The 72,089-nt window shown below is 38.8% G+C and overlaps 1 protein-coding gene and 1 long non-coding RNA gene across 2 annotated transcripts; both read right to left on the reverse strand.

The window, feature by feature from the left end:
• Positions 1-41,144: 41,144 nt before the first annotated feature.
• On the reverse strand, positions 41,145-43,591 carry LOC122660358 (U-box domain-containing protein 9-like). Its single transcript, XM_043855628.1, has 2 exons — positions 43,224-43,591; positions 41,145-42,362 (listed from the first exon to the last, which is right to left on the reverse strand). Exons 1-2 carry the CDS (start codon positions 43,500-43,502, stop codon positions 41,280-41,282), a joined length of 1,362 nt encoding a protein of 453 aa, XP_043711563.1. The 5' UTR covers positions 43,503-43,591; the 3' UTR covers positions 41,145-41,279.
• LOC122660359 lies at positions 42,654-42,964 on the reverse strand. The gene is made up of 2 exons (XR_006332670.1): positions 42,789-42,964; positions 42,654-42,738 (listed from the first exon to the last, which is right to left on the reverse strand). It is a non-coding gene; the product is annotated as an uncharacterized LOC122660359 (long non-coding RNA).
• Positions 43,592-72,089: the final 28,498 nt, after the last annotated feature.

Genomic DNA, 72,089 nt, shown 5'->3' on the forward strand with positions numbered 1-72,089 from the left:
TTACATTGTATAAATTAGAAACAATCCAACTCAAAATAGAAATCTACTCAAATAGGAAACTAAAACCAAACGATGATATATGAAATAAGGAAACTATCTCTTATGTAGCTATCTCCTACCAAAATATAACCAACAAAATAAAAAGATTACATTGCTTATCGCCTTATACCAACATAGAAATTGTTGAAGTATCGAGTGGTGTGAGAATCTCAATTAGGCTATTCCTAGTTCTCATCGAGATTCTCTCTTTTGGATTTTTGTACTTAGACTAGGATTCTAAGTTTAGTTCTGCTTGTTAGTTATAATTACATTATGATTCCTGATTGTAATTGGAATTTTGAATATAAATAAAGCTGGGGGACAAGAGAATGATCAATTCGATCATAGCTTTCTCTTCTGCCACTCTTCTCCACTCTTCTTCACTCATCTTCTCCATCTTCTTTCTTTACATCTCTCTCGGTTCTGGTGTTTTAGGGCTCTGCCCTGTTACATGGTATCAGAGCACAACCATTAGGCTGTTCTGATCTGCGATTCTGGTTTGACAGTCTCCTACAGCTCGATTTTTTTTAAGGGTGCAGCATCCTATGCTGCATATGGTTGAAGATTAAACCCTAGATGAAGTTTTCAATTGAAAACAAAGGGCATTTTTACTGCTACTGGTTACCTGGAGTGAAGAATCAATTGGAGTTATTCAAGTTCAAACTGCTGCTGTCCTTCTGATCCAATCAGTGGATCTATATTGTCCTTCGAAGGAATTTTTGTTACTTCCTGCGATTCCCTAGAGAGGAATTACTCTCAAGTTGCTTTCTCCAATCAATCAATACTGGTTTCCTCCTTCAGGTACAGACTCCTTTCGGTTTTGCGATTTGGGTTTTTGTACCCCTGCTACTACCGATAGGTTTTGCGATTTGGATTTTTATACCCCTGCTACTGCCGATAGTTTTTCTACTGGAATTTCTGGGTTTTAAAACCCTACTGCCAATAGTTTTCTACTGGAACTTCTGGGTTTTTAAAACCCTGCTGCCGATTGATCTGGTATTGATATTTTTGGGTTTTTCAACCCTAATTCTGCTGGTTGACTTACAGCTGGGTATTTAATTTTTTTATCTACCCTAATCTGGTCCTATTCAAGTACCAGTTATATTATTATTTCTGATACTGTTGCTGCCGGTTGCTTATGCTTTTTTTTGGGTGAATAAAAATTTCATTACCAAAAGAGAGAAGAAAGGAGACTTACAAAGGGCCCCACAACAGGAGGGCCAAACCAGCCAGCCTAAGCATTTGCCGGAGCAACCAAGGAAACATTGGAGAGACCCCAGGACTGAACAATGGTCCTGTTCCTAGGGGAGTTTATACAAGAAGAGGGGGGAAGAAGAGATAACTTTGCTTTAATTTCAAAGGAAATGGAGTCCCAAATCTTCTAGTAAGTCCGAGAGCTGGAAGTCCATTTTCTCAAATTTCGCTCCATCCAGATATGGTTGAGGGTAGCACAAAAGGCCAACTTCCCGACCGCATCACAAGTGGTGGATCCAGCAAAAGTCATATCAATCCAAATCCATTCTCTGGAGAAGGGAAGGATGCATCTTTGGGGAGGCCAGCATTTGAGAAGGACTCCCTTCCAAATTGCAGTAGCAGTTGGGCGTTCAAAGAAGAGGTGAACATTCCAGCAGAGGCAGCAGGCACGAGAGACTAAGATCTGGCGGCTGCGAAGAAAAGCTTGAGCAGGGAGACAGCTGTTGAAGACTCTCCAGGCTGTGAAGCAGCGCCTAGGAATGTGATGCTTGAACCAAAGAAGTCTATGCCAAGAAACCAAAGGACCTTTCAGACGAATAAGATCCCAGGCAGCCTTTGAAGAGAAGGAGCAAGAGCTGTTAGAGGACCAAGCAACACAATCTCCTCTAGAAACAGCCCTTCGAGTAACCGAGTGAAGCTCATTCCAGATAGGGGTGAGGATGCGGCCAGATGTTGGAGGAGCCCAACCATTGTGATGTAGAATATCGGCCACCAAAGAAAGTCTATAAAGGCCTGAGGAGTAAATGGATCTTGGAGTAACCCGGTGAAGAAGAATTCTCATAGGATGCCAGTTGTCAAGCCAGAGGTAAGTAGATTGACCATCACCAATGCTAGAGCGAATGACTTGAAGGACCAAGGGGTGGCTGGCAACGATTTTCCTCCAAACCCAAGAAGCATCAGGTAAAGCAGGAGCAGTCCAAATGGAATTGTGGCGGAGGGGCCCCGAGTAGATCCAATCCACCCAAATGCTCTTTTTTTTTTAGGCTAGCTTCCATAAAAGCTTGATGATGCCAGCTGAGTTCACTTCTTTAATACGCCGAATACCCAACCCCCCTTCCTTCTTGGGAAGGCACACAGCAGCCCAGCTCAAGGGATGAAGGTACCTTGTGGAGTCAGAGCCCTTCCAAAGGAAAGAAGCCATAAGAGCTTCCATAGCCTTGAAAGTAGACTGAGGGAGTCCATAGACACCCGACCAGTAGATATAAGAGGCTTCCAAAACAGATCTGATGAGGACCAACCTGCCAGCATAAGAAAGAAGCTTGCTTTTCCAGAGCTGAAGTCTCTTCCGGATCATATCCAACAAAGGAGTACAATGGTGAGCAGAGAGCCTAGCAGGGATCAAAGGAATTCCCAAGTATTTGACAGGCAGCTGACCCTCAAGGAACCTAGAGATGGCGAGGAAGCCGGCTTTGTCAATTTCAGAAACTCCAGCAAAGAAGATGAGAGTCTTGGAGGGGTTGATGCGAAGCCCTGATAACTCTATGAATTGATGGAGGCAAAGCAAGATAGACTCTACGGACGCAATCGATGCCTTGGAGAAAATCATCAAGTCATCAGCAAATGCCAAGTGAGTGAGCTTTAGGCCTTTACACTTTGGCAAAGGAATGATGAGCTGCTGGTCAGTGCAAGTCTGAATTTGCCTGGAAAGGATTTCCATGGCAATATTAAACAAGTAAGGGGAGAGAGGGCAGCCTTGTCGAATCCCCATAGAAGCTCCAAAGTACCCTGCCGGACTGCCATTGACCAAAACTAAGAACTTTGGGGAAGAGATGCAAGAGCTGATCCAGTGAACAAAGGGCAAAGGAAACCCCATTTGAGTCATCACTTGAGCAATGTAATCCCATCTAAGAGAATCAAAAGCTATGTGGGAAGGAGCCATCAGCTACCCTAACCTTGTCCTTACCAGAGCAAATGGTATAGGAATCATAATAATGAGACGTACCAGTCATGTGGTCTGTGGCACCCGAGTCAATGACCCAAGACTGGGCGACAGTAGAAGCTGAGGTGGAGACCTGCAAAACTGAGGATGATGAGGATCCAGCCATACTAGATGTAGAAGAGGTGCTCAACTGTGACGTAACCCTGCGAACCACTGCATCCATAAAGGTGGAGTCATCCTGTGGGGCATCAGCATTAGTCGCCGCAGCGGAATGAGCTCAAGCTCCCCCTCTATGGCCACCACGACCACGCATACCAGGAGGACGACCATGGAGAGACCAACACCTATCCTTGGTGTGTCCAGTGCGTCCACAATGATCACATTTAAATCTGTCTCGCCCAACTCCACTGGCACCAACTGTCTCCACAGTACTGACTTCTTCAAGGAATTGTTAAGATATATTTATGGCTGATCCTAAAACATAAACGGACAATGTAAAAGTTCAAATTACTACCATTAAGTTATCTAGAGTTTCAAACTATCTGTTATGGGCACAGGCAGTGCAAGCATATATTTATAAGGGAAAATAAAGTACATTACAGATGATCCACCTATTGTTGATCCAAAGGACCCTATTATAGTCAAGACTCATGATGAGTGGATGCGTGAGAACATAGTTGTTAAAATATGGTTACGGAACAGTGTTGAACCTGCGATTGCATCTAATGTGATGTTCCATACTCTTGCTAAGGATGTTTGGAATGATCTATGTGAAAGTTTTTCTCAAGAAAAGAATATCTCCCGTATGTATGATCTTTATGAGAAGCTCTTCACTTTTCAACAGGAGATAAATCTTTGAATAAATGCTTTGCAAGTTATAAGGGAATGATTGAAGAACTCCAAATACATCAGCCACTCACCACTAATTTGGATCAATTAAAACAACGGGTAGAATTTCATGTTGCAAAATTTTTGGCTGGATTGCATCCTGACTATTAGTCTGTCCAAGGGCAACTACTCACAGGGGAGAAGGTTCCTTCTCTCAATGAAGTTTTTTCTCGCATCAATCGTTTGGCCAATCCATCTAAGTCTGATCCTCCTCCCAAAGAAAATTCAGCTTTTGTTGCTAGTCGTGGTTGCGGACGTGGTCGTGCCCAAACCAGGGGCCGTGGCTGGGGTATTGGTGGAAGAGGTACCAATTATTCATCTTTTGACAAGTCTTCCCGCCAATGCACTTATTGTGGGAAACCAAATCATACTGTGGATACCTGTTGGGCCAAACATGGTAAACCTGAATGGGCAAATGAACTCGCCAATGCTGCTATGAGTGACACTTCTACTAAGAAACCAACCAGTGATATGACTCAGAGTTCTACATTGGGCAACTCAACCACTGTGTCCCGTTATGACTACAACTAGTTAGTTAAACGCCTCCAACAACTTGAAGCTAATTCTACCTCCACCCCTACCGCCACCGTAGCATATAAAGGTTACGCAAGTTGCCGATCCAACGCATGGGAGTGGACGTGAATCACACTGAACACATGACATGATTGGACACACATTAAACAATCTGTACATTTTCAATGCCGATCGGACGGCCCTTGTTGCACGTGCACACCACAGAATCAAGCGCTGATACTGTGTTCCGTACATGCACCATACTCCTCTGAAAGATTCCATTGGGCTCTCTCTCATAAGCCGAACTTCAAACTTGAATACCTCCCTCATTTGGAGTCTGTTTGGGATGGTCCAAATTGCAAAATGCTCACGGTTACGAGCTCTACACACTAGAAGTAAAAGAACAACAAGGTTGTGGCCCTCACTGGTGCGAAAATTACAAAAACATTATTCCCTCTTTTTCTGTGAGAATTGAACCTATCCCAATCCATGTTCTTACATATGTAGAACTTCATTGAAGCTGCTGATATGATGGAGGAGCCTTCGTTGCTGATTTTATGAAGAACATTGCATAGAAGGTGAGAAAAAGAAAAGAGAAGAAGGAGAAGAAGAAAGAAAAAAAAAAAAGGAAAGAAGGAAGAAAAGAAAAGGAAAAGAAAGGAAAGGAAAGAGCGAGAGAAAGAGTCTGTAATATACACCCATTGCCAGGGGGTTTCAGATACCGTAACATTGGGTTCCACAATGCACTTGAAGATTCCAGTTCTCCATTAGGAGAAGTTGAAGATTCAAGTGAGCTACAGAGGTCCCAGATTCCATCTTTGAAAGTTAAGATCAGAGGCCGAGCTTGTTGTGAGATTTTTTATACTTTGTAGCCTGCTGCATTTGATTTTACTGATAATGTGGTCAAACAAGGAAAGTGGAAATTTGAGAGAGACAACAATGCGATGTAGATCGAGATGATGATTTGTATTAAGAGGGTCGCCAAAGAGATGCTAGGGGAAGCGAAGGATAGTCCTCAGGCCCTAGGGAGACTTGGTGGTGGAAGTGTGGAACGATGAGGTCCAAGCAGCCATTAAGACCAAGAAAGATTGTTTGAAGATTGATGGTCATTCACTCCTTGCTTGAGGAGCGGCATACCCGGGAAAAAAAATAGAAGCCCCCTCCCCAAATTGAATAAATGACTGACGTCGTATGAAAGTTATGTGACTCTTGTTAGACATGGCAAAGGACTAAAGAAATAGAGGACAAAAAAATGTCTAATGATGCCAGAAACGAAGCTATGAAGATTTTAGGGATAGCTAGGGCGAAGAAATATGAGGATTTCTATATCAACCTAAACACAAAAGAAGGGGATAAAACTATTTATAAGATAGCTAAGATGAGAGAAAGGAAGAGTAGAGATTTGGACCAGGTGAAGTGTATCAAGGGTGATTATGGAAGAGTGTTGGTAAGGGATGAGGACATTGTGAAGAGATGGGGTGAGTATATTTGTGACCTACTAAATGGAGATAGGTTGAGTAGAAATGACTCGGATGATTACATTATCCAACAAGACACCACACATCATAGATATGTACGAAAGGTTAGTGTGGCGGAAGTTAAAGAAGCTTTAAGAAAGATGAAAGCAGACAAGACACCAAGCCCATATGATATTCAAATTGAAGTGTAGAAACCCTAGGAGGTTGTGGGGTATATTGGTTAACCATTAACAAGATTATGAACACAAGGAAGATGTCAAATGATTGGAGGAGAAGCATCATAGTCCCAATCTACAAAAATAAAGGTGATATCCAAAGCTGCAATCATGGTACAAAATTTTGCAATATATCGCCAAAATTTCGGTAAATTTCGGTAATTTCGACACTATCGAGACAAGATGGGCTTCCGAAATGAAAAAGATTCAAATTTCCGCGAAATTTCGGTATATTTCAGTATATTTCGTAGAAATACTGTGTATTGAGCAGTATATTTCGGTACATTTCGGTATATTTCGGTAAATTTCGTAGAAATACTTTGTGTATTGAGTATTGAACTATTGACTATTATGAAGTTTATGAGTTATGACTTATGCACTTATGACTTTATGAGTTTAAACTTTAAAGTTTAAACTAAAAGCTACATTTGACTTTATTTTTGTTTCATTACTTTGTTTAAATTTCTTATTATGTCTTTTAGTACTTAAACAATATGTATTTAACTATTTTATACAACAGGGTCCGACCGTATACAGTCAATTAAGGGTGCAAACCCAAAACACCACTTTGAGTTCAATTTTTTTGCAATATGAAAGTTTAAATGTGTTTATTTAGCTTAAATAAGGGTGTCCATGAAGTATCAGGCCTAGATATGGCCAAATACCCACCGAAATGGACTCCCGAAATATTGCAAAAAAAATGCAAAATTTCGGATATTTCGGATATCTCGGTAGGCCCGAGATACCGATATATCGCGAGATATAGTACTATGACTGCAATAACTATAGAAGCATAAAGCTGATGAGTCACACTATAAAACTTTGGGAGAAGGTTATTGAAGCCCATTTGAGAATAGAGACTCATATCTCAATGAACCAATTTCGCTTAATGTCAGATAGATCCACAACAGAAGCTATCTACTTATTGTAGAGGCTTATGCAAAGATATAGAGATAGCAAGAAGGATCTCCATCTGGTCTTTCTTGGCCTGGAAAAAGCCTATGATCGAGTCCCTAGAGATTTAATCTAACATGTTCTAGTGAAGAGAGGGGTGTCAGGTAAATATGTGGATGTAATTAAAGATATGTATGAGGGCATGGTAACTAGTGTGAGATTTGCGGGAGGTCAGGGCAAGAAATTTCCAATTACGATTGGGCTACATCAGTTGGATTTTAGGTTAGGGAAGCAAGTAAGAAAGGAAGGAGATGATGGAGAAGGAAGAAGAAGAAGAAGAAGACAAGAGAGAAGAGGAGTGTATTTCGATGGAATGTGTTGTGTGTAAGAGTGAACTCTCCACACCCATATTACTTCATTAATAGACTTTGAGAATATTATATACACCTCCCTAGGGAGGTAAAAGATAAGAAAGGTAAGAAATAAAAAATACATAATGGGGACACTAGATATAAGACTAGTTCCCAAACTACCCTTATCACATGAGTTCTAGCAACTCTAACACTCCCCCTCAAGTTGGAGAATAAATGTCATGCATTCCCAGCTTGCACAGGAGAGTACCAAACTGAACAGAGGTCAGAGCCTTGGTGAAGATATCCGCTAGTTGGTCACCAGTCTTCACAAAAGGAGTACAAATGCAGCCTGAGTCTATCTTTTCCTTGATGAAGTGTCGATCCACTTCAATGTGCTTGGTCCTGTCATGTTGCACTGGATTGTGGGCAATACTGATGGCTGCCTTGTTATCACAGTAGAGTCTCATAGGGCCTTTAGTGTCAAATCCCAGTTCTTGAACAAGCCTTTTCAACCATATGAGTTCACACAATGCATGAGCCATAGCTCTAAATTCTGCCTCTACACTGGATCTGGCTACAACATGTTGTTTTTTGCTTCTCCATGTAACCAAATTACCTCCCACAAAGGTAAAATAACCTGAGGTAGATCTCATGTCTGTAATGGATCCAGCCTAATCGGCACAGTAAAGCCTTCTACTCTCAAGTGATTGTGTCTGGCATACAATAGTCCTCTCCATGGAGAAGACTTCAAATATCTGAGAATGCGATACACCGCGTCCAAGTGGCCACTCTTGAGGGCATGCATGAATTGGCTCACCACTCCCACAACATAAGAGATATCAGGGCATGTTATAAAGAGGTAGATAAACTTCCCCACTAGCCTTTGGTACTTTCCTGCAACAACAAGAGAAGGACCACATCTTCTCCTAGTTTGTGGTTCTACTCAATAGGAGAACTTACTGGTTTGCAGTCTAACATTCCTGTCTCTGTCAGCAAATCAAGCACAAACTTCCGTTGACATATGCTGATTCCTCTCTTGGTCTTTGATACTTCAATGCCTAAGAAATACTTCAAGAGACCCAGATCTTTGATTTCAAACTGTTGAGCCAAGTAGATTTTCAGTTTATCTATCTCAGTCACATCATCTCCAGTGACTACAATATCATCAACATCGACAATGAGGGCTGTGATGATACCATTGCCCCACTTGGTAAAGAGAGTGTGGTCAACTTGACTCTGGGAATATCCAATTTTCATAATAGCCTGTCGGAAGCGCCCAAACCATGCCTTTGGTAACTGTTTGAGTTCATATAGTGCCTTCTTAAGGAGACACACCTTCCCTTCAACTAAAGGTATTTTGAAGCCTAATGGGGTTTGCATGTACACTTCCTCTTCCGAGTCACCATAAAGAAAGGCATTCTTCACATCTAACTGATATAATGGTCAATCTTTATTGGCAGCCAATGATAAAAGAACTCTTATAGAGTTGTGCTTAGCCACAGGAGCAAATGTCTTCTGATAGTCAATCCCATAGACTTGACTGTACCCCTTGGCCACCAACCTTGCTTTGTATCTCTCAACAGTACCATCAGATTTATACTTGATTGTATAGACCTATCTGTATGCAACTGGGACACGCCCCTTGGGAAGATCCACCAATTGCCAAGTACCATTCTTTTCAATAGCCATTATCTCCACAGACATAGCTTTTCTCCACTTTGGCTCAGACATAGCATAAGTAACATTCCTGGGAATAAAAGTTGTAGAGAAAGCAACAATATAGGTAAGACCTGTAGGAGAAAGAGCATCATAGGAAACAAACTGGGCTACAGGATTAGTACAAGCTCTTTTACCCTTTCTAACAACAATAGGAAGGTCTAAATCAGATGGAGGAGAAGGGATATCACCTAATTGAGGAGAATGAATCTCAGGATGTGGATCTGGATCCAAAGAGTACTCTTAGTAGGTCTTCTTTCCTTCATTATGCAAGCCTTCACCTCTCTTGTATTTAATGTGGTAATCCTTCTCCTTATCAGAACCATTGTCAACAACTAAATCTGTATTCACATCCACATCCACAGCCCTGTGCTTTCCAATGCCAAGCATAAAGGGAGAGATAGGTAGAGGATAATGAAGGAAATTAGCAGTTTTTTCACTTCCACAATTCTTCCCCTGAAGAAGATGCTGAGATGGTGCAAAGAAAGGGACAGACTCAAGGAAAGTGATATCTTTGGAGGTGAGGCACCTGCGAGAAGATGGGTGATAGCACTTGTAACCTTTAGTAGTATAAGAGTACCCAAGAAAGAGACACTTGAGGGCTTTGGGATTAAGTTTAGTACGATGTGATTTGTTAACATGCACATAACAAACACAGCCAAAGACTTTAGGAGGAAGAGAGAAAGCAGAAACATGTGGAGATAAGACACTTGAGGGTTTTGGGATCAAGAGCGATAGACCAGAAGGTCTTGGAAACATGCATGCCAAACAAGAGACTATGGGTGACCTCCAATAAATGGCAATTTTTCCTCTCAGCAACCCCATTTTGTTGGGGTGTGTCAACACACACGAGCTGATGAATAATGCCATTATTAAAAAAGAAGGCTTGGAGGCTACCAAACATGTATTCTCCTCCTTTATCAGATCGAACAATTTTGATACGAGTATCAAACTGAGTAAGAATCATCTAATAAAAATTCTGAAATGCTTCACAAACATCACTTTTATATTTCATAAGAACAGTCCAAGGAGCACAAGAAAAATCATCAACAAATGACACAAAGTAACGATAGCCAAATAAAGAGGTAGTAGGGGAAGGTCCCCAAACATCAGTATGCACAATATGGAAAGGAGCAACAGTTCTATTATCATGATATGGATAAGAAGAACGACAACATTTATACATGGTTCACATTGAAAAACATGAGAAGAAGTAATAGAAGAAAATAAGTGAGGCAACTGTTTCCTCATTACAACAAAAAATGGATGGCCAAGACGACGATGCCATAACATAACAGTCTCCACAGAATTACTATAATTACGTCCACACATAGGACTGAGCTGTGGGCAAAAAAGGGTCAAAAAGGTAAAGACCTTGCTCCTCACGTCCACTATCAATAATCCTCTTCGTCACCAAATCTTGAAAAAGATAGTGAGAAGGATAAAAGGTGACACAACAGTTTAGAGATTTAGTCAAATGACTCACAGATAAAAGATTAAGAGTAAGATTAAGGACATAAAGAACAGAAGTAAGAGAAACAGATGATGTAACAAGGATACTGCCCTTACCAGTGATGGAGGAAAGGAAACCATCGGCTACCCTAACCTTATCCTTACCAAAACAAATGGTTTAGGAATCATAATAATGGAACGTACCAGTCATGTGGTCAGTGGCCCCTAAAGTCAATGACCCAAGACTGGGCTGCAATAGAAGCTGAGGTGGAGACCTGTAGAGCTGAGGATGAAGAGGAGCTAGCCACTGTGGGTGTAGGAGATGTGCTCAGCTATGATATGACCTTGGGAAACACTGTATCGGACAAAGTAGAGTCATCTAGGGTAGCATCTACTTCAGGCATAACAGAGTATGCACCTCGAGCTCCCCCTCTACTGCCACCACGAGCACCACCTCGTGTACCAGGAGGGCAGCCATGAAGAGTCCAATACCTATCCTTGGTGTGCCCAAATCTCCCATACTGATCACATTTAAACTTGTCTCTGCTACCTCCATTAGCACCACCTGTCTCTACTACTCTGTCTTCCCCATGGTTAGGCCCCTGGCCTCTACCACCACCACGGGTGTCCCGGAAAGAGGAAGAATTGAGAGCTAATCTCTCAAGAGATGATGCTGGAACTAGTGCCATAGCAGCCCGCCTAGTCTCCTCACTCTGTAAATAGCTACAAACCTCATCAAGAGATGGAAGAGGGGACCATCCTAAAATCTGGAGCCTGATGGGCTCATATTCAGGATTTAGGCCACCAAGAAAGGTAAAGACACTCTCCTTTTCAAGAGTGCGATACACCTTTGCTACATCCTCTGGATTGGTCAACTGGAGGTCCCTGTAGTGATCATACTCCTTGAAGAGACTTATATAAGCACTGTAGTACTCAGAAATGGTCCTGTCACCTTGCCTCATTGAATTAATCTTTTAGTGGAGCTGATAGACCATGGCAGAGTCACCTACCCTATCAAATGTCTGGGAGACACTGTCCCAGATAGCCTTTGAAGTTTCTTTCCTCATAAACCTTCTCCCAATCTCTGGCTTCATGGAGAAGATTAACCAAGTCATTACTGTAGAGTTTTCAGTTTCCCATTTCTCATAGGTAAGAGAGCCAACCTCTGAGGCTTTAGTAGCACCTGTAATATATTCAAGCTTCCCTTTACTCCTAAGGGATAGCCTCACAGAATGTGACCAGTCCAAGTAATTACTATTATCAAGCTTCACGATGGAAATCTATGGGTATGAGCTCTCATAAACAAACTGCAGGGCTGTTGGAGTGGGCTATGAATCAGCCGAACCAGGCCCAGAAGTCTCTGAATCAGCCATCTTATAGGGAAAATGGCACTTGACCATAAACTAGGATACCAATCCAAGTGGGGAGTACACACTCAACCCAAAAAGAACCCAATCACAAGGAAAAACACAGAAACAGCTTTGATAACACTTCTCTAATACTCTCCAAAGAGTAACATTCACTTTAAACAAACTTAATAGCTTCACAAACACTGTGCATAAGCATTACTCAACAAAGGAGGCAGCATATTGCAGTCCAAATACAAGAAAGGCAGAAGTCAGGCATTCTTGGCTTTACCTGGGCAAAAAACAAAGTTCCACGAAGAAGAGTTGTGCTCATATAGGGCCTTCAAGCAGCAAGAAGGAGCACATGGACCTTAACCAGCACCCTTGGGCAATTCTATTGCACCTTTCCAAACCTCAAACCCATTCCGAGAGAGAGAGAGAGATATAGAGATTGCAACCTGAAGCTGGCGGTAACTCTAGCAGTGGCTAGAAATGCTTCAAATCATCAAGAGAGCTTCATCCAAGCTCAAACAGTAGATGTAAACACAAGAATGGGTTGTATCAAACCTATTTCATGCTCCTCTCAACAGATTTTTTACATAGGGAGCTTCTCCTTGAAATCCTTTGTGCCTTAGGATTTCAAAGAGAAGGAAAGAATAGGGATAAGAAGCTGAATGCGACTCTCAAAACCTACGCTCTGATACCAAGTTGGATTTTAGGTTAAGAGAGTAAGTAAGAGAGGAGGAAGAAGAAGAGGTAGAAGGAAGAAGGAGAACAATATTTCGGTAGAATGTGTGTTATGTGTGAGAGAGGTCTCCACACCTATTACTTCATTAATAGACTTTTAGAATATTACATACACCTCCCTAGGGAGCTACAAGATAAGAAAGGTAAAAAGGAGAAAATACACAATAGGGCAACCAGATATAAGACTAGTTCCCAAACTACCCTTATGACATGAGTTCTAACAACACTAACAGAATTGAGAGCTGATCTCTCAAGAGATGATGCTGGAGCTGGTGCCATAGCAACACGCCGAGTCTCCTCACTCTGTAAATAGCTACAAACCTCATCAAGAGATGGAAGAAGGGACCGGCTTAAAATCTAGAGCTTGATTGGCTCATAATCAGGATTCAGGCCACCAAGGTAAAGACACGCTCTTTTTCAAGAGTGCGATACACCTTTGCTTCATCCTCTAGGTTGGTCAACTGAAGATCCCCGTAGTGATCATACTCCTCCAAGAGACTAATATAAGCACTGTAGTACTCAGAAATGGTCTGGTCACCCTGCCTCATTGAATTAATCTTTTGGTGAAGCTGATAGACCTTGGCAGAGTCACCTACCCTGTCCTAGGTCTGAGAGACACTATCCCAAATTGCCTTGGCAGTTTCCTTTCGCATAAACCTTCTCCCAATCTCCGGCTTCATAGAGAAGATTAGCCATGTCAAGGTTGTGGAATTTTCGGTCTCCCATTTATCATAGCCAGGGGAGCCTTACTTTGGGGCTCTAGTAGCACCTGTAATGTACCCAAGTTTCCCTTTGCTCCTAAGGGAAAAGCTTCACAGAGTGTGACCAATCCAAGTAATTAGTACTATCAAGCTTCACGATGGAAATCTGAGGGTGTGAAGTCTCATACACAAACTGAGGGGCTGTTGGAGTGGGCTGTGAGTCAGCCGAACCAAGTCCAAAGGTTTCTGAATCAGCCATGATGTAGGGAAAATGGCACTTGACCATAAACAAGAGTACCAACAAGAAGTGGGGAGTACACACTCAACCCAAATATGGAACCCAACACAAAAAACCGATTCAGCAAGGAAGAAAATCCATGAATCTTGATAAAAAAATTTCACCCTAACATTCTCCAAAGGATAACACCAACTGAAACAAGCTTAATCACTTCACACAAGCTGTTTCTATGCATTTCTCAACCAACATAGCAGCATATTGCAGTCCAAATACAAGAAGAACAAAAAATCTGCAGTCTCGATTTTACCTGGGTAGGAAAAGAGATTCCACGAAAATGAGTACTGCCCAAATAGGTCTTTCAAGCTGCAAGGAGGAATATATGGGACTGAAAGAACACTTTTGGGCGATTCTAGTGAGCCAATCCAAGGCTTAAACCCATGCCGATAGAGAGAGAACCAGGAACTTCAGGTTGAGGCTGGCGGTAGCTCTAGTAGTGGCTGGTATGGCTTCAAAAACTTCAAGAGAGCTTTAACAAAGCTCAAATAACATCTTCAAACACCTGAGTAGGTTATTTCAAATCTATTTCATGCTCCTATAACAGATTTTTACACTGGTGTCTTCTCCTTGGAACCCTTTAAGCCCTAGCATTTCAAAGAGAAGAAAAAGAATAGGAGAAAGAGGCTGAATACGACTCTCAAAACTAAAGCTCTGATACCAAGTTGGATTTTAGGTTAGGGAAGTGTTAGTAAATTAGAGATTAATAACCAGACCAAAGTAGGGAGAAAAGGAGAAGAAGAAGAGGAGAAGAGAAAGTGGTTGCCGCAAGTCTCAATGGAGGAGAGAACCTACAGACAGAATTAAGAAATCTACCGCAGGTCTGCTCCCTTATATAAAAGAATAGAATGTAAAAACATAAAAGGACAAATATGCCCATAAATAATTTACCCTACTAAGGACAAGAAATAAACATAAAAATAAAGACAGTTTTTCCTTCCCCCCTCCCCCTTCCCCCCTTGCTCATGCGGACAAAGTTATTTGGCTCCCCTCCACAAACGGCCTCTTTAGCTTTAAATCTGCCTAGAACCTAGTTAGGACCCAAGCCCCTACTGTCCTATGGCACAAGCTAGTCTGGTTCAAAGGTCACATCCCTCGCCATAGCTTCCTTGCCTAGAGAACCCTTATCCTTTGTCTCCCAACCCAAGCTTTCCTCACTCACCGAAGAATCACAGTCCCCCCTTCTTTTATTTTTTGTTGGAATGGTTCTGAAGACATTGACCACCTTTTTTTCGCTTGTCCCTTTATCTTTACCATCTGGAAAAAAGCCCTTTCGTTGATCTGGCCTCGCAGCAGGAGACACCTACCCTTCGCTCGAGAGTGGCTCTGGCTGATTATGATTTTCCCTGGCTGCACAATTTGCGACACTGTAGGCAAGCTTGTGTTTGGCGCTACACTCTACCACATTTGGATGGAGAGGAACCTTAGGAGATGGACTTCCAACTCTCGCTCCTTTGACTTGATTTGGAAAGCCATCTTTTGGGATGTCCCCTCTAAGCTTACTTTTGTGCCTCATAAGGCTTTTTTGGATACCCCAAGGAACAGGCATATTGTTGTATCCTGGGGTTTAGATAGTGCTCTCTTACGTCCCCATTCCCACCCTTAGTTGGGTCTGGGGTCTCTCTCCCCCTCCCCCCCCCCCCCCGTTTTCCCTCCTTTGTATATTCCCCCTCCCCCCTTTTCTCCTTCTCACTCCCCTTGGGCTTTGGTAATACATTTTTATTCTCCAAAAAAAATAATAATAATAACAAATCTCAACACTCCCCCTCAAGCTGGAGCATATATATCACCCATGCTCAGCTTGCTACAACACGACCAAAACCCAGGAGCAAACAAGGACTTGGTGAATACATTAGCAACCTGAAGATGAGGAGACAAAAGGAGTCTCAACAAGCTTCTTTAAGACGGCGCTCCGAACAAAGTGACAATCCACCTCTATATGCTTGGTCCTCTCATGAAATACCGGATTGCTAGCAATATAGATGGTTGTCTGGTTGTCACAAAACATCTTCATAGGGGTTGGAACAGGAAATCCCATCTCAAGAAGGAGTGACTTAATCCACATCAACTCTGTAGTAGTATGAGCCATGGCTCTATACTCCGCTTCAGCACTGGACCTAACAATAGTGGTTTGTTTCTTGCTTCGCCACGTAACCAAGTTTCCTCCAACAAAGGTACAATATCCTGTAGTAGACCGACGGTCACTAGCCAAACCTACCCAATCTGCATCAGAATAAGCAACAACCTCCATATATTTATTTGGCCGATAAATCAGTCCCTTCCTAGGGGCTCCCTTCAAGTACCGAAGAACCCAAACTACTGCATCCCAATGAGACTTACATGGGGATTGCATAAACTGGCTAAGAACCCCAACAGAATAGGATATATCTGGCTAATGACTGCCAAATATAGCAACTTCCCAATCAGACTTCGGTAAGCATGCACATCCTTAAGACCCTCACCATCATCAGAACCAAACTTGCGATTAGGATCCATAGGAAGGTCTACTAGCTTTGCAGCAAGCATGCCAGTTTCGGTCAGGAGATCTAAAACATATTTCCTTTGGGACAAGCTGATTCCCTTTTTACTTCGGATAACCTCAATCCCAAGGAAGTAGTGAAGCTGACCCAAATCTTTAGTTTGAAAGTGCTACTGTAAGTAACTTTTCACCTCCTTGATCCCACTCTCATCATTGATTAACACAATGATATCATCAACATAAACTACTAGAACCACCAACTTCTCTCCTTGGCGGCGAACATACACAGAATGGTCTGAGAAGCACTGAGTAAAACCACAATCAGTCACAACAGAACTAAACTTTTCAAACCATGCTCGGGGGGACTGTTTTAGCCCATAAATAGCCTTGTGTAACTTGCACACACATCTACTATCCTCCCCCTGAGCAACATACCCTAGAGGTTGCTCCATATAGACCTCTTCAGTCTAACCACAGGAGAGAAGGTCTCAAAGTAGTCAACACCATAGGTTTGGGTGTACCCCTTAGCAACCAGATGGGCTTTAAGCCGCTCAACAAACCCATCAGAATGATACTTAATAGTGTACACCCACCGACACTTAACCTGATCTTTACTAGGAGGTAAATCCACCAACTCTCATGTATGTCGAGTCAGCAAGGCATCCATTTCCACATCTATGGCATTCTTCCAAGCAGGGATAGTAAGAGCCTCAATGTGAGTGCGAGGCACAATATAAGAAGATAAGGCGGTAGTAAGGCTATAAGGACAAGATGCAAGATGGGACACGGAGACAAATTTTTCAATTGGATAGGCAACTAAAGACTTTTAATTACACGAGCGTTTACCTTTCCAAGTGGCAATTGGTAAGTCATCAGGATCTGGATTAGCTGGAAGGGCAGGAGAAGTAGGTATGGTTAGATCTCCACCAGAGGTTGAGGAAGATACAGGAAGCGATGGAGACAGGCCAGGCTGATCTGAATGGAGCTGCCCAAAGTGCCTCTTGCGCCGGTACACCTGCAGTGAAGAAGACAAAGGAACAATGGTGGGAATAGGAGGAGGGTCAGACACAGCTAATGGGTAACTAGACACGGTGGGCTGATCCGAAAAATAGGATGTACCTTCAAAGAAGGTGACATCAGCACTAACATATTGTTTCCTAGTAAGAGGACCATAACACCTATATCCCTTCTGGGTCCTAGAGTAACCCAAGAAGATACACTTGGTTGACCGAGGGTCCAATTTATCACCATGGAGATGGTGATTATGAACAAAACAAACACACCCAAAAACACAAGGTGGCAAAGCAAAACTCGAAACATTCGGAAACAAAACAAAGAAAGGGGACTTGGGAGATTTGTCAATTCTAAAAATAGTAAAATCCATTCTCACTGTAGCCACAGAAAACATTAAAGAATTCGTTATATTCCCTAAATTGGAACCATTCAGGATTTTGATGGAAGATAATTGGGAAGTTAAAGTTGGTAAATATGATCACACATAATTTATCAAAACATACAATGTGCAATAACTGAAGGCATATCTATATCCCAATAATATGACTGAAACTGATTAATTAGGGCTTATTAATCAGATTTATCCCAGTTTGATTTTCAGTAACTGTAGAAAATCATGGATTGGGGAAAGATCCGGCTTCATCGGGGTCACACCTGTGGTGGGAAGATCGTCCAACACGCAGTGGAATCTCTCACATGCAAGGCGAGACGCTTGTAACAACACCACTTGAAAGATTTCGTCACCTGTGGTGGCAAGACAAGAACCTCCAAAGTAGCTAAACCCAAAATATCACCCTAACACCATCAAGTGAAACCGACCAAATGATGACTCACCTGTGGTGGCAAGAACACATAATTCGTCATATGATTTCCTTGACTGCAATCCATCCGAATAGTCAATAATGATCTCACAATCCAAGTAACTAGCCCACTAAGTAGAAGCATAATCACTTAAATCATGAACCACATAGACTTGGATTGCTATTAAATGCCCATTTTACTTCAATAATTTCCATCAATATTATTTTTATCATAAAACACACATTGCCAATATATTTACAGAAATGTCACCTAAATTAATCTTTTTGTGACGTTTAGAATTATCACAGAATATCAATATCAAGAATAAGCTACATGCAATCCCTCGTGACAAAACTGAATGTCACAGATTATATAACACTGATGAACAAGTCAAAATACATCAAATTGACTAAAAATTCATAAAAGACCAATATAATGCATTCATCACCATAGTAGGATAGAATTCTATCTTCCCATGGTGAAACCATAAGAAAGCTTCATATAAGGTCTAAAACTTGTTTACTTTTGAACTAAACAACCTTGTTCAAATCTGTCATAAACCAAAAGACCAAAATCGATCAAAATCAAAAGACTATACTGTCAACGGGTCTACTGGTCCAAAAAATCGACGGGCCGGATTATTGAGTCGACCTAACCTAATGAAATACGATGACAGAAAAATAGTGCATAATAGTAGGACTAACCAGTCAATAGATTCATAATTATGACATCGTAGAGGTTCCAAAATAATAACTGTAAGCACAGAAAGTAATCCACAAATGTTTCTTGATAAATGATTTTCAAGATCAGAAAAGATATATAGAACCAATCTACAAAAATGATTTCTAGAAATGAAGTCAAACTCAATAATCATAAGGTTATATCTAGAATTCAGATAATTATTTCAATAGCTTATATCGTATGATTTCTGATTCACTTCCATAAGTAATTTTACAGTATGTTTCATAAAAACTATGATGGAAGTATTTAATCCGTAACTTTATAAGCCCAAGTTTACTACTTTAAGATTCAAAATCTCAATTATACGTGGACATCATCATGTTCAACTTGTACAGAGTTTACAAAAATTAAATTTCAATGTCTTCACATATTTATAAGTTTGTCAAAAATAACTTTATGGGATATAAAATGATGGAACATGTGGCAACAATATCCCCTCAATGGCAAACTTGTAAATACCAGACATTAAATATGTGTTTTCCTAAATATCACAAATAACCAAAAGCGTACATCACTGATTATAATACCTCATGATAATGTAAAATATCACGAGTTCCTTATGTATTATAATACACATGTGGTTTTACTTACCGCCTTGTGACTTACTTAGATGTCACAATCTTAATGGCACTGAATCCACACTCAGAATAATCCAAAATGTGATGTTACGTATTGTACATGTACGTGACAAAATGGAACAACTTGACATTTCTAATTAATCTTATATATTTTTATGTACTTGCTTACTTCTTTCTTGTTTAAATCATTGTTGATAATTATGCTTGGTTATAATTGGTTCATTATTGTTTATGAATTTTAACATATAGTTACTCATTTATGACCTACTTAAGACTCAACCAAACAATTACATAGTTGTAGCTTAACAGCCTATGGTTCAAGTCCTAAGTTCCATGTTACCTATTATCTTCTAAGTTCTTATTTCACCACAATCAGTCTTCTCCTATGTCTGCACACAATCATTTATGTTCTTGAAGATTTTTAGTTTAGAACCTAATTGTGGAGAGTAAATCAAGAGTCCGCGAGACTGTGGTCGGTGCAGAGCATCATTGCTCTGATACCACTCTGTCACGCCCCCATCCCAGACAAGGGATACAATACATTATAAGGGGTGACTAGGACGACGCGTGTCATCCTACTAAGCTGCCAGGATCACTGACACAGTGTCCCAACGCACAGTCATAACCAATATTAAAACAATATAATATCAGAGTGCGGAAAGGAAAATATTACATTCCAAAAGATCAATAGTTTTGCGGAAGCGTATAAAATCAATAGTTACAAGATGATTAAAGCCTAGATGATAAATACTGTAGTTAATCCATTTTTCATTTCCATCTAATAATGATCAGCAAGGGTATAGCAGTAAATGTTTATACATGGGCCTACGCCCTAAAATAAACAAAAGGGGAACAAGTCCCTAGAATTCTCACGGCCCGTAGGCACAATCGTCACAAGGACACCCGTTGCCATGTTCCTCTAACACAGCTTCCGGCTCCTCCGTACCTGCATCATAATCTAAAAATTGTGTACACGAGGGGATTAGCTCTCCACTGAGCCAGTGAGGGGATGGGGATGCACAAACACACAATTCACATAGTCCAATGATGCATGCATATGTTAAGTAAATTTTCCACCTAACATCACAACTAAGTCAAAGGTATATGCTACTGTGACAACTCGGGAGACACTGTGGGTCACTTAACTTATCGCCACAATGAAACCTCAATTGTCACGTGGGACCTACGCCGATCGAAGCCTCAAGACCACTCGGTGGCGGACCCACGATAACCAATACTACCATGATGGCCTCTCCCACCTCCACGAATCCGGTGTCGATTACCCAACACCTAAACCCCTGTTGGTAAGGGTCGTAGCATAAGGGTGTAAAATCCTAGCCACGACTACATGCAAGTCCTATCGTCCCGAGAGGTAATCCGGGCGCATCAACTTTTCATCGGTTTAGTGCCCGGTTACACAGACGACACGGCGCATACGATTCAACATGACATTAAACATAATTTCTTCATAAATATATATAGTATCCGAGGTTCCGACTCCACCACCGGCACCGAGACCCATCAAAGTAAAGCATCTCCAATTAACATCATAACATTCATATATAAAAGTATGCAATATGCGTAAGCATGCTTAATAATTTATAATGATGACATAATATACAATGCAATAATAATATCAAGCCCAAACAACCAAACCCACTCACTATATGTGTTATGCCCCGATGTTATGAGTTGTCGCGAAATCAAGTAACACGTCACAAGATGAAAACTTTAAACCTAAATAAAGAGTGAAAATATGGTTAATTAAGTAAAGGGACGGATCCCCAAAAGGTCTCCCATAAATCATTTAAGTATAAGGTTTCAGAAGTAGAGTGGTTGCAGGAGTGGTTTCATGCCCAAATTCTGCAACCACATGTAAATCCTAGGAAACCAGGGGCTCGGACAGTTTGGTCAAGGTCGGTTGCGAGATGTGGTTTAAAACTGAAACCGAGTGTAAATCCGAGCTTCACAGGGGCTCGGGACAATTTTAGTCAAGGTCGGATGCGGATGTGGTTTCGAAAAGCGAAACCGAGTGTAAATCCGAGCTTCACGAGGGCTCAGGACAATTTTAGTCAAGGTCGGATGCGGATGTGGTTTTAGAAAACTGAAATCGAGTGTAAATCCGACCTTCACAGGGGCTCAGGACAATTTTAGTCAAGGTCGGATGCAGATGTGGTTTCAGAAAACTGAAACCGAGTGTAAATCCGACCTTCACAGGGGCCTTCTCGGGAAGGTAATTTCAGGGTGGTTTTTTGCTAGGGATTCATTTTCCAAGGGGTTTAAAGGTAGGGGGCTTCAAGAAAGCTTCCTCCTAGGTCCATTAGGGTTCTAAGACCTCATTAGGTCCATGTAATCCCATGGATTTAAGAGGAAAAACAAAGATAATCTAATTTATGACATAATAGGGTAGAAACCTTAAATTTCTTAAATGGAAAGAGATTACTTAGGCTTAGGGCTTGTAATGGAGTGAAATAACTCCACCTTAGTCTAGGTTTAGAGGTTCCATCGATTCCTTGGGTTCCAAGAGAACCCTAGGTCGAATCTCTCCCATTTCCCAAACCTCAAAACTCAAAATAGATGAAGAGATGTGGGTTTCAATGGCTTACCTTCCCCAATGTAGAAAAGCTCCATGTAGAGGGCTCCACAAGGTGAGGTTCCAAGCCTTCAACCAAGCTTTTCCATTCCTCCTTCTCCTTTTCTCCTTCCTTCTTTCTTCTTTCCTTCTTTCTTATTTCTTCTTTCTCCTTTCTCTCCTCTTTCTCTCCTCCACGATTTAGGTTAGATGGGAGAAGAAATGAAAATGAATGCTTCTCCCCCCCCCCCCTTTGTCTTATTTATAGAAAATGGGCTTGGGTCCTTTAAGTTAAATGGGTCAAATAGCTAAATGGGTACTTTAAGTTAAATGGGTCAAATAGCTAAATGGGTGGATCCAAGATAAATGGGTCATTAGGCCAAATGGATAGTTTAAGTTAAATGGATCAAGAGGGCTTAATGGGTTGACCCATGGTCTTATTTAGGGTAAAGGAATGGGTTAACCCATCTTTAGGTCAAATAGAGTTAGATGGACCCTCAGGTTAAATTGCCACTTAAGCCCAATGGGCCTCTTAACTAAATGGGTTTGGCCACAGGTTTCAAATAGAAAAGAACCCACTTGGGGATGGGTCCATCCACCATGGGATTATAAGCCCATCACACGCTCCCTTAAATAAGTGGGACCCACAAATAAAATATTTCCAACTCAACTAAAATAGCCCAGGCGGTCTAAATCTTGACCCGCACTTCGAGGGCATCGAGAAAAAGGGTAAATAAATAAAATTAAGGGCTAGAACTTACTATTTCCTTTGCCATGGGGTGTCAATGGTAAGCCCGTATCATGGTCAATAATTTGTAACTGGGTTTGACCACCAGTGAGAACAGCTCACCAGCACGTGGCAGTGATAACCACACGTCACGGGGAAGAAATAATAATTAATTATGATCCGGAGTGCGGGTATAACACATAGCATAACGAAAAACGAAGGATAAACGATTAACCAATTAAATAATCAATATGCATCAAAATTTACTTTATGTATTCAAACAACACCTTAAAAGGTCAAAAGGATACTTAATACAACCAAATAGACCCTTATGTGACAGTTTAATCTAATGTCTCTCAAATTGAGAGTATGCTTTAATACGTTCCTGACATTGTATGGAACATTAAATTACCATTGACTTAAATTTTATACTCCCACCAGTTCAGGGCACTATTTAAATTCAAGGTCAAAATGGTTCAAAAAATTGGCTTAAAAGTAACCTTAAAATAATTTAGAAAATCACTTTTATTAAAACTGTTTTCAAAATAGAAATACTTCAACCAATGAAAATTTCTCTGAAACGTTTCCATGAATTATGACATCGCTTAATAACCTTACCTGGTGTTTTTGTTCTGGAAGTTTGTTGCGTAACAAGAAAACATTTTTTTGTTGTGCAGCACATTGTTTTTCATTTTCTTTGCTGAGAAACTATTTTTTACCTGTTTGGTAAACCTGTTCTGGAAACATTTTCAGAACACAAATGAACACCATTAGTGCTTGATAAAATTTGTTTCTGTTCTGAAAATGTGACCAATTTTGATCAATAATTATATTGAATAATGTATTTTAATAATATTTATGTTGAATATTGCATTTTAAACATTGTAATTAAAATATGGGTAGTTCCTAATTGATGTTAATTACGATAATGCCATTTCTTTTTCAATTATACAAAAAAAAACTTGTAAAATCCTTTTTCAATGCTCTAATTAAAAATGTCTAATTTTAAAGATGTTATTAAAAATATGCATAACTAACTATGCTATGAACATTTCAATAAAGATCCCCTTGATCCAATAAAAGTGTACAACAAAACTTAAAATAAACAGGCCTTGGTCCAATTAAAGTCTACAACAAAGCTTAAAATAAACAGTGTACTTAAAAGGATTGTGGTACAATAAAAATCCACAACAAAGCAAGGGAGTGCTAAATATGCTCAAATGGATCGAGTTCTAATTTCCTCCTTTGTTTAAATCAAGCTTCTGAACAGCAACAAGGATATCTTTAAATATCCTTGACCTTTCCTCTGCATTTTTAATTTATCCAGTTAACATTCTTTTTTTTTCCTCCTCGCCTTGGATTGCTCTTTGTATATATCCCTTGACATAATCTGATGAAGGGGGAATGCCAGGAGAAGGAGCAGATGTGGACGGTCCCACAAAATCAGTTGTGGGTGGGTTAACCTTAATAGTAAAACTGTTGATTTCATTATCCACCCATTTGAAAAAATTACAGCCACGATTTGGAACCTGTATGCCAAATACACTATTATATATTACCCTTATTGGTTTAAAAAGGAAAAAAATGGATTGCATTTCAATTAGAATGTATAAGTTGATAGTCTTATACCCTTGTAGATTGCGGACAACACCAAAATCATCAGCCTAGGTTTGTTTCTGATTTTGCAACTCAAACTTTACATTGTCCCAAGCCACAGTTACACAATCGAAATTCGTCCACCCACATAAAAAATGAATTATGGTTTGGACATTTGAAGAAGTCTCTGCCACTATTTGGACCGTTCTTTGTTCTGTAAACTTTACACAATGCTTGGAAGACTTCACATTTTGCAATGGTATCCATGGACGCATTGGAAGCCATCTATTCAATACTAAAAGAAATAAATGCAATAACAGTTATGCAAAATGTAGCATAATTTAGACTTAACCATATGTAGTTTAATCAAAGTTACTACAATCACTGTCAGATTAAAGTTAACAAAATTACTAAATCAAATAGAATAAGAACAGTATAATGAAACAGTGTACTTTAAAAGTTCAAACATAGCAATGTGAGGACCACTATTCAACTGGAATCTGCGCTAACCTCCTTCTTCTAGCCATACTATTTGCAATAATTATTCGAAGCTCATTCATAATTCTTGCCCCTACCCTTTGAGGTATAGTTAAATTAGTTTGCTCAAAAGTTTGATGAACTGGATTTAGTTCATCTTCTACTGGTTGTTCATTCCCATACTCTTCAAATAATTCATTCCGTCATTGTTCTTCTTTGATGCAGTTGTGCAGTCCACAACATGCTACTATAATTACGGCTTGATCCTTAATGTCATAAGGTTTCATTAAACTTAAAATTTGAAACCTTATTTTTCAACACGCCAAATGTCCTTTCAATAACATTCCGCAAAGAGGAATGCCGGTGCTTGAACAACTCCTTTGCTGTTGTTGCACGCCCTCTACCCCTTTCAGAATCTTGTAAATAATATCTTTCATCTCGAAATGGTGTTAAATATCCTAGTTGACTTGCATAACCTGAGTCAATAACATAATACTTTTCTTGAAGTATTATGGACATTGTAAATTAATATTTTAGTAAAAACATTCAAATATAATTTGTATAAGATTAAATTTATAGTAATAAATTATACCTGGAGGTGGATAAGGAAATCCCAAGTTGGGATTTGATCTTGCTACTTCAAATACCCGAGCATCATGTGCACTTCCTTCCTAACCTGCGTACCCAAATGCGAAATGCATATGGAAGGAACATACACACATCACATTCTGTGTGATTAATCCTTTTCTATTCCTATAACGGGTTTGATTTGAAACCGGGACAGCAACACTAATATGAGTATCGTCTATCGCACCATTGCAATCCTATATGATATAAGCAACAAACCAAAATCATGGACTTGTCATCCTAAACAATAATATGTAATTTAATATTCTGATTTTGAGACTACCTTAAAATATGGGTAGTACTTTTTGTTGTGTCGAATTTCATCGGGGATTTCATCAAAAGAAGGCGGCTTGATTGTTTCCTGCGCTAATTTCAATATAGCATCCAACACTATATAGAAGACAGAACTAATTGTTTGTGCAAAGCGCTGAAATGACAAACATACTTGCCTACTAGATTTACCATGCTCCACCGTATCGAGGAATATTGTAAATTGTTCATCTACTCGAATATACCGACTATCTGTCAACCACCCGTTACGTACCATCTTATCACGGAGGTTGAGAAAAACATGTCTTTCCATCCTAAAATATTCGTAGAATAGATTTGAATGTCCATTCAAAATTTCTGCTACTTTAATAGATGCTGTGTAACAACTATCCATTAATGACTCTCTAATCCGATAATGATCTATTTGTCTTTGAAGTTCACACAGCATGAGTATATCATCATCACTTGATGAATCATCATGATGATCATTGTTCATTGGCATATCTGTATATACATAGACATATCAATATGACTACAAATTCTTTTAGCAAAATACAATTTAATCAAAGTAGAAGAAATCAAATGCATAACATATAAGTAAAAAAACAAATATCCAGACATACAAGTTTAAAGCAATCATCCAAATACACCATCAATATCCTACATCCAAGTGTACCCTAAATATTCAAAACCAAATATCCAAAAGTACCTTAAAATATCTTAAACAATCAACCAACTTAAAACAACATTGTTCAAATCCAGAAATCATCACACACTCTAATCCTACAAGACTACTCCCTAAGCAAAGCTCGCAACATCCACATCTTTCTTTCAGGAATCACTTCAACAAATGACAGTCTCCAAGCAGGGTCACTGTGAATTTTCTTCTGAGCCTTCACATACATATCCTCTGTAATGTCTAGTACAGAGTCTAACACAGCTTGACAGCTCTTAATACTGTAGGGTCAATCTACTAGAGGATCTGCAGGAACGACAGTATTAGTATATACTGCTGGTTGGGTGGATGAAGTGGGAGTGCAACTACCTGCTCGTTCCATTTTTCAATTAAGATACCTAATAAAATCTGCAATACAAGCAGTCAATGATTTACCGGTACCCTTCTTCCTTCGATCTTGAGGTGTTCTATTCAGGTTCCTCTTTTTGGTTACAGTATGAGTCACTTATTCCTCTCCATCACTTGATTCTATGTCATCCAAACCTCTATAGTTTGGAGAATCTATTTGGGTTCGAGGAATAACATCCTCATGCTCATCGATGACCCTAGGAGGAATGTTCACTGTCATTTGACTCACCCCTCTATCTCCCCGAGCACGATGTTCCGAAAAAAGCTCTTCCAACTCAGGCCACCATGGAAGACCACTCTTTCGAAATTTAGACCAAGTTGGGTTTGCCTATTGGTAAACAACCATGGATTTAGTACACCTAACTTTTTAACTTTAATTAGATATATAATATATAACTAAAAAAAAAAAAAACTTTGTTTATTATCTGTATAGCCCGTTCCCAAATGGAATCTTCAGCAGTAGCAGTCCTAGTCTGATGGTCCCAACCAAATCCTGTTGTATCTAGCAGTTTCTTGAAGCTATCATAATCACCTCGTAATTTGTACATTTTATTACTGAGTTGGTCCTTAGTAAAAGAACGTCAAAATGCAGCTTCAAGTCCAGCTTTGATGTTACTCCAACCAGTGTTGGTAAAGGTTGTGTTTGTCTTTTGACCATTCCTCATATTATCAACCATTAGAGTAATAAATTTTTTGGACTCAACTGCAGTCCAGTTGATAAACATTGGGGCAGGATTTGAACTAGATGCCATTTGAAAATCTAAATAAATAAATAAAAAATATAACGATTGGTTATCATTATATATAAGTTATATTAAAAAAAAAAACAAAAAAAAAAACAAATATGCATGATTGACCTCAACTAATCCCATTATTTACTTAAAAGGGTTCAAACTTCCAATAAAGGAACAAACCCCAGACTTTGATTGTAGAAAAACAGCAAACAAAGAAGAAGAAGAAGAGGAGAAAATCCACTTGATACAAAACTAAATAGCAAACAAGCTACAGAAGTCACATATATCCACTTGGTAAAATGTAGATTAATGAAATTCAAGATAAAAGAGTTATCTCTCTCTATCATTACAAATATGAATAAAGTGGAATCTATCTTATGACATCTGAAATACCAACGTAACCTAGCAAAATAACAAGTTACATAAATCACATCTATCCATGAGTTTCCACTATTCTAAAATATAATAAGGACCAAGTCAGTCTTCAAGGTGACGGTGCATACAGCACAAGATCCAAACAAAAAAATAAGAAGGCAACTTCTTGAAATTGTTAATTGACACAGTTCCATCTCTACCATGCACCCAGTAGACCAATATATCCCAGAATGACTTCAAAATTCAGATATGAGTCTTTTCCCATTCAACACTTCAAGCACCAGGACCCCAAAGCCATAAACATCAGTTTTTTTTAGTTCAAATATCTCTCTGCATATACTCTCCAGATGGCATTACAAGTTGAAGCTCTTAGCATCAAACATATAACAGTGCTTAAAGAGAACTACTTTATAATTCTGATATGAGGGATTGGAAATATCTGCACATACAATGACTCGCATCCAAGATAGGAACTAGTTATTTGAAAATGGAGAAAAGGAGGAAAAAATGGATCTTTGGACTTAATAACATGGAGGATGGACATTTGAACACCCATTATACAATTGATAATAGGGAAACTTTAGTAATGGACCTATTGTCATTCATTGACAGAGAATAACACAAATACACAAATGCACATGAACCATTAAATTTGCATGGTGTGGAAACATGCATCTGTTTTCCAAAGTCAACTTTAGGTTAATGTGGCTCTTAACAATTCAGTGGTCTAATGATTCTTGACCACTAAAGTCAGTTATTCACTACTAGAATGAGGCATGGTTTTAAAGGAATAAGAAGGGGGGTAATTTTTGAAACTAAAAAATAAGGCCTTAAAAACAAAACCCATGATTTGGGTTTGGGGTTGTCTTCAACCTCCAGCCAGGCAAGAGGCGGACAAACCAACAGGCTTTTGAAGGATAGCACTCCTTCAGTGCTTCTCAGTTTGACCTAAGATTTTAAGGGGAGGTAGATGATACATAGACTTGTTGAATGCAACTAAGGTTCAACCCAATCAGCAAGTGAAGAGAGGACTTTAACCCCTTGAAATCACATCTGGTGGTGGTTTTGGAACAAACTGGGGTTTGCAGGTTTTGATTCATACAGATAATAAAATATTTCACTAGCAAAGATCAACTGCAGAATCATTTCAAGGATCTTGTCACGTTGGCTTCATCCAATTGTTTTTAACTAAAAACATCAAATTTAATGGGTGCAAGGGTAAAAATGAAGACTGCAACTTTAAGAGGAACATCCAGATAAAGAGACATCACAAGTTATTTCATCCTTGTTTTTTCTCCCTTTCTAGCATCTATAACAGAGGAACATCCAAATCAAGAGACAAGGCTCACAAAGCAACCCATTCGGCTGAAAAAATTCAAGCCTATATAACAGGGAAAATTCAAGGGCAGAGGTCTTCGAGACATCAAAACATATAGAATCTAAAAATTGATGAATTAATACACTACAGATCTCAATATTTATACAAAAAATAAATACACTACAGATCTCATGAAAAAAAAATAGAAAATGAGAAGAAAAAAAAAGCCCTAAAATCTTGAACAGGGAGCGACAGAGAGGGAAAGAGAGAGTGAGCGAGAGAGAGTACATGATGGAAAAGACAGAGTTACCTTCAGAGTTGCAGAAAACCACCGAAATCCGTTCAGATCGACAACCCCCAGAGTGCGACAGAGCAAGAGAGCAAGACGAGATAGTGAGACCAGGGAGAAGAGTGCGTGAAGAAGCTCTGTAAAATGCGCCACCGAGATCCCTTCTGATCTGTAGGAGAACCCCCAAAGAGTTCCAGGCAGCGAGAGAGTGAGAGAACGAGACCTTCGTGAAGTTGTGAGATTGATCTCTAGGAGAACCCACAGAGAGCGAGCGATCAAAGCGAGAGATCGAGAGAGTGAGAGATCGAGGGAGTGAGAGAGTGAGAGGAGTTCCTTTGTTGAACAATTGTTAGGTTTTGGGGTGGGGTTGGGTTAAAAGTATCGGGCACAGTTTTTAATCAGTTTGTGCTGAGCAAGCAGAACATGTCTTACATGTTCTGTAAAATGTCTTCTGGAGAGTATAAATTCTGATTTATGCTGTAGAAAACAATTTATAAAGAACAGTGGTTATCAAGCAGTTTTTGTGCTCTGGTGTGTTTCTCAGCATAAAAGAGCACCAGAAACTGTTTCTGAGAACGTTATCAAGCGGTGCCTGAATTACTTCTATAAATGGAATGAACCAAATATTTTCTACAAATAATCCATAGCCTGAATTAAACCAAAACGGACAAAATTGAGCCAAAATTTGAACAAAGTTCATAATTACATTGTCCCACTAGTCGAACCATATAACCGACTTGGAGTACATAATTTCATCCTCCCACCGGTTCGACCAGTCAATATGACAATATGATAAACATGGCATAAGACGATGATAAACCTTTAACAAGGAAAATTAATACAGGCTTACATCCATATTACTCATTTTCAAATTTAATGGACTTTATAATAATAATAAGCCACCAAAAAACCGAATGGACTCATTTTATTTCTATTAAAAGTCTTCTTTAAGCATGTAATAAGTACAACTGAAAAAAAATTAAGTGTTACCATGCATAAAAGTTCCCTATCATGCCAATTTGAAACATTGCAAGGTACAAATCAAACACTTAAAGTATTCCTATTAGAACACCACAATGTAAAGGCACTGCCTCATGGTGGCAATAACAAACAGTCATGAGATATACATCACATATGTCCTATTATTACAATGTATACCATCAAAGATTTGTACTGTAATATGGAACACAAGAGGATGAAACAATTAATATATATGCAAGGTGTTCCATCATGCCATTACTAGATCCAACAAGTAAATAATTTACTATCATAATGGCAATCACAAAATCTCATTATGTGAAAATTGAAACACAACAAAATTTTTCTAAGTGTTGAAAGTTATGTGTTCCCTATTGTGACAGATTAAAATGGCACAAGGTACAAACAGAATTAACCAAAAACAGAAACTAAACCAAAAGCCTTTTTATTTCTATTTCTGGTTTTTTTTTTTTTTTAATAGATTCTGTTTATAAAACAGAAAAAGAAAAACCAAACCAAATCCATTTCTGTTTCTCTTATTTCTATTTCTGTTTATAAAACAAAAACAAAACCATACTAATTTCTGTAACTGTTTATGTTTTCCTCCTTTTTTTTTTTTTTTTTTTTTAAGATTCTATTTTATGAACCAGAACCGAATCAGTCAAACCATGGGCCAGACGCGAACCGGATGGAACCAAACAAAATCGGTCAGCCTGTGGTCAACGGTCAATCTTTAACCAGTCGGGTCAAAATCCCGGGTCGCCTAACTGGGTTACCAGGTCGGGTTGCCGGGTCGACCCGACCCGGGCGCACGTTAGCATAACCAAATTTTACTTTAATCTTTTACCCTTTTATTTTTATTTTATTTTTTTACCTTTTATGTTTTGACCTTTTAACTTTTTGCCTTTTTCCTTTTTTGACCTTTTTTTTATTTTTATTTTTTATAAACTTTAAAAAGGGGGGAATCAGATAGGGAATATTCCCTATCGTCTTCCCCAAAGCGCAACAGAACGTAAAACCTGTTTTTTAGGGGTTTTTTTTTTTTTATTTTTTTTTAAACCACCACTACCGCCCTTATGGGCGACCAAACCAGGAAGCCGCGGCCAACAAAAATACCAGCAAAGGACCGCCGTCCTCCTACGACCAAAACCTCGGCCTCAATGCCCGGTAAAACCCAACGGCAACTACGATTTAGGCAAAACCAGTTAGGGTTTCAAAAACACCATCAACTCCACTTGCGGTGGCCAAAACATAGGCCGATGGCATCAAAACTGTCGACGAATGACTGCCAGGCCCTGGTGGTCATGACTTCGGTTTCAAAACTCAAAGAAGATCCACGGCGACCACGATTTAGAAGAAAATCCACCATCCCTGTCATCTGAAAACCCTTGCGGGTTACAGGGGTTTCAAAATTTTTTTTTTTTTTTCTTTTCGGTTGGATTCATTCACACATAACAATAATAAAATTAATAACTGCAGCTATATTGATCAACCATGATCAGCTCTGATACCATTGATAGAATAACTCATGCGAAAGATTCATGGAGATCAATGAGCATACACATAAATTACGGAGGTGTGAATGACGTACCTGTATTCATGGTTTGAAGCCGACAACTTTCTTTATGATCCCTGTTGCACACGAACGTTGGTCTGGTCTCCCCTCTTCCACTTGTCTTTAGGTTTTCTCATATGCAATCACTTAATGGGCCAGTGACAACTATTTATAGTAGTGAGGGTAGGGACTAACCCTACATAGAAACTAGAGTTTCCTTTCCATTAAAGAAATAACACTTTAGGTCCACACATAGTAACTAGACTCATACCATTAAGGCAGCTCCCATCAACACAACTAAACCGATTTTAATAAAATTAAAGAGGGACTATGCCAGCCCACCTTATGGAAATCTTACAATTAGATAATACCTCAGAGACACTAGTAGAGTTTTGTTCAGACTTCTTAGACTCTAATTGACTTAGATTTTATGTTTGGCTGTGTTGGATTTGAGTTGGCCTTATTTTTATCCATCATTGATATCTGTACAAATTAAGAAATATAAATATGTAAGCCATTATAGGATAAGAATCAATACTAAGAAGAAGGGAATCATAAAAAATACCCCTGAGGGAATTAAAGAATAGCCTCAATAGGTCATGGAATAAGTACAATGGATCAAAATAAATAACAACACATTAATATACAAATTTCTGGAAATTTGAAACTGTAAATAACAGCATTGATAACATGTGCTGTCAAATTAACATTGTTGTAAAGAAAATTTTGCTAGCCTTAGATATTGGACAATTTGAGGAGCCTTATCAGATGGTTCTAGATTTATAGCCATAACCATGTTATTATGTGTTAAGTGCATTTTGATAGTCACTTTAAACCTTGATTTGGTATTCAAAATTCAAAACTAATAAAATAGTAAGGGGTAAAAGAAATTTTCTATTGTATTGAAAGAAACACTACATATGTATTATGGATTGTCTTATGAATTATAGGAGTCTCATTTGCAGGCAATGATGTAGTTGCAACCACTTCACTTGATGTCAAATTTGAAATGTTAATTAAAAATAGAGGATATAGATCCCAAATATATCTTAATGCGATGAACCTCGAAAAAGAATGAAAAATTGACAAGGCATTTATAAAATGCAGATTCTATACATTAATCTTAAACCAACTCAAAAAATTCGAGTTTTAATTTCTCATCACAGAAATGGAAAAACAGTTTTACTCTCTCTTTTATTTTGAACATCATAGGTTGTGCCTTGATTTTATCGTGAGTTGTTTTTTTTATGGGGATATGTAGATTGAATGCTACATCTGGGAAATTTTACCCTTCGATTCATATTCTTCTAAGTTGATTGATGCAGACAGAATCAACTGGTCTTAGCCTCCCATCCCTTTTAATCAATAATTGAATTTATCCTAGCAGGTCCCACTGAATTGATGCTGTATATTTTCAAAGGATAGCTTTCAAAAGTGCTAGCATATCTAAAATGAGTGTTTAAGAATATTTGAGGAAGAACTAAATGCTGACATATCTTTCTAAAAGGATTTTATGTCTTCATCTTTGGTGGGCAGAAAATTGTCTGAAGAAATTTATAATGGACAAATAAATGAGGTTTATGTGCTCAATAAGAGCAAGACATATGGCAAGTCTGATGGTGTATGGGAGTTTATTGGGTGATCAACCAGTTGTTATACCTAACATGTTGAGGCCATTGGGTATGAAAAATAAATCCCATGACATACATTCAGTCACATACTCACAATCCAGTGGTAGGATAAGAGTACCCTTGGCCCAAGAGATGTTTAGCTTTGAAAATGGATCAACCTGTTCAGATGGTTGGATTCTCTTGACTTTTCAAACCAGATGTCCAGTCACAGTGGCCACTGCAAGTTAATGACGAGGGATAAAACTGTGTATTAGATGGATGTATTGCAAGACTAGACCTGGATCACCCTCTATAAAATATAATGGTGCCCTCTAAGGCTGTTGGTTTAGTGAGACCCACTTGTCCTGACTGGGGATCCGCCTGGAAAATGATCCCCCTTTTGCTGGGTCCTTCCTGTGTTCCATTAATGCATTCATCAGTTATCCTATGTTTTCTAATTTGCCACAAACCGGGTGGATTTATTCATGTTCTATCCTTTCTAGTTTTTCATTCATTCTTCTCAATATACCATACACTTTTAAACCTATATTTGTGTTATTTATAACTTCTTTCAACATTCCCACAACATAATGAGCAACCAATGAAAGATGACTAGGGAACACAATATAAAGGAAGCAAAAAGTAGAATTCTCCAATATGAAATAAAGAGACCCAAGATAAGAAACTAACACACTAACCCTAATTGAGGGAGAGAAAAAAAGGGGGGGGGGGGGAGAGGAGGTGGAAAACCTAGATGCATAACATAGAAACGCCAGCTCGAGTCAAATAAAAAAAGTAAAAAAAATGGCCGGACCAATGGAAGAAAAGAGAGCTAATCATCTTAGATAAAAACCTCAAAATTTGATAAGAGATGGAGATAACTGCCAAATGGTAAGGCAGAATACATAGCTAATAAAGAAGAAACCCACCTAATCAAACATGAAAGGAAGCACACAAAGCTCTGCTCTTGAGTTGTAGAGGCTAGAAGACGAGATTCAGAGAGTTGCAGAAGCCAAAAGCTAGAGCGCAGCGGCAGAGGTGTTGGGTCTTGGGAGAGTAAGGTAAGATTGCAACTTGCAAGTAGGTCTCGGCTGGGGACTTGGGAGAGAAACGGAAAAGTGAAAGAATGAAACCCTAAAATCCTAAATGGAGTAAAAGCCAAATAAAATGAAAGTTGGGAAATTAAAACAATTTTTTGGTAAGAGTGAAACATTGAAAGTTGAAACCAGTAAAGAGTAAAGACTAAAGAGTTAGGGACTAAAGACTAAAGGGAAAAGGCTTAAGCGGTACAACCATATAAAAAAATAAGGGTTGGGCTAGGTCGGGCCGGGCTAAGCCCGAGGTCTCAACCCTAGCCTAACCCTAACCTCAGGCTCGAATAATCGAACCCTAACCCACCCTCAAGGTTGAAAAATCTAGTCTAGGCCTTGTTCGAGCTTAGGGCGGGCCAGGGCAGGTTCGGGCTGACAGGGGCAAACTTATACCCCTACTACTAACCCTTTATAGTAGAAACCAATGGCAAAGGAACTCAATGCTCTTACAAAAATTCATGTTTAGGATTTAGTTGATCTTCCCCCTGATAAGATTACAGTTGGTTGTAAATGGATGCATAAGATCAAGTCACAATCTGATGGCTCCATTGATTGATATAAAGCACGATTAGTCGCCAAAAGTTACAATCAGAAATATGGAATTGATTATAGGGAAAATTTTGCTCTTTTTGCTCAATTAACCTTTGTCCGTACCCTTTTGGTTGTTGTAGCTGTTCGTCGTTGGTCTTTGTCTCAGATGGATGTTAAAAAATCCTTCATAACTAGTGATCTTTGAGAAGAGGTATACGTGAAACCTCCTCCAGAGTATTCTCATCAATCTCATAAAGTCTGTTGATGGTGTCGTGCCCTATACATTTAAAATTGCCCCCACGTGCCTAGTTTGCCAATATTCAACTCCACCATCTTTGAGTTTGGATTTTCTTCGAGTCGTTATGATTCTTCATTTTTTATTTGACATATTACCTTTGGCACCATATTACTTCTCCTTTATGTGGATGACATAATTATAACTGGAGACGATTATGATGGCATTCAGACCTTGAAGCTTTCACTCAGCAAGCATTTTGAAATGAAAGACCCTAGGCCTCTTCGCCATTTCCTTGGTCTTAAGATTTTATCCACCTCCAATAGGTACTTTCTTTCTCAAGCTAAGTATGCCTTTAACTTGCTTTCTCATGCAGGCTTTAGTGATAACATAACTATCGACACCCCACTCGAGGTCAATGCTAAACTTCGAGCTACTAATAGAGAGATACTTTTTGATGGTACTCTCTATCATCAACTTGTTGGTACTCTTGTCCATCTTTTTTACTCGTCCTGACATTGCATATATTGTCCATCAAGTGAGTCACTTTATGTCTACCCCATGTTCCACACACTATCATGTTGTTCTTTGAATCATTCACTATGTCAAGGGCACAATGTTCTGTGGTCTTTTTTTATCCTCAAACTCATCTCTTGAACTACGCTTTTACTCCTACGTTGACGGGCCGGTGACATTACTAATCGTCACTCTACAACTGGCTATTGTTTTTTTCTAGGCTCTTTTCTTATTTCATGATGTACTAAGCAAAAAATTGTTGTTGAACGTTCTAGCACTGAAGTTGAATGTCGTGCACTTCCTGGTGCTACTTCGGGAACTCATATGGCTTTGTTGGTTACTACAAGACATGGGTGTAAGTTTTTCCACATCAACACCTATTCATTGTGACAACATCAGTACCGTTCAAATTGCCCAAAATGATGTCTTTCATGAGCATACTAAATATATTGTGATCATGTTTTAGGCATCAATATCAATAAATGCCAATTTGATACCGATCCACTATACGGACCAAGGGCAAAAAAATAATTAAAAATAGATTTTTATTACAAATCATGAGTAAAACTGTCCAGTCCGAACCGATAGGATCGATATCGGCTGATGCTGATACTGTAACCGATACTGATTCCTAAAACCCTGATTGTGATTGACTATCACTTTGTTGTCCATCATCTCAATTGTGGCACTCTACACCTTTACACATCTTATCCAAACATCAAATTGCGGATCTTTAACTAAAAGCCATCCTTCGGCCTGCTTTCATTCACTTTTATCCAAACTCAAGTTGGTCTTATATACACCACCTTGAGTTTGAGGGGGATGTTAATGTATAGTTGATCACACAAGATTATAGGAGCATGATCAACATACATTTTTTAGATATCATTGTAGAGTTTGCAATTGTAGGAGTAGATTACATGAGGGATCTTGGTGCCTCTTATATAAATATGTATTGGGCATTCCTTTTGAATTAATGAAGAATAAACCTATATTCTCTCCAACTAATAGGGAACTCTACAATCTATTTCACATCTTTGTACATGAAACTAACAAAGACAAAGATGACCTACGATCTGGCTGCTAAGCCTTGATTCTCAGAAACCAAATGCGATCTAGCAAACTGAGACTAAATTCCATATGGTTTTGATTTCAGAAATTGAAACCAAATTCAATTCAGTTCGGTTCTAGTTTACAACATGTTCTCTAATGCCATGAAATCACATATTGGTGAAGACAAGATAGAATTGAGAGGTCAAGGTACCCAAATGATACCTGGGTAGTATTGAATAATTACAAGTTAGTCTATAATGAAGATTTGGGCTGAAAGGACTCGTGTTCAGCTGAAAGACCTTGAGATCACTGGGCTGACCAATTCAAACTATAGACCTGTTCAACATAAAAATTAATGCTAGAATTTTACAAGGTTAACCTCAAGAATGAAATATTACTGTGCATTTTAATTTACAACTTGAGCCCTTCTTTTAATTGTCCTTTGTCTTATTCTCAAAAGCTTTTAAGACACGGGTAGAAAAGAATTTTCAAAATAATATCATTATGTCATTATTTGGGTTCATGTTTGTTTACACGCATTTTCGGTCAACTTTGACCGATGTCCATGAAATAGCTGAAAGACCCAAGATATTTCGGTCAGAATGACTGACGGTAAGAATTCTCGCTCAACTAGAGACTGAAATCAGTCAATTATTGGGCAACAAATAAGTAGTTTCAAAATAAGTAGTTGGGTACAATTATAACTACCCGAGAAGTGGGTTGTGGTTTGGGAACTACCTTTGGAAGGGAAAATCAGAGTGGATATAAAAGGAAGAAGATTGTACATCAAAGGACATCAACAAAAATACATACTCCATACACGAAAAGTGTTCTTTATCAATCTAATTTATTTTGACTAGTTTGAATTATCCAGTAAATGTTAGTATTTGATTTCAGATCTATGTCTTTATGGTTTCTTTGTTTTGATTTTCTTTCCAGTTGCAAGTTTTTCAAAAGTCCTTGAAGCGATCAAGACAAGAATGAAGAATTTACTTTCGTTTGATAGAAGTTGGATTAAGTTTTTCATGGGCTTTCAAAGGCTCTGGCACGCCTGCAACTTTGAAATTGCCAAGTTGAAAATAAAGGTAAACAATGTCGATCGATAATTTTTTGCGGTTGTGAATATGATTATTGATACACCATTAATTAACACCACTTTCAATTTCTAAGTAGATTTTCACTGCTCCTACCATTGAGACTCAAGAGAGGAGACTAGGCATGTGAATGGGCCAAGTTATGACTTGAACCAAACTTTATTTTGGGCATGGGTCGCAGACTAGCTAGATGGGCTTGTGTATAAAACTTTGGCTGTCCACAAACCTGCTTTAACCAAACCAGTTGCCAGCTTTTAGGTAAATTTCATTTCAAAGTAAGTTAGAAGCAAAAAATGGAGTATATCCATGGGTTGATGGGATGAGCATCTTGAAGGGATAAGAGAGAAGCAGGGAGTGGCTGAAAAACCCAACGGGACAAGAAAGGTACTTGATTCGGACAAGCATTATTTGCAGATATTAAAAAGGTGTATGAATTGACCAAACAAACACATGTGTCCTCCCAAGGTGCAGTTGAAAGTGCAGATTCATTTCTATCATCTATTGTACTACCAATGGCAATGGCAAGTTTGGTTCTAAGTATTGGTATCGTATCGTCCATATCGGGTGATACGTATTGGTTTTGCTAGTCACCGATATCGTTACTATATTAGTAGCACAGTATGGATAAAGGGTAAAATGGTTAGAAAACTCGTTTTTTAAGGAAATTCAGGGATATTTTTGTCTGATACAGCTGATCTAGGCTGATACTATTTCGATATCGTATCGGTTTTACGGGTCACCGATACCCGTTCCGATACCGTGCACTAAAACCATGATGGCAACACCTCTCAATGTGAATTTTCATTCTTAACCAAGAAATGAGAGTGTTCTATTTTAAAACAATTGCCCTCCGTGTGTTCTCTATCTCTCTTTTCTTAATTGGCTCAATTTGGATTACTTAAGAGGACGGATCTTGGCGCAATGGTAAGGTTGCTCCGTTGTGACCTACTGATCATAGGTTCAAGTAGAGAAACAGACTCCTGTCCCTGTGAAACAAGGTTTAGACTGCGTACATTATGACTCTACTCGAACCCACAGTAGCGGGAACCTCATGCACTAGAGACGCTTTTCTGGCTCAATTTGGATTACTTTGTAAAGTTCAATAAATGATAACAGTACCCCCCTTGGAACAGTGGAATTGGATTCATTCATTCATGAATGTATCAAATGTTGTAAATGTTCTAGAATCCACGCATAACTTATGCTCAATTAGAAGGGGGATCATCCAGCTGCAAAACTGAAAAGTTTCTTATGCAATAATGATAGTAAAGAAGTAAAGACAATCAACTTAGGTAGATGGTAAGAGATCCCACGACTCTATGGATCATTATTCACTTGTTTAGCAAAACGACCAACACTAAAGGTGGGATTGATGGGGGAAGGAAGGGTCTCGAATTTGTTGAGAAGGGAACGAGGGTGGTAAAATTCTCTGGTTTATTTATCCAATCTTGTCGGCCAACAGGCAAAGAAACCTATGGCTGGCCCTGAATTAAGTTGGGCCCATAAACAGACACTGATCGAGCATCACATGATGGGCCTTAGTTCTTTCACATGTGTTTGGTTTGTTCCTTGCATCTCTCTCTCTCTCTCTCTCTCTCTCTCTCTCTCTCTCTCTCTCTCAGGGTTTAAGATGATTGGGATCAGAATCATCTCTCTTTAAGGGTTTGAGATGGTTGGGATCAGAATCATCTCTCTCTCTCTCTCTCTCTTTCGGGTTTTAAAACCCAGAATCGGGATCGGGATTGCGATCAGAATCGTCTCTCTCTTTCTCTCTAAGGGTTTTAAAAACCCAGAATCGGAATCGGGATCGGGATCAGAATCGTCTCTCTCTCTCTCCCTCTTAAGGGTTTTAAAAACCCAGAATCGAGATCGGGATCAGAATCGTCTCTCTCTAAGGGTTTAAAAACCCAGATTCGAGATCTGGATTGGGATCAAAATTGATACACTCTCTCTCTCTCTCTCTCTCTCTCTCTCTCTCTCTCTCTCTCTAAGGGTTTGAAAAACTGGAATCAGAATCAGAATCAGGATCTCTCTCTCTCTCTCTCTCTCTCTCTCTCCAAGGGTTTAAACATCCAGAATCGAGATCGGAATCGACCTCAGATCTACATATTCTAGGCATCAAGGGGTTTTCATAAAGGATCGGCCCGAGCCAGAATAGAGAGAATCGGGATTGACCCTATCTGATCTAATTCTTAAAACCCTGCTTTGTATGGTCATCCCAAACAGCCATCGAACGTCCCATGAAAACAGGGATAGATTATTTCCATTACAATCCTCAGATTATATGGTCTAAACCTAATAGTTTTTTATGTTTTTGGTCTAAACCTAATAGTTCAGTCTTCAGAACACATTAATATTAAGAACCACAGTTAATGTTTAGAGATATCTCTTTCATATTTTAAATAGAACCCCGAATGTACTTGAGTAGCATGACTCGGACCTTTGCTATGAAGCTTAAAGATGAGAGCCCATCCACCTTGCTTTTGGTGAACCATTAAAATAAAATTACAACTGATAGGGAGTTCCACCAAAGGGAATCTCTCTTACTGAACCATCTGGGAATGGCCCATTCAAAAGCCACCATGGTGGCCTCTCCTAGACGGTGATTGCTTGTTTCAATTGCACAAGTAATTTTTTTTTTTAATATTCATTATGAAGAAATTATTGAGCAGATGCAGATTAAAAAACCCACCCTACTGTCATTTCTGATATACAAGCCTTTGATGGAAGATAGTCAAATAAATATTGATTGCAAATTGCCTACCAATGCTTACTTTTTGAAATTCATTGAATGGTAAGACAAGAACTCTCCACCAGAAAATTTTGTGTCGATTTTTATTCATGATGAGAACCCCAATGTCCATTCAACTAGTGCTTTCAAATTTCTTATCAAGGCTTACTTTTTGAAATTATCTGAAGAAACAAGAAATCCTAAATCATTAAGGTACTTTTATTCATGACGAAGAAACTCTTGGCTGGCCTGAGAGAAGAAAATTCTGTAAGTGTCGGCTGGGAGGAAAACTTATGGGCAAGGTATGAAGAATATGGAACATGTATGGGAATTTGACTTTATACAGGAACAGAATCTGATCTGTGTGCAAAGTAATGGATGGAAGAAAAAACATTATTTACAGAGACAATTTGGCAATGGTGGGCAAGGAAATCCATTATGCAGTGTGGGTCATGGAAGCAATTCTATTCAATCTATCCAGGATAGTACTTGCCTTCCTCTTGGCCCTTGAAGTTCCACTCCGAGCAAGCTCAGATATTGTGCCATTGGTATCCTCCTCTTCCCTTATCTCTTTCCACTTGGTTCGATCATTGTAACAAATATTGTAGAGGGTGACGATACAGTTCTCCTTGTTGCGCCCACAATTAGTCTCCCTAATGAGGCTAAGCAAGCCAGGCACAGCACCGTGCTCAGCCATTTCCTCGGTAGCCTTATGATGGCTTGACAACATTGCAAGAATCGTCAATAACTCATCAACCATTACACGGTCCATGATCTTCTTCAGGATCACCACAACAGCCCTGTCATGGATAGCCATTGACCTGTTCTCAAGGACCATACACAGGTTGAAAATTGCTGAAGCAGCATCCTTCATGGCTAATGGGTGACCCTCATCTAGTAGTTCAATTAGGGGTTTTAGAGCCCCTGTCATGCCTATAAGTGTCTTGTTGGAATCAATGGCTGATAAGGTAAAGAGGGCAGCAGCTGCATTGGTCCTTGACTTAATGGTGCCAGACTTCAAGGAATTAATAAGCAGAGGAATGACCATTGGAATCTCTCCAACAAACTTCTTATTGCTGTCATGGATTGAGAGGTTCAGGACTGTTGTGATTAAGTCTTCTTGTAGTTCAGGATCAATATCGACATTGTCTTGTGAGAGCGGATGGAGCAAGTGCAAAACATAATCTTCGGACTCGCCGAATAAAGCACGGAAGGAGGGTATTTTCTTGGTCATAAACCTGAGTTCTCTTGCAGCAACTTTCTGCTCAGAAATAGATTGGGATAACATCTTTTCAAGCAAAGATTTGAATTGTTCTCGGTCTGCTTGTGTGATCCCTAAATCTTCAGTGTCTTGGACAGGGACGGGCATTTCGATCCCCTGATTCTTACACCACTGCAAAATTATTTGCTTGACCAGATAATTGGGTGTGAGGAGTGTATGTGAGAGGACCTGTTGGGTCCTTGGACAAATCCGGTTTCCTGCCTTTAGCCAATTCTCAATGAAGGGTCGATCATAAGTCTGCAAAACACAAGAAAGGATTAGAAAATAATCCAAAATAGATATCAAAAATGAATTAAAAAGAGAGAACACAGACAGCACTAGCTAATCAAAAATAAAAATTTGTCAAGAAAGGAAAAGATAGAATGTAATACCGCAAGCATGTAAAATAAAAATTTGTATGATGTGATGTGGTTAAAGAGAGAGAGAGAGGTTTGAAGCTACTAACAGTTCTATGATGAAAGCACCAGGGTGGAATTTTATCAAATTTCTTCACTAAAAATCTTTTACTTATTTCCTTTTTCTCTCTCCAAACCTCCAGATATGAAAGGGATACCGACGTTCCCTTCTTGAAAAGGAAAATCTTTTAAATCAAAACCATGGTAGTTCAAGAAAGCTAATAATCAATTAATCAATCACCCAAAATCATTTCTATCTGCATAAAACCCTTTTGATCTTACAGGTTAAAAGATAGAATAAAGACGAAGAAGAACATGAAAACCTTAACTTTATTCTAAAATTCAAGGCTTCTGCCCAAAGAAAACCGTAAAAGGAATAGAAGACAGTAAGCATTCACAATCTCCACACAAAATAAGGTTAAAAGGGTAAAAAAATATCAAATCTTCGAACGAACAGTAAAATTATACCCAAAACCACAATTCAAATCTACACATAAAAGAGGACACTACAAACAAAGTGAGGTATCACAGACATGAAGAATCCCCCAAAATATGGAAATTCTCAGATGGGTTTCCAGGGGAAAATCAAAAGAAAACGAAATTCTTGCAATTCATGCAATAAACAATGAATGAAACCTAAAATAGTGTATAGCGTAGCAAGAAGAAGACGAAAAGATAAATAGAAGCAGAGGACAACCCTAACCTGTCCGGTAGCCAAGATAACAGGATCTCTCATGAGTTCTTTAGAGAGAGGGCAACGGAAATAGTCTGGAAAATCGAGTGGGCCGTCGAGTTTGAGAGATTGCGATCTTTTGACCTTCAAATCCTTCAACTTCAAAAGGGCTTCAATGGTTCGATCGAAACTATCCACCAGCGAGTCATCTTCATCCACAATTTTCTTCACGAGTCTCCGTAGTTCCTTCTTCAATTCCGACGCCTTCGCAGCTACTTCTGGATCCGCCTCAACTCCAGTTTTCGCCATGAACAATCAAACAAACAAAAATCTACAAACCCAAAAAAGAAAACCCAGAAACAAAAAGGAAAGAATCAAATTCCTCGATCTCTGCTACTTAAAAAAGAAACAGAGTTCTTCATTTCATCTTTTCTTCTTCTTGCATCCTTCCTCATTCTTTCTCTTCTCCTCCGAGTAAAACTAGACTTCTCAGTTCTCACTTTCACAACTCTCTCTTCTCTCCTCCCTCGATGACTCGATCATATACTAACTACTAGGAAGCCCGTCTCGCTCTCTCTGATGTCTGTGAGCGAATTTCTTGATTTTCTTCTCCCTCACTCTCTCTCTATTCCTGTAGTCTTGTTCTGCTGTTGCGACGGATGATGGGGAAGTTTTATGGGTGAGTGGGTCCCAGAGTTCATCTCTAATCGTAATCATAGAATCCGTTGCCGCACAGCTGGCAGGTAATGCCGATTGGAGATTTGCTTATTTGTCAATCGTCATGCATGCAGCATGCCCCCCTTTAATTGGGGATATGGATTTATCCACTGCTCCCGACTTTATATTTTGTATTTAAGCACAAATATGGACCGTTCGATCTAACTCATGACTTCTTCATATGGGGTCTACATAGTCTGATGGTCCAGATTACTTGTGATCTGTTTTCCCCCTCTGGTCTGGTTTTGAGAAATTATTAGATACGCGGAACGTCTCCCGCGTTGAAACCTCTGTCGTATTGAATACACCAGGACCGTATGTAATTCGTCATCTTAGGCTTTGAATTTACAATACTGCCACTCTATTCTTTTGTTAGGTCTGCCATGGAGTGCTCATAGAGGTGAGGAAATTTTTTTGACTAAGTTTGACTTTTGACAGAGGAATGAAGGAACGTGTTATGCACGTGGCCGAGGGAACAAGCCACAGATGTTCTATGGGTAATACGTTACTTTGGCACTTTCGTCAACAACAGCTTACGCTTGCATAATCCACGAAAGGATGGAATTTTCGTTCTTTCTTACATAAACACTTGCATTTTTTATTTTTAGGGTGAGAGACTAAAGGCGTTCTCGTGAGTCCAGCTCACGTTCACGTACGAGAACGGCTCCTAACTGTTCAGTTGGAATTTACTTTGTGGGACCCACATGGATGGATTCCATCTATACAACTAGGAACTGTTCTCATACGCTCACGACGTGAACGTAAGCCCAACTCTTTTCTCGTATCCACCTATCTTGGATTCCATCTGTGCGGCTCAGACCATAGGGAGTAATTAGTAAACGTAATAATACGTGCACATTAGAAAATTATCAATTTTATGTAAATTAATACTATAATAAAATGTATTTTTATTACTTATTATCTTCTCATATAATATACTATATAACAAAATGTGGGTGTCATTTAAAGTTTATATTATATATGTTATGAATTATATTAATATATATTTTATAGTATAACTTTAAACAGGGTCGAGCCGGGCCAAGTCAGGCCCAGCCCAAGGCCTCAACCTTGACTCACAGCTATAAATTTCTAACCCTGACCCGCCCTCAGGACAATGATATCTTATTCTAGGCCTTGTTCGGGCTTAGGACGGGTTCAAGCCTACAGAGCCAAACTTGATCACCTATTGGAGACAATTTCCCTCCATACATGGTGAACAAAGGATCCCTTGCTCATGGTTTGGGTGTCTTGAGAGAGGGGAGTTACTAGTACTTACGTATATGTTAGTTGCCAACACCTATTCTTTTCTGCCATGAATAAGGGTATATATATATATGAAAACAAAAGGGAAAACAAAAGGGACATGTATTAGCACCTAACATGTACGTACAGGTGAAGATACGTGTATTGGGAGCAATTTCAGTCGCACGTGTATATCTATTTGGTATTGCAGGGCATGCCAGAGCTTGCAAAGGCTCAAGAGGTGTGGTAAGCAAAAATGCCAGTATTGACTTCTATCAGGAAATGCACTGTCCTCCTACCTTGATTGTTCCAAGGATTTTCAATAAATACCAATTGTAATGCGAAAAACACTTAAGGAAGCAAAATGTACAAATAATGAAGATTGAAACTGAATAATGAAAAGTAGAAATTTAATTAAATAAGAACATACCAGTGTTTGCTAGAGAGCACTATGGGTTACACTATGATCGTTATTTTATTAATGGGAAAAGAAAGCATATATTAAGTAATAAAAGATAACTGTATCTGCTCTTGGTGAACGTACATATATTTAGCAAGAGCACAAAGTAAAGAGAAAATTGGAACATCAGGATTGAAAACAAAAAGCCTAGAGTTTGAGGCTATGTGGGCTGTAAGACTAGAATATAATAACAGTAGCTGGCGGACTAATCTGTAGGGATTATTGACCAACTCCAAGATCTCCTTGTCGTTGCAGCACACTTCCTTGATGTCGTAACCTTGTCTGGTAGCAAACTCCATCCCCTAAGTAATGCCAAACAATTTTATTTCTAGAACATTGTTAGTACCCAAAAAACCTGCAGAAAGAAATATAAGTTCTCCTTGTAGCAGAACTGTAAAGGCCCAACCAGATCTATTTAGTTCTGCGGTAGCAACCCCTGTGCATAGTAAAATTGGGAAATTAAAGACTGGAAGATTACCCAAAGATGACAAGCTATTAAGCCCATTCGTGTAGCATGTTGAAGATTCAATGGAATCACAACAAGGTAGGTTAACCGAAAGCTCACAGAGCCATTTGTTAGCCATAGTCATGATCCATAATGGATCTGACTTATCCTTATGAAATAGAATTTTGTTCATTAGGACTAGCCAAAGATATAGTTCGTGTCAAGATTATTTTCAAGAAGAACCTTGTTTGCATTACTTGAAAGTAAACTAACCCTATTTTTAATTTCAGCAAAAGAATGTAAAAGTAAAGTAGAGTAATTCTGGTGTGATTTTTGACAAAAGGTCCTCTCTTCTTCGTTGGACTCCTTATTTATAATATTCCTCTTGAAATCCCAATCTTGATAGCTCGAAAACTGTTCAATCCTTCCCCTCATTTTCTCCTGTAGACGTTAAAAAAAAAAACCCAAAGGGATAATTGAGTTTCAAATTGGGATAAAAATACTTTAGAATTGTTTGCAACACATTGAGTCATATGACTATTTCCCTAACAAATGGAGTATGATCCGTAATGTGATTGTTGGATAACGGGAAGAGGGGGGGGATTCTTATACAAATTATAGATTAAGTTTGTGACCCCACCAATTTTATTACCCATCAAATATAGGTTTGTTACACATTTGACCATATTCAAACAAATTTCTTACAATATGTGGAGAAATTTTGATTTTAAGTTATTTAGACCATAATCAAATAATGACATGAAACTTTGTAACTCTATTGTCCATATTAGTCTCTAATCAAAAGCCAAATTTTTAGTAAAATTAAAAAAAAAAAAAATTTGTGGCTCACTAGGCTCTAGTAATTTGAAAGCCATGACAGATGTATGTTTGAATTCTCCAACTTCTTGACAACGAGACACTTGTGATAAAAGAAAGTGCCCACTAGTCAGTTTGGTGGAGAAGTAACACAAGAGCCAACACTTTTAATTTTGTACTTCCATATGGTTGGAATGACAATTGCCCACCAATAAATAGAGGGGCAATTAATTAATAGAAAATAAGGAGGGACATGACATGACATGAAGTGGAGGAATTAAGTAGGGGTGTAAATGAATAGCCGAAATCAGTTTTCGTATCCATGTTCGTATTTGTTTAGCACTATCCGAATCCGTCTGAAAGCTAAATCAATGCGGATACGGATAGGCTATAGTTATCCGAAAAGTTATATTTACATGTAAACGGATAAACTATTCGATCCATATCTGTGTCCGTATCCATTTAGCATTATCCAAATCCATCTGATAGCTAATCGAATACAAATGCGGATGCGGATATAGCACTATCCGAACCGAATCCGATCCGTTTACAGCCCTACAATTAAGGAAGGGGAAGGAAAAACTTCTATCGTTTTTTTCCATGTAAATTCTTTCTCCTCTCCCCTTCTCCTTCATCTACCCCCACCAACTAGCTTAAATGCTCGTGGTTCCCAGTGTGCGACAGGTGCCAAGCCACATAATGATGGAGCCCTTACTCTCCCTTCTCTCTTTAATCTGCTGTGCTTCTAGTTTCGGTTTCCACTTCGCTCGGTGTTGAGATCTGTTGGGTGATTCATGTATGGCGCTTCCCTGCTGAGAATTCTTGGCTTGATTGGTGTTCTATTTCAGCTGTGGAACACTGGTTTTGCTATCTTATTTGGTTGCGTACTGGCTTGATTCCCCGCAGATCTCTTTCGGCTGGTGGTCGCCGGCAGTATAGAAGCCGACGTCCTTTCGGTTCTAGGCACAGGGTCTCGGACAGCACCTTTAGCCTTTCTCCTTCCCCTCATGCTCGTGGTGCACAAATCTTCATACAAGAATCCCTCCATCCAAGGGGGTTTGGCAGTAACAACACCACGGTCTCTACAAATGGTAATCCGGTTCTCTTCGGACTCTCGGTCGGTTTTCCACAGCCTTCCCAATGTATTTTATGAAATCACTTCTCAGTCCTCTGGCAAACTTTGGGTTTGCTCTATTTTTCCTGGCTGGATGAGGGTAAGTTTATGGTGGAGTTTGAATCCATTGCCGCCCGTGACAGAATTCTATCATTGAGCCCTTGGTGGTGGTGTGGCAAAACTCTGGTTGATGTCTTTCCCCACGCCTTTGATGATGACGCCTTCACTGCTGAACGAGACTCTGTACCAATTTGGGTCCAAGTCAGCCCTGTTCCTGTTGATGCTATTAACCAGGCTGTTTCCTGCGTAGGGAAGGTGGTGGACCTCTCCTTACAATCTAATTTGGCCCTACCTCCAACTGTGGTCAGGGTGAAATTGCTGATCAAATGGCGTGGCCCTTTCTGTATGAACTCTAAAATCAGAACCTGTCGTGGTGAACTTCTACCGGTCATCCTAAAATACGAAGCTTTTAAAATTTGTGGTCGCTGTGGACGAATAAGCCATGATATTAGTTCTTGCCCCACCATATTTGGTCCGTCTGGCTCTTCCACTTTTGACTCCTCTGCGGGTCTGTTTGATCATGCTCTCACTACCCCTCTCCTTGTTAATTTCACGGGCAATATTGTGGAGGATTCGGTTGTTGACAGACACGTTGAGACTGTGAATTTGGTCGACTCTGGGTCCTCTCCTGACTCCCTGGTACCAGGGACTTCGAAACAACTACTAGTGGATAGTGATACAAATGCCTCCATGGACTGGGATGGTTTTTCTGAGTTATTGGCTGAAGCTCTGCTGCACCCTCTGTTGCTTTACCCACTGCATCCCCCGCGGCCTCAGGTGATGACTCATTTATTCATGCCCTACTGATAGACCCTAAAATTGATACCTTATCGGCTGATGTCCTCTCTGGGTTCAAGGAAAGAGAGGACCTGGCTGCTCTTGGGATTGGATGCTCTTCTGTCAACCATCCCCCCCCCCCCCCCCCCCCCCTTTTTTTGGCCCTGGACTTTGACCCTTCTTTTGGTATTACCTCTGACCCTGTGCCTTGTGAGCCTAACCCTCCCTGTCAATCGGAATTTTATGCGGGTAACCCTCTTGGCCATTTCAATTTAAAAAAAAAGAAAACTCACTCTCCCAAGCATTCCCCCACAGCTCACTTCTGAAATTTCCTCTCTCAAGCTGCTGCTTGACCACTATCTTGCCTCCTCTTGTGACCCAACCACCTTTCTTCGATTCATTCATGAGTGGATCGACGAAGTCTCAGCCTCCCCACTGTTTGGTTCCTCGGATTTCACTGATGATATCAGATTTTCTCCTGGCTTGGCATCCGGCACTACTCGGGGACCTCGGACACTAAACCAGGACTCCCGGTCAAGGTTTCCATTTCCAAATGGTTTCAGATCGACCCCATTTGTGCATTTTGTGGAAATTGTATTAAGTCCTACTAGCACCTATTCTTGTCATGCGACTGAGTCAAACATATTTAGGCTGCTGGACCTTTGGGATTACGTACTGAGTTCCTAGCTTATGCATCTCTGAAAAATTTTTGCTTTGATTTTTTTTCATCTCGTCAGATAGATAAGGCCTCTATCGTTTGGTTCTTTGAGGTTTTTATTATCACTTGTTATTTTATATGGGCTGTTAGAAACAAAGTTGTTATTGGTTCTAAAAAACCCAATGCCACGTGGGTACTGCACCAGGCCTCCCGTTGGATAGCTGATTTAAATATTTGCCCCCCTCCTTGTTCTTCCCATATTGTATCTAAGGATCCTGAGGCTAGCTATTTGCACATTAGCTAATTGGAAATCAATACAATTGCTTAAAAATCCTATCTTAACGTGTTCAGGATTCCAGATCCTAAGAGTAAGACTGGCAGATTTTTGTTCTTAGCTGTAGGTTATTTTATGTCTTCTACGATTTTGGAACTAGAATTATACAGTATCAAATCAGGTCTGGATCATACGGCTCGCATAGGGTTGAAGATTAAAGAAATATGGTGCTCTTCCATCCCCAACTAAAAAACCATGGCCTTGGTATTTTATTAAGGACTTAATGTATATTAGTCATAGGACTATGGACGTCACCTTTACTCCATTTAAAGACTACTTCTGTTTAGCTATGGCTAGGAACCTTGCCTCTTATGCCCAAGCCAAAACATCATGTATATTTTTCGACTGTTTAAATAATTTCTGTTGTTTTCATTAAAAAAAAATAAATAAATAAATAGATTGGCATATTAGATATAGGGATGGTAGGCTTTGAGCATGAGTTTGGGGTACTTAACCCTCTAATTCTAGGGTAGATATCCCAAGTGTATGAAGGAGACCCATTTGAGATATTGCCATGGGTTAAAGCAGATGTGGGTTTGACAAAGTACCCTCATTTGGTAAGGTGGACAGAATGTGAGCTTCTTTGCATTATATTATTTTTTATGAGAAAAAGAAAAACGGCTATTGAAATATTTCTGTTTTCTTTCTCCACACTAATATATTTTAAATTGTCCTCCATACATAGAAGGTTCATAAATCCTTCCTAGAGTTTTTGTATATTTTAAAATACTCTTCCGATATTCATTCTTGTCTTTTTCGACCATTCGGTGCATGGGATCTGTGGATAGAAAAAAAACACTCATTTCTTAAAATTGAAGAAGTAGAGTGGCAAATTTTTTTTTTTTTTTTTTTAATTTTACGATACCGTCATTGTCAAATTAGAATAGTAGAATTAAGAAAGACAATGTAGATTAGCCGACAGCTCCAAATACCATTGCAGTTGGTTTAGAGAGAGAGAGAGAGAGAGAGAGAATCATACTTCCACTTGGTGGAGCATGTTTGGTTGTTATTAGGTGGCAGTCCAATTTTTCTTAACATTTTCCTTCTTTATTGTCAAACACATGGGACCATCAGCTAAAGCTGCATATGTAAGATTCCAACCCGAGCTTTCATTAATAGGAATAGTGAACATGAATGGTATCCCTTGTACATGACAACCAAACAAAGCAGAACACCCACCCACAATGATTCCAACATGTGAGGTACCGTTATAGTTTTTGTTTTTGTGGTAAAAACCGTTATAGTTACTCCATAGGAGTTAAAAGAGAAAATGGTTTTTGTCTGAGAACGTAGTTTCTGCATCCAAATTCAGGATGAGGTAAAATGATCGACTTGCTCCTATAAAAGGTGAAAATCTTGGCCTTATTGATGTTTTCATGTACACTCTCATTGGCTCTTGGTACAATAGCTCACACTTTTGAAAATCACTTCCTTATTGAATGGTGTCACATTTTACCAAATGTGAGAAATCTTCTTTGGTGAGCATGTGCATCGGGTTTGGCTTTTGGAAAAGGATTGGTACAATGACAGTTCCCAATTGTTCATTCATGCTTGCGGTGAGGCAATGCGGTGGAGACTCCATCTCACATCTTTTTAACTTGCCCCTATGCTCAAGTGGTAAGGTTTGGTTGTTCACTATCACATAGGGTGAGTATGTCAAGTGAACCATCAAAAATTTTTTTTTTGATGATAAAGAGAAATATATTAAAAACTAACTAATCGAAAAATATACAGATTTTTTAGTCTGAGCATGCCTAGCTAGATTAAAGGCTATAGCTATACAAAAGTTGTCTCCCTGTCTGTTATAGCATATATCTTGGGATATATTAGATATATAAATTAAGTATTTTATAAGATGCCAAGGCCAAGGAGATTTGGTTGGAGATGGAAAAACATCAGTGATCTGTTGATTGGAGCACCACACTTCTTTTATCTTCAACCCCATACTGGTAGCATGATCGAGACCTGAGCGGATGCTAATTAGTTCTGATTCCATATGAGTAGTAGCAGTTATATGTCCTGCAGCAAAACATCTAAACTTGCCATCTAACAAAAAGATATAGGACCATCCTGTCAAGTGAACAATCAATTGCAGCACTTTGAGAGCTTTGATAAGAAGCACGGTCAAGAAAGCATAGGCATATGTGAATTTATAGTATGGTATCTTTGGAGAGCACGGATGACTTGATCTTTTGGGGCAAGATTTGTATTTTGGTTGATGTTATTGAAGCAACTCAGAGGGCGTAAGTAGAGTTTCTTCAAGGTCACAGTGTCCTCCCTTAGTTAGTTCTATGTGGCTGCTATGAATCGTCAAGCTTCTTCAATTGGTGTTTAGTTTGGACAATTTCACCTCTTTTTTGAAAACTTAATACTAACACATCTTGGAGCATTGATAAGAAGGAAGTGGGTTTAGGCACAGGATCAAAGACCATCTAGGGTGACCTTGTATTGCAAAATATCTCCATTAATGCCAATTAGAAGTGCTCTATTGGAGGCGAACTTAGATTGTGTGGAGTATCTTCCAGTTGATACTGACTGTAAAGATCTTGCATCATACCTCGGTGGAACATCTCTAAATATTTCTTTGTATGTGCATCCTGTCATTAGAGATATTTTGCACTTGGCATCTTAATATCTTTTCAGGGAGATCAATATGTTAGTCGATTCTCTAGTTAGAAAGGCTTTGTCTATATTATGTACAATAGGCATCAGGGTTCTTTACTGTCGAGCTATCCCTAATCCCTATTGCTGTTTGTGCCCTAGACACAGCAAGGTGTCGAAAAGATTGCCCTATCCCTACCCAGGCAGGGTAAGACGGTCTTTATCGCCTTACTGTGTCTGGGGCACACGACAGTACAAATAGCTCAGAAATAGAAGATCCGGATCCATACAATAATATGACCTAATTTTACCCTGTAATTGATGAAGTTTTGTACCATGTCATCTACGAACTTAACCCACGATATTATGAATAAATTAACTTCCTAACAAAAAATATTACCAAAGCGATATAGGAATCTCTAACGTGGCAGCATTTTGTAATACCATGTGTTTCACACTTTTGAAGTGATAATTTCTAGTCTGACGAATATTTCACCACGTGGCAAGTGGTTTAAAAGGCCAAGATTTTTAAACGGAAGAGTCCAAACTCCAACCCGAAGGTGTGGTGCGGGTAACTGGGTATCTATTTTGTTCAGTACCAGATTTTGGAATTTTTGCAAATAGTTGGTGGAGTAAAGGAAGTTGCAGCACTTTGGATCAATAGAGGAGGAGGGGATGCCATGTGGTGGGAAGAGAACCACAAAGGCTTAAAAGTGTCCAATCGATCCTTTCCCAAACAGTTAATGAGGCTTTTGTCCTCCGACACCATAACAAAGAGAGGGAGAGGGAGAGAGAGAGAGTAACATGGGGATTGCGTGATATGTCTTTGATATGCCACCACATAGATTGGACAGGACATTGGAGTTATGGCCTGTCTTACACCCTTTATTTAGCGCATTTTTTTTTTGTTTGGAGTGAGGGGTAGCAGATCCGGATTCGATTCACCAGCGTTACTAGGGCTGCAACAGAGTCGGGTAGGATCAGATTTTATAGAACCCTAGTCTAATCTTAAGTCTCTTTAGCTGGGCCTAGGCCCGATCCGATCCTGATTTAGGATCAGAAAAATCCAATCTTGACCTGTCCTCAGGGTCGGGTCGGGCTGACCCTGATTGACCCTGATCATGGGGAGGGAAAAAGAAATGTATAGATTAGAATGGATTGAAAAGAATATTATTAATTTTACATAAAATAACAATATAATAAATTATATTATAACACTTATTATCTTCATATATAATATATTATATAAAAAAATATGGGTGAAATTTAAAGTTTATAATGTATAAATTATATCAATATATATTTTATAATATAACTAAAATCAGGGTCAGACCGAGCTGGACCGAGCCAAGCTTAGCTCAAGGCCTCAACCCTAACCCGACCCAACCCTAACTCAGGATCAGAAATTTTCAATCCTAATCCATTCTCAGGGCCAAACTTGCACCCCTAAACGTTACCCTTCTAAACGTTAAACGCAGACTTACACGGATTGAGCTCCCAAGCTTTCTTTGCAAGGACAACTTGATTCATAATGATAGCCGGCCTAATATTGAGACCTCCAAATCTCTCCAAATCTCTTTGGCATGTAAATAGTATTCCAAGAAATAGTAAGCACCATACTCTTATTGCTATCAGATCAGAAGAACTTTTTGCTTATTACATCTAGAAATTTATGGATGGTTACGGGAATCTTGAAGCAGTACATGGCATATAACGGCATGACTGGGAGAGTTTATTGAATCATGACTAATTTCCTTGGAGGACTAAGAAACTTAGACTTCCAAAGTAATGGCTTCTTATTGACTCTATTCATCAGATTTGAACAGTGATTTTTAGAGATCTTACCACCTACATAGGGGATCTCTATGTAGATATCAGTTAGAAGTGAAAGGGCACACCTAAAAAATTCTCTCATTTGTCTTTTCACCTCCGAATTCATATTTGGACCAAAGTGAGCACACATCTTGATGGAAATGTCGACACCTGGCCAAAAGTACTTGAAACGTCGGTGGTTGTCTTATTGTGAAAAGTAGAGGCCTTGGTTTGGCGGTCCACCATTATTGCATGTTTTTTGGTCACATTTAAAGAATCCAAAATGGAAACACGACCTTGGAGTTGATGATTTTAGAAAGGGATAATTACACCCCCACCCCTTCCCTTGAACTATGCCCTAATTACACCTTCTTCTATGTTTTGAAAAATTATATGAACCTCCCCTTATAGGTTACAATATGTTACAAACATCCCCAGTCCGTTAAGCGGTGACGTCAGTAAGGGCTAACTCATTTAATCCCCCAAAGACCTTTGTATAGTGTAAGATTTATTTTTTACTCTTTATTCAAAAATTAGGGTAAATGTTCATCTTCTTTGTCCAAATTACATGTTGAACTTCATCTTTTTTCTCATAATTTCCATTCACTGACGATGAGAGCTTAACCGACGACCTGCAAAACCTACACACACCTTGTATTTTTAGAAGGGAGAGGATGTAATTTACCTTTTTTTTTATAAACTCGTGCATTAACTATCACAATCACGTTAATATTGCCTCACGTGTTCTACAGTCATTTGTTTGAGGAATATCAAGCCAATGAAAATGGGATCGAGCTCCTCTACAGACAGGAGTACACCGGACATCTTCTGGCATCGCACCAGAACTCGTCATGTGGAGGAGCTCCCATTTGGATAGCATGGATCGAGTTGGCACAATTCCCAAGTCTTGTGGATGACACTCCTATTCATCACATGTACACCGTGCTCGGCTGTGCCAACACGATCCTCATTGTCTAAATGGGAGCTCGTCTAGGTGGTGAGCTCTGATGCTGTCCCAGAAGATGTCTGGTACTTCGATTTACCCCTACACAGCTAGAGTCATAGGCAAAACAAAACAAAATGACAGGTAACCCCATTTCACAGTTGAACGTCGTCTCTCTCTCTCTCTCTCTCTCTCTCTGTCCCTCTCTCCCTCTCCATTGTTTATATAGGATCCGATTCCTCTACTTGCTTGTGTGTGGGGCACTTGGACAAGAGTAAAACGATACATTCAACCTTACTTGTATGTGGGGGCGCACAAAACAATAGAGACAGGCGAAAATAGGAGAGTCGAATTGGTCTACATATGTGACAGATCGTTTTCTCTTCAGGTAGTAACTCAGTATGAGGTGGTAATGGGTCCCACCTCCTCCCAGCTCAGAGCCTCGGATTGAACGCGTTTTCCAGCGGGCCCCATCACATCATTTCCTATGTCATCATGTGCCCTCTCTCTTACTTATTTAGATTCAGATGAGTGGATTTTCCTTCCTCGACGAGCCTTTTATCCAAACAGACCCTACGTACATAACTCAAAAAAAAACAAAAAAAACAATCCTACGTAACGTACCTCTTCCCCACTCCGCCGCCGTCACCGGTTCAGTGTCGGTAGTTCATAATTGAAAGCGCCTGCCACTCTCCTAGTCTCCAGTGGTGATGTGGTGGTGCTACCTATTAAGTAACAAACAAAATTCCTAAAGACTAAAGTTAAGAAAGGTGAAAACCAGAAAATATGTAATAGAAAGGAAAGAGATGCTCACCATGGGCCTCTCCCGGATCTTTATCACCTCCAGTTGGCTGCCCGGCCTAGTTCCCCAGTTCCTCTAACAAAGAAGGGCTAAATGACCTCTCTACCCATGCCCAAACCTCTGTCCGGGTGAGGTCCACCATCCCCTATTAGAGGACGGGGGGGGCCATCATGCAGAGTGATTTTCGCCTCTCCCCCCCCTACCTGATCCCCACTTTTTCTTAAAAGGAAAAAAACAAAAATTAGAATATAAAATACAGTCATTTGACATTCTTGGGTTACCCATATATATGGAAGAGCCGAAGGGGTTTGAATTGCTGCGATCAAGGGGAGGGGTAGAGTGATCATTTTACTATTCTATGTTAGAGGACACAAGGGAATACTGTCGGACAATTACTTGGGAAAGAATTTGTACGTTACACCAATGATTGTTTTTAAAAAAGTATTATTCATATGGAGCCCACTTGTTCAAAATATAAAAGAAAAATAATAAAAAAATGTGAGAGAAATTGGAATCTCGCAGCGTGTGAATCTTTTTCTTATAAATAGGGAGGGTTTCTCACTCTACCAAATGTGAGAAAGAACCTGTAAATAAATCAACACCGCATGGGTGTCACTTGAAACGGAAATGAACACAATGGAAATGGATCTCAAACAGGAATGGTTACAAACTTCAAGAACGTTGGGAGAGAGAGAGAGACTAATATCTCAACAATGACGTTAGGATTAGAGATGACTTGATTATGTCTATATATAATCAATCTCCACCCTCTCACAATGTTCCACTCTAAATAGGACACAGATGAGGGAAAGGACATAAAGGAGGAAGGCCACCTTCCTTAAGTGGTTGACCTACCCAAGTCCACTTGGTTGCTCCATGGGTGGGTGCCAAACTGAATCGGGTCAAGGCCTAGGTTCGGTTAACAGAACCAATGGTTATTTTGAAAAAAATAATTTCATTTATATGAGATCCACATAATTAGAGTAGAAGAAAGAATTTTTTTTTTAAAAACTTGTTTGAAGTTTTTCTGTCTTGACATGTATGTTTGTTTTAGTAGTAGAGCAGCAATCTGGAGTTATTATAAAGTGCCATGTGTACCCCTACACTCAAATATTATTTTTTTTAATAATAACCAATTAAAAAATTGAACGAAAGAAGTATGTTGAAAACTAAAATTAAATTACCAAAATTTATATGGAAATTTTGTTTTCCACATAAACTAGCTAATACAATTCATAGGTCTTTCACCTTTCCTTTTCACCTTTTGTATAGAAATATTTTACTTAAAATGACATTTTTTTTTAAATTTTTCAAAGAAAATTTGACAGAAAACAATTAAATTTCACCCCTTACCATCACTATATTGTAGTTCCCACACGCTTTCCTATTAATTTAATTTTACATAAAAAAATTTTACTTAATTTCTAGCCAAACATAGTCTCAGAAAATATAGCATAAAGGACTAGGACGGCAGATCTTTATCCCTGCGGTTCCCTGCTTGGTACAATTCCCTTAGTGGTTCTAACAAGGGGACACAATGACAATTCCGCCCTTGCCCGAACACTCTACCCGGGTGGGATCCACCCTCCCTCTTATTAGAGGCCGCACTAGGGAACTGTACCGGGACAGTTCCCCTAGTGGCTCTAACAAGGGGATGCAATGATTATTCCACCCCTGCCTGAACACTCTGCCTGATTGGGGTACACCCCCCTCTTATTAGAGGTACTAGAAAACTATACCAGATGGGGAATCGCAGGAGATAATTTTTCGGGAGATGGATATCAAATTCCTAGAGGGTGGTCAGATTCCTTATCCATTTGGTTGCAAGGGGAATTAAAGGAAATGGAAGGAAAAATTTTCAAATCTAAAAAAGAAACTTTTGTAATCAATATCCCATGTGATTGTATAAGCTACTTACATTTCTTATCATATATAGTAAAGATACATTTCACATATAATATTTATTTTACATTTTAAACCAAAGGGAATTGAATGCAAAATAAAGTAGAATTTAATAACTAAATATGGAATGATTGGGAGTTATTTATATTGTCACATGGTGTCACATGGGGTAATGATTACAAAAATTCCTTATTTAAGTATGAAAATTTTCCTTCCCTTTCCTTTAATTCCCCTTGCAACCAAACGAAGCCATGTTTAAGTATTTGTGATTCTCCTCCACCCGAATACGCAACCTTTGTTCTTTGCAATAACCTTATTAAAGGATAATGACAAATCAGTAAGCTTTACTAGTGTTTAATAAGAGAAGCTTTTCTCTATTTTGCCATCCACGAGTTCGTTTCCTATTGGATGATGATGATCTCTTTTGGATCACAGCCATGGTTCAACATTGATCTGTCACTGTTCTCACTTGATCGTGTGCACATAATATTCAACCAATGAAGTGAAGCCATCTATAGTTCTATACTCCTCATAATAAAGTCCAAATTAGGGCTATTAATACATGACACATTGACACACTACTTTGAGTGGTTGATGGAAACTCAACATTCCATAGGTCCCTCTTAAGAATCCCTTGAAAATTTTTGGTTTTGGAAAAATTGGGATAATACATGGGATCAGAAAATTAAACTTAACCCTAATGGATCAAACCTGTTTGTTTAAAACCATGAGGTCTAAATTTCTAATCCTACTTCTAACCCAATTGCCAAACAAGCCATTTCATGCCATAGTTTTGATTGGCTTATTTTGGCCTTTTCTTCTTGGATGGATTTTTCTTTCTTCATTTGTCTTTCTCTAGTTGATGTAAATAATAATAAAGTAAAAAGATCTCTGTCATGTACTCCCATGAGTCTCTCTCTCCTTCCCATGTGAAAAGATATCTCTGCCCCCTTGTTTTAAGGAGGAGAGAGAAAGACGCATAGGAGTGCTGGCGTAGGCCACACTCCTGCACAGAAAACTGCTTCCCTACTACTACTATTACTAATAATAATAATAATATAAGGGAAAAGGTTTTTTGAACCGTTGGAGTAGTGTACACCAGTATTTTTGTTTCTATCTCTCTCCAAACATAAAATGACATTTTTGTCTTCCCATGTGATATTGCTTTATTGTATCTCATTAATGTGTTTCTTTATGTCGCTTACTCAGAAACCCTCTCCCATAATATATAAAATAAAGGAACGGAATCCCCTATCCGATTATATAGTTGTTATTTGTGTCTTGAATTCTTGTATCCGTTTTAAAGTTTGGCCCGTTCCAACATTTTTTGTGGGGACCCAAAAGGGATTTTTTTGTGAAGTATGTGATGGTAGCATAGGGGTTGGGGTTAGATCTAACCCAATGGATCAACCTAACTTGGAGGAGTTTTAATATGTTTTATCGTCTACTGTGTTAAAAAAAAAATTAAAAAAAGGATGAAACAAATGAGATTTAAAGATTTTTCGAGTTAGGATTTCTAGTTAGAGTTCTTGCAATGACCTTTAAGTATTATCTTCCTTCACATAGTGAATAATCTTCAGCTTTGCTCAAGGATATACCACATCATATTGGTGTGTGAACCATGTTAAATCTCCGTGTCATCTTTGATCTGTTTTTTTATTTTCTTTATATTTTTTGATGTTTGCAATAATAGCAATGTATACTACTACGTTCTATCTCTCTCCACCCACTATAGAAGACAAATATGTTATTTCATAAAAAAGAGGAGAGATAGACATACAAAAGGCACTAATGTATAACCGTATAATATGCAACCTGGCAGCATTCTTTTTTTTCAAAATAAAATAGGTGGAGAGAGAGAGAGAAAGAAGTCATGCAGGCACCAACAGAAGAGAATCACTCCAATTATGAGGGGTCACTTGTTGGTGGTCTGTGGGGGATATTTTGTATTTCACTATCCCTGCAATCCGGAAAGTCATTGCTGGTCCGGTGGGCCCCTTGGTGGTCCTTTTGCTATGGTTCTTTTTGTTTGTTCTCAAAAAGGGGGAAAGAATACCCACCACAAATTTGTTCCAAATGACCCCTTATCCTCCTACATGATGTAACTACCACAATCACGTCAAAACTGCCTCACGTGTTCTACTACAGTCATTTGTTATCCATCTGATATTCTGGTGTGGGATTGGAAAGCAGAGTATTATCTATGGAGGAGTTTATGCATAAATAAATAAAGGAAAAAAGAACGCTATTTGTGCGTGTGCACCCAAAACACAAAGGTACTCGAAATGATCAATGTGCCTCCATGAAAAAGTAGAATTTTTCAGGGATGCATTGATCATTTTGCACATCTTTGTGTCTGGGCGTAAGAACATCGCATCACACACATTCAAGTAGTTTTTTTTTTTTCATTAATAAATAAACATAGATAGAATGCTAATCGATCGCACAACGCGGCGTGTACATGTGCCTAGACACAATCATCTTTTTCCAATAAATACATAAGGAAAAACTTTGGGGGTAACCTTATTTTTTTATCCTTTGTTTTATTCTCCAAATGAATATTAGTCAGGGGTATATAAAGGTTGTTCATTGATTTATCATTATGTCATTTAAAAAAAGGAAAAAATAGAGAAACACCCCCTCAACTAGGCTTGTTTTCATGTACACCCCCTCATCTTTAAAACCTTTCAATTCAAACACACCCCCTCATCTATTACACGGCTATCTAACTAGCAGAAAAAAATAAAGTTACTAAAATTCCCTCTATTCTTTAATACATAAAAAATTAAAAAGACCAAACTACCCTAAATCCCCCTATCCTTCTAATTACCCTATTTCCCAAGTCTCTCACAAAACCTCCTCACCACTGCTCTTTCCTCGACCCCGCACCTTCATCTCTAATCGTCTAGGGTCCTTGTACCTACGGGTGTAAATGAATAGCTGAGATCCGTTTTCGTATCCATGTCCGTATCCGTTTAGCACTAACCGAATCCATCCGAAAGCTAAACGGATGCGGATACGGATAGGCTATAGCTATCCGACAAGTTATATTTACATGTAAATGGATAAAATATCCGATCGGTATCCGTGTCCGTATCTGTTTAGCACTATCCGAATCCGTCCGATAGCTAATTGGATGCGGATGCGGATATAGCACTATCCAAGCCGAATCTGATCCGTTTACAGCCCTACTTGCACCTTCAGTTGCCGATGCTACTCACCGCTGCTACTCTTCAGGTAAGCTCTCTCTCTCTCTCTCTCTCTCTCTCTCTCTCTCTCTCTCTCTCACCGCTGCTACTCACCACTGCATCTAAAAATGGTATCTCGCCGCTGCTACTTGGAAATTTTCAATGACTCTCATTGCTGTAATGGCTGAGTTAAATACAAATGAATTCCCTTTGATTAAGGGAACAGATACAAAAATGAATCCCTTTGATTAAGGTATCTGATTACAAAAAAATGAATGGAAACTATAATAATGGTAAGAAGACAGAAGTGGAGAAACAATAATAATGGAAAGAAAACGAAAGTAGAAAGCTTTAGATGATGAAGAAACTATAACAATGGATGGAAAGAAGACAAAATTGAAAAGCTTTAGCTGGTCCACTCTGATGAGAACCGTAATAATTTACCCCTAAAGGGTATTTTTGTTTTCAAATTTTTAATTTGGGCAATTTTGTCCTAAACAAATGGTTGGGTGAGTAACGTTTAAAACTAAAGGGCATTTAGTTTGATGGACTAATTTACTTACTTTCAATAGATGAGGGGGTGTACATGAAAACAGGCCATAGTTGAGGGGGTTGTTTATATTTTTCCCTTTAAAAAATTGTCATTTTTCTTGTGAACTGACATCATGCATTAAATAACTTCTGAGAATACATCCCAAGGGTTCAGTTGGCAAAAGACCAACTCACGTAAAAGGTTCATGAGTTCAAACCACCTTGGGGCCTATCCCCATCCCTAAATCTGCCCCCTCCCATTATATAAGGTCTTAATAAAAAAAAAAAAAACATCAAAATTTTTGAGAATAAGACAAAGATAAAAAAATAAATAAATAAAAAAAAATTGCAAATACTTAGTTTACTTAGGTGACCACAAGATGCACCCAATAAATAAATAAATGTCCAAATCCTTCAATATAAAACTATAGACTGAGCTTAGAACAAGAAATAGAGACTCATAGAAAGGGATTTGTAGTTCGATTTATTGTAACCGAAGCTTATTTCAGACCCAAGGTTTCAAAACATAGAATCAAGAATCGGTGAATTCTTATTTCATTTGAATCCTCTAGAATTTTTTTTTTTTTGATGAAAGTGTAATCACATAAACCACACACCAATCCCAAAAGGTTAACCGACTTTTAGGACCGTGGAATAACTGATATACACAACATACACCACACTCACACACCTAATGTGGGACTAAACCCACGAACCATCCATAATTTGTTGGAATCGATTAGAATCAAGTCAATCAACCAATAACAAAGTAGAATTGGCAATAATCTACCCAAAGGCCTAGAATTGACCAACTGGATCATGTATGACTGCAATGTGATGATAAATCCCATTAATTAACGAATATAGTTTTTTTGGAGGGCACGTTTTTTGGTCGAATCATTATTTCTACCATGTGGTAGATAAGGTGAGACTAAAATTTTATGGATAAGTAGATCCCAAAGTCCAGTGATTGCATGTTTAGACAAAAATGGTATTTTGATCATTTCATAATGATTTTCATCTAACTTTAAATATTATTTTCTTATTTATTTCATGATTTTAACACACATTCATGGATTCTTAGGAAGTTTATGCATTTAGGCATTCGTATAATGTAACGAGTTCACGTTTTTTTTTATGAAATAAAGTAAACTATATATATAAATTTAGCAAGTCATAGAGTTTCAGGTGGCGGAAAAGGAGTAGTTGACTCCCTCTCCAGTAATGAGTTCATGTTGCTTAGCAACAATAGCATGTAAGTCTTTTATTTTGTTTAGAAGATATTCATTATTTAATAAAATATCAAATGAATGAAAGATCGATTTTCATTCGATAGACTGGGGTGCCTAACACTTTTTTTGAGTTGCGTAACTTGACGAGTTTCCGATGTCATGGGCATATTTATCGTTGAAGTCAAATTTCATTTATGGGTGGTAGTACACTACGTACTCTTGGTGGCAAATTAACGTCTTTAGAAGCCATCTTTCTTTCGAAAGGAGCAACGGATTTTTATTTTTGAAGGCAGAAACTTATTTTCTTTCAAAAAGAACAACACCTTATTATTTTCTACAGTGGCGACGCAATGTTTAGAAACTCCATTTCTTTTGAAAAGAATGACAATTTATTATTTGGGAAAAAGATCTCTGTCCGGGAGTGTGGCCTACGCCAGCACTCCCATGAGTCTATCTCTCTCCTTCCCATGTGAAAAGACATCTCTACTCCCTTGTTTTAAGGAGGAGAGAGATAGACACATGGGAGTGCTGGCGTAGGCCACACTCCCGATCAGAGAACTAGAACTGCTTCCCTTATTATTTCCACAATGAAGACTTAATGTTTTTAGAAACTCTCTTTCTTTCAAAGGGATTGATAACCTTTTACTTTGCCAGTGGCAATTTAATATCATATCATCAAACTTTGAGAATCTAGACCTGTTTGATAACCACCATCGTTGGCTCTTTCCTGTTCAATCTCACAAAGTAGGTGCAATGTTTGATTAAAAATGAAAAATTAAAATTTTTTAATTTGGCAATTCTAATGCGTATATCTAGATCGGTACCAAATATTGCCATATGGAAGGGTGATGTAGCAATTTGGATCATATGGATTTCTAGGGCATGATCAAAATTACCACATGTAAAACTTCAAACTTAGATTCAATCATATAACTTCCATGTATTTACACATTTTCTTGTATTTTACAACTGTTTATTTCTTTCTACAAAAAGTTCATTTATTCACTATTTTTCAAAGTTTTTTGGTTTTTTTAAATATTCAACTATTCATTAGAGTTCCAAACTCTATTTTACCACTTGGCAAGTTTTTTTTTTTGGTTAGACAACTTGGCAAGTTTACTTGTTTGACATTGATACATGAAAATGGGACATTGAAGCTATTGCTTGTTCACAAAATTTAAAATCTATTAAATTTTACGTGTAGCAGATATTTACGTAAACTAAGAGCCCGTTTGATAATCTTACGAGAAACAGTTTATGGTGTTTTTCCGTTCTGAGAAATGAAAAAACACCTAAAAATCGCTTGATAATGAAGTATTTTTTGTGATTGTTTTTGGAAACATAAATCAAAATTTATGCTCCTTGGAAGACTTTTGACAGAATATGTTGGACATGTTTTGTCGTTTTTTGGCTGAAAATTGGAAAAATGTGCCCGATAAAAACTCCTATATTCATTCACTATGCTCTTTTGTAAAATTGGAAAAGTGTGCCAAACATATCCTTTTGTTAAATTTTTTAAAAAAAAAAAAAAAAAAAAAATAGATTTTGCTTGTTTCCAAGAATAGGTTTACCAAGTAAGTGAAAAACGGTTTCTCAGTACAAAAAATGAAAAAACTATTTTGCTATTTCTCAGCATAAAACCAGAACAAAAACACCCATAAGGTTATCAAGCGGGCACTAAATACCTCTTATAATCCTGCTAGATTAGGAAAAAAACTTAAATATAAAAAAATGGATATTTTGTCTATGATTACACAACTTGCCACCATCCTATACAAACCATTATAAGACAAGGGCTAATTATGATGCTCACATCATTGTACAATACATGAGCTTTTTAATTCATTATCATTTTTCTTTCCTATACGACAACAAGATTGGAGCCAGGATCACGTTCAAAAACCAAGGGGTGTTTTGAGTTTCATTTGAAAACCAAGAAGTGCTGTGTAATTTACCCTTTTATTTTTGTTTTCTTGATACAAAAATGTTTTTACAGGTGTTGGGGTTTTTCTCGATGTTACCTGTCAAATTCTTCATTCTGGAAGAGCATCTTTGTTTCCCAACAGAGATTGTAATCCTTCTCAATGATCTCCATCCTTTTTTGGCATTCTTTGGTGGGAATAATGGGTATTTTTTTTCTTCTTTTTGAATTGTAGAGGATGCATCTCACGAATTTTTTTTAAATAGTAGTTGTAACAAATTACCCTGTGATAAAAGGAGAAATAGAATTAGAAAAGAAGATGAGTAAAGGGAGGATCTCTTCACCCATTACTTAAACTATATATGACCTTTGGACCTATTTCTTTAAACCAATGCTAAATTTTTTTTATTTTTTTTTTGTTGAAAAAACCAATGCTAAATTTTCATGACTTGATTCATTTTTAAAAAATATTATAAAAATTATGGGAAATGGCTAAGTATGTTAGCAGTATATCGTAAACTAGCAACCTATGTGTCTATCTCTCTTTTCCTCTGTTTGAAGGATAAGAGAATCATTTCAAAGGGGGGAAGAAAGAGACACATAGGGTCCTAGCTTACAGTATACGGCTAGCATAACCATTCTTCTCCCAAAAACTATTTACACATAGATAGTTATCAAATGGTTTCTCATTCTATATTCTATTATGTCTTGTAAATATCAAACAATTTTCATTATTCGATCAAAAATGATTTTCATTAGTGACTTTTTTTAAAATGATCATAAAAATAAAAAAAAATGATACCAAAGAGAGCCCAATGTCATGGATGAAAAAAATTCAGCCTAGCATTAATTCAAACTTGATTATACAAGGAAAGACTATTGAAACTTGACCTAATAACACATGGCAAACATTGTTTGGGAGCTAACATTAAAGTTCATTAACCATAAAAAAAAAAACATTAAAGTTAATTAATACAACTCAATTTCAAAGTGGAACGTCTTCCCCGCGGATCAGGATCGTCTTTAGGAAGCTCAATGCCCAAGGTGCTGCTAGGGGGCATCCAGCGATTGAGCTGTGCACCCAACAGCTGGTAGCTCCCTGGGCGTGAAGGACTCCCTGAAGACGAGCTAAATTCCCTGGATTGCGCCTCCCCCCTTCCCCTTCCCCTTCCTCTCTCCTCCCTCCTCTCTCCTCTCTCCTCTCTATATAATAGGACCCATCGAACACGTTTTCCAGCGGGCCCCATCACGTCACCATTTTCCATGTCATCATTGCCCTCTCTTGTTGATTGGGATGTGTGGCTTTTCCTTCATCATCGATCCTTTATCCAAACGGACCCTACGTAACTCTTACCACTTCTCCACTCCGCCGCCGTCAGGGATCCAGTGTCGGTGGTTCAGAATTGAAAGCGCCTCCAGTCTCCAGAGGTGATGTGTTAGTGCTGCCTACTTAGTTGCAAACAAAATTTCACAAACATAATATATTATTGGGAGAGAGAGAGAGAGACTGAGCTCACCATGGGCCTCCCCAACACTAATGCCCACTTTTACTTTGAAAACAAAAAAATTTTAGCAACTTGACAATCTTGGGTTATATATATATATATGGCCCGACGTTCTCTCTGGAGGGAGGGTGGCCCTGCGAGCAGGGGTCACTGAGAGGGACATTTATCTTAATGAGAGTGCATGAGTTGGCGCATTGGGGGTGGAATTTTCTCTTTTCATGAGGGTAAGGTGTCATTTTGCCCCTACGTGTCCGAACTTGGGCAATGTACTTCCTCATATATATATATAGAAGGAATCTGTTGCCATTCAAGGGGAGGGGTGGAGGGGTAGAGTGGTCATTTCATTGCCCTATATGAGAGGGCACAAGAGGATGTTGTCAAGCAATGGCTATGTGGCAAGGAGTCTACACGCCACACCAATGATTGTTTTGAAAAAAAAAATATCATTCATATAGTATCCATATGAGAGAGAAAATAATAAAAAAATCATTAAAGAGCGAAATTGCAACCGTGTGTGGAGCATGCGAATCCTTTTCCCATATATAAGGAGGGTTTCTCACTCTGCCAATGTAAGAAGGAACAAATGGTTGTCTTGAAAACATATCACTTAAATGGGATCAACATAATTAAAGTAGGAGAGAGAACAATTTAAAAAAAAACAGACTATATTGTTTGTCAGAGAGTTTGCCCTTGCCCCAACATGGGGCCAATGGGAACAAGCAAGGTAGCATCAACAAGGGCAAGATTTTCGACCCATGTTGTGTCTAGGCGCAGGGATCATACTCCCAAATAGAATCATTTTTCCCATAAAAACTAATGTGAAAGAGAAAATTGCACTCTGATACATGGTGGGCGCCTTGGCAGTGTGCCAAGCCTTTTCCTTATATACATTTGAAGTTTTTCATTCTAACTAGGCATGTAGGTTTGTAGTAGTAGAGTTGCAATCTGGAGTTATTATAAATTGCCATGTGTCCCACACTCAAATGCTACATGAAGATGTATTACTGTCCATTAGGATCCATATCCATAGATAAAAAGAGTGATCGATCTTCCTTTTGAAATTAAAAGTGAAATTAAATTACCATAATTTATATGGAAAATTTGTTTTCCACATTTATTAGTTAATACAATTCATGTGGTCTTCATCTTTCCTTTGCACTTTTTGCTGAAATATTTTACTTAAAATGACCATTTTATTTTCTACAGAAAATATGGTAGAAAACAATTATATTCACCTCTTATCATCACTATGTTGTAACTCCCACTTCCCACACTTTTATTTTAATGTAATTTTACCCAAAAAAATAAATTTGAAGAAATGTTTTCTATGTGGGGCCCCCATATTTTTCCTTAAAATAACCTCTTCGCCCCAATAAAAAGCGATTATGACTACCTTGTTGATGCTATTGTATATGTTCCTATTGACCGCGTAAATACACAAAGGCTATGCTCCTTCATAGAAAATTCTTTCCAAAATTTTTACTTCAATTCTAAGCAAACATAACTTCAGGAAAATATGAAAAATTATCCTCTCCAATTCCTTAAAGTGTGGCAGTGCTAGGTGGAGATGTCAGACACCTGGCAGTTGTCGCATTCAACCGTTCATATCAATGAACTCGGATTATTGGATGCGGCGGCTATTAAGTGTCAACATCTCCACCTAGCACTGCTGCACTGCCACACTATAGGCATTGGAGAAGATAATATCTAGAAAATATAGCATAAAGGACAAGGACGGCAATGTATGATGTTTACACCCTAAGGAGTGGATAGTATTTAATTTAGTTAATTTCTCGTGCAAATAATTGGGGGGGGGGGGAAGTAATTCCTATTGAGGGTGACAAGATTCGTTAAGCGTTTCTCCTCCACCCAAATACGCAACCTTTCTTCTTTGAAATAATAACCTTATGATCAAAAGATAATGACAAATTAGTACTTAGCTTTCCTAGTCTTTAATAAAGAGAGGTTTTTGTATTTTGCAATCCACGAGTTGATTTCCCATTGGAGGATGATGATCTCTTATGGACCCCACACCCATGGTTCAACATCGATCTGTCACTGTTGTAACTTGATTAATATTGAACCAATGAAGTGAAGCCATCTATCTATACTCCTCATAATAAAGTTAAATTAGGGTTTATTCTGAATAAGATAATAGTATTAGTACATGGCACAATACTTTGAGTGGTTGATGGAAACTCAACATTCCATGGGTCCCCTCTTAAGAATCCCTTGAAAATTTTGGTTTTGGAATAAGTGGGATAATGCATGGTATTGGAAAATTAAACTTAACCCTAATGGCTCAAACATGTTTGGATTAAATCATGAGGTCTAAATTTCTAAACCTAATTCTAACCCAATTGCCAAACACGCCTTTTTTCCTCATACTTTTTGGCTTATTTTGCCTTTTCTTTTTGGAGGGATTTTTCTTTGTTAATTAGTCTTCCCTAGTTGATGAACGCGATGATGTTAAAAAATAAAATAAAATAGGAGAGCAGTGCTCTGTGGGGGAGCACAGGGGCCACCGTGCGGGACAGCCAATGAGAGTGCACGCTGACATTTCAGGGGTGGAATTTTCACCTTTCATGAGGGGTGTAGTAGTCATTTCCCCCCCACTGTCTAGGCGTGGCCTACGCCCCCCACCCCATAGTATTCTTTTCCCTTAAAATAAACGGAGAAAGTTCTCTGTGGAGGTGTGAGCTTTGTGCCTTGCATCCAGATACAAGGAGGTGTTAAATGACTGCCCCACCCTCCATGAAAGGCGACAATGACCACCCTATTGATGCCACCACACGTGCTTCCATAGGCCCCATCGCCCCACGTATACACATGGGCCATGCTCCCCCCACAAAGAACTTTTGCCCTAAAATAAAATAGGTGGAGAAAGAGGGGTCATGTAGCCACCAACCAGGGAGGTTTATCAACTATTCTTGACATAGTAGATGTAGTATTGTTATTTGTTAGTAATGCATGGACTATAGGCCCATGTGAGAAACGCGTAATTCAACTATTCTTCTTGTAGAATTATGAACAACCCATGATGATCGAGCTGAAATGAACTCCTAAGTACAGCTAATTAACATCATTTACTGTTGAGTGAGTCATTGGAAATCAATAGTAACTAATGACTTTCTTCTTTCTTTTATCCCACTCAATCAATTAACCTCATAAATGGGTTAAAAAGAGGGTTTTATTAATTATTCATAAAGATTAGTGTCTTGTGTCGGTTCTTACTTACTTGCAATATTAGAGAATGTCTTAAGACAAACTTGATATCTTTTTTGTAAATTGATGGAGACAAAAAGGTGAAAACTAATTATAAGAGTGTGTCTTGTGCCCAAAGAAGTCTCTTTTGACCGAATAACCTTATCGGAAACATAAATAAGCAATAAAAAGGGTTAGAGAGAAGATGTCAATCCATGTTAATTTTGGGTTTCCTTTGAAAAACTTTACTTTTGTTAATGCTACCACTTGCTTTATTACTTTCCGCGCAAGCATTTTCCATTTTATTTAATGTATTTGACTCTTCTTAGGGTCTCTATATGGCTATTTCTTTGAACATAATAATGGGTTCCAAAAAGTGAGTGTCACTTTGCCGTCAAAAACCATCATTTCTAGCCGTTACATGATCGGTGCATGGACAACGTTCAATCCAAAAGTCCAAGCCCAAGTTTCAGGTTAGAGGTCTTTTATAGGCACTTCTAAGTGACTAATGTAGGACCATAACCTCTCTCATTCATGTAGGGATGTAAATGAATATTCGAAAATCTGAATTCAATTCGCATATGTATTCGTTTAGGAGGGTATCTGTGTATCTGTTTAAGGATATCTAGGAATATATTTTGAATAATCTGGGAAAATATTTGTCCGATCCAAATAGATATCCAACTAATAATAAAAAATTAAATAACTAATGATCTTGAGGGTTTTTAAAGATTCAACAAGTTCTAAGGAATGAGAAAATGAGAATCATGAGATTACAACAACTAACAGACATGGATTGAGAGTGAATCATGTCTATCAGGGGGAGAAAGGTTTGGATTATACAAGTCAAGGATGTAAACGGGTAGTCGAAAATCCGAATTCGATTCACATCCACAGCCATTTAGGGATATCCGTATTCGGTCATAGAATATTTCGATCCGATCACATCCGATTAAAAAATAAAAATAAAAATCTAAAAGGTAAAGAGCCCAGTATACCAACATTTGTTTAAGCATAGCTTAACAAATGCATTATTTTATTTGATATGGTTATGAATTTGATAGTTTTATCTTGGCCCAATGAGCCCATTCATCAGGCCCAACACCTATTCCTTGCATCAAGGGCTGAATCTGGCGATCTGAACTTTGATTCAAATTATAAGAGCTTATATATATAGGTCCAGGTCTGTACTTGTAGTTTGATGCCTTTGTTTCGAAGCATATGTTCATGGGCTGTAAGGTCAAATCACAAAGAAGCCCATTAGTTGGCCCAGCTATGAAATGCTACAATCTACTTCATAAACTGAGCTTAGGCCCCAAGTGTGGGAACCAGATCCTCTCCAGCGCGCCAGCATGTCTAGTGCGAATTGGACTATTAGGGGGGCCGGCATGCACCCTAATTATAGCTCCCAGCCGTCCGATGCGTGCTGGACGCAACAGCACACTGGAGAAGATCTAAATCCCCAAGTGTGAGGGGCTACGATGTGCCTTCACCATTCCCAATCTTGGTTTCAATGCCATTATCTTGCTTAGGGTTGTAACTTGTAAGCTTACCAATCAAAGGGGAGAAGAAAGAGATAGACACATAGGGTGATAGCTTATAGTACACGACTAGCATAACCATTCTTCTCCCAAAAACTATTTACACATAGATAGTTACCAAATGGTTTCTCATTCTATATTCTATTATGTCTTGTAAATATCAAACGGTTTTCATTATTTGATAAAAAATGATTTTCATTAGTGACTTTTTTAAAATGATCATAAAGAAAAATAAAAATGATACCAAAGAGAGCCCAAGTGTCATGGATGAAAAGTTCAGCCTAGCAATAATTCACCCTTGATTACACAAGGAAAGACTTTTGAAACTTGACCTAATAACACATGGCACACATTGTTCGGGTACTAACATTAACAAGTTCGTTAGCCATCAAAAAATCATTAAAGTTAATTAATACAAACTCAATTTCACGATGGAACATCTTCCCCGCAGATCAGGATTGTCTCCAGGGAGCTCAGCACCCAAGGTGCTGCCAAGGGGCATCCAACGGTTGAGCTGTGGCGCACACATCTCGATGCATGCCTAGGGATGTGTTCAGCACAGCCCAACGGCTGGCAGCACCTTGGGTGTGCAGAGCTCCCTAAAAACGAGCTAAATTCTCTGAATTGCCCCCCCTCCCTCCCTCTATTTCATTGACTATATAATAGGACCAATCGCTTTCTTTCCGGTGGGTATGAGGTGGGGGAGTGGATCCCACATCCATCCATCTCGTAGCTTCTGATCGAACGCGTTTTCCAGCGGGCCCCATCACGTCACCATTTTCCATATCATCAGTGCCCTCTCTTTTTTTTTGGATAAAAATCAGTGCCCTCTCTTACTTGTTTAGATTCGGATGTGTGGCTTTTTCTTCATCCCTGATCCTTTATCCAAACAGACCCTACGTAACTCTTACCACTTCTCCATTCCGCCGCCGTCAGCGACCCGGTGTCGGTGGTTCAGAATTGAAAGCGCCTCCAGTCTCCAGAGGTGATGTGTTAGTGCTACCAACTTGATTACAAACAAAATTACACAAACATAATATATTATTGAGAGAGAGAGAGACTGAGCTCACCATGGGCCTCCCCAACAC

The sequence above is a fragment of the Telopea speciosissima genome, chromosome 4, assembly GCF_018873765.1.
Source record: "Telopea speciosissima isolate NSW1024214 ecotype Mountain lineage chromosome 4, Tspe_v1, whole genome shotgun sequence".
NCBI classification, from domain to species: domain Eukaryota; kingdom Viridiplantae; phylum Streptophyta; class Magnoliopsida; order Proteales; family Proteaceae; genus Telopea; species Telopea speciosissima.

Coding starts and splice junctions, on each gene's coding strand:
- LOC122660358 (XM_043855628.1), bottom strand. CDS start 43,502: ATGGCGAAAACTGGAGTTGAGGCGGATCCAGAAGTAGCTGCGAAGGCG. Junction 42,363..43,223: donor TTATCTTGGCTACCGGACAG/GTTAGGGTTGTC, acceptor TGTGTTTTGCAG/ACTTATGATCGACCCTTCAT.